The sequence below is a fragment of the Phocoena phocoena genome, chromosome 8 (assembly GCF_963924675.1).
Source record: "Phocoena phocoena chromosome 8, mPhoPho1.1, whole genome shotgun sequence".
Lineage (NCBI taxonomy): Eukaryota > Metazoa > Chordata > Mammalia > Artiodactyla > Phocoenidae > Phocoena > Phocoena phocoena.
Window position 1 is genome coordinate 107573928 of NC_089226.1, and position 69824 is coordinate 107643751.

The 69824-nt window shown below is 52.5% G+C and overlaps 3 protein-coding genes across 3 annotated transcripts in view; 2 read left to right on the forward strand and 1 right to left on the reverse strand.

Annotated features, from left to right (window-relative positions):
* The first annotated feature begins 7163 nt into the window (after window positions 1-7163).
* NADSYN1 (NAD synthetase 1) lies at window positions 7164-49837 on the forward strand. Its single transcript, XM_065881715.1, has 21 exons — window positions 7164-7341; window positions 8433-8493; window positions 10463-10579; window positions 15474-15527; window positions 15982-16071; window positions 25172-25223; window positions 28059-28147; window positions 28322-28439; window positions 29198-29329; window positions 32291-32365; window positions 33216-33340; window positions 33780-33828; window positions 42421-42523; window positions 42964-43132; window positions 43980-44115; window positions 44782-44888; window positions 46787-46918; window positions 47303-47372; window positions 47682-47810; window positions 48392-48568; window positions 49757-49837. The coding sequence occupies exons 1-21, from the start codon at window positions 7257-7259 to the stop codon at window positions 49805-49807; spliced, it is 2121 nt and encodes a 706-aa protein (XP_065737787.1). The 5' UTR covers window positions 7164-7256; the 3' UTR covers window positions 49808-49837.
* A 4162-nt stretch (window positions 49838-53999) lies between these two features.
* Window positions 54000-54640, reverse strand: LOC136127069 (mas-related G-protein coupled receptor member X2-like). The gene is given in 2 exon segments (XM_065882483.1): window positions 54000-54201; window positions 54330-54640. Coding segments are annotated over 2 exon segments (513 nt in total).
* A 14812-nt stretch (window positions 54641-69452) lies between these two features.
* The window catches only part of MRGPRG (MAS related GPR family member G), a 967-nt gene continuing 595 nt past the window's right edge, over window positions 69453-69824 (forward strand). The window contains 2 exon segments of the mRNA XM_065882484.1: window positions 69453-69702; window positions 69705-69824. The exon segment at window positions 69705-69824 is cut by the window's right edge and continues 327 nt beyond it. Of these exon segments, the coding sequence (XP_065738556.1) occupies window positions 69453-69702; window positions 69705-69824 (370 nt within the window).

Here is a 69824-nt window from a genome sequence, read left to right on the forward strand (position 1 = left end):
GGTGTCCCGGAGCGGCGGCTCATCACGTGCTCGCTCGGTGTGGGCTAGCTTGGGCTTCCTCCCAGCATGGCGGACTCAAGGCAGTGGGAGGAGGTGCCCGAGCTGCCTTTTCTGCCCCGCGTCAGCCCAGCACATTCATCTGGCTACGCTGAGTCATAAACCCACCAGCTTTCAAGGGGAGGGGAAGCAGGCTCTGACTCCGGATGGGGAAGCCGCAGGGTATTAAAAGAACGTGAGATACCGGATGATACAACCTATCATAGGTGGCGACTGTTTATTGAGCACCTACCAAGCTCGGAGCACCCATTCGCTCATAGAATTCCCACCCCAATCCTGGAGAGTTGCCGTCATTAGGCCCATTTTACAGATGAGGGGGCTGAGGCGAGGAAAGCGGAACAAGTTGCTAGCACAGACCTACAGGGACGGAGCTGGGTCTGCGGGCACGCCACCCTCTGTGACACACTTGGGAGGCTGTGGAGTAAAATTCAGAGTAGTGATGACGAGAGCCAATCTTTCTGAGTGCTGCGCCAGGTACTACCCTAACATACATACAGAAACATTTAGTTGGAATGTTACGGAACAGCAGGGCTTCTGTTTTGGAAATTTGTTAGTCCAAGGAGTGGCAGACACTGAAAAATACAGACATGCCCCAACTTGGACTTAAAGGAATGATACAGTTCAGAACCCGTGAGAGCTGGGCAGCTGCTCTCCTGGTGGGAGAACAGTTTCAGAGGCCAGGTAGACCTTCAGGTTGACCCAGCATTTACTTGTACGAATTTATCCTGGGACACATACAGATGGCTGTGTAAACCCACAGGTGAGAGAAACACTGACACACCGGTGCAGAGGAATACTCACCAACTGTTAAAAAGAATGAGCTTAACGTGGAAAAAAGTTCCCTGGTATGTTACAGCACAAGGGCAAGCCGCAAGACGGTCTATCACCAAAAAGCTATTCAAAAAGCCGTATACCCAAACCCTCAGTAGTGTGGGACATCCACGTGGGCTTTCCCCCCCGCCCCGCCTTTTCCTAGTCTTTCTAGTGGACACTTGCGTAATAAAAGAATTTATCAACGATGAAATGAGTTGTTGTAACAGCTCTTGGAGTCCTTAGAGCCACAATTCTGGAAACATCTGCGGCTCCCTCCGGGGTCGGGGAGGTCATCTGCTCTCAAGGCATAGCGGAGTGATTTCGGGGGTCATTCTTGGGTTTTCCTGCAGCTTTTTTGCATCCCCCCCTCCCCCGGGCCCTCTGCCGATGGTGTGGTCACTCCCTCAACTGGCACATAAAATTCACAAGCCTCGATTGACAAATGCAGAGGCTGCTCTTGGCACCGGACAGCTCCGGCCTGGCTTCTCTGGGGAGGGTTGAGGTCCTGGCTGGGGCACGGCAGCCCGCTCCTGGGGCGCTTCTGAGGCCTCCAGAAATACATGTGAGCCCTGGAAGGAAATTCCAGAAACGCTGACCTCTAATTCGAAAGGGTAAACTGCAGGTTTACAGGGTTTCTGTGTTTTGAAAGTTGCAAAATATACGCTCACTGTAACACCATCACTGCAACAGAAGTTTGAAAGTCAGACAACAAATCCCCTCAACCCAGCCCCTGGAGTCACTGAATATTGCTGTGTATCCTCCGGATTGTCTCACGAGCTACTTGTCACACGATACACACCCACTCTCCCTCCTTTTTTTCCCCCAAAATTCGTTTACCTCTAAATTCTTTTGTAAGTTTGCTTCTTCACTTTCTCTGATCTTAGAAAGCAGCTTTCTACTAGGTAGATCTTCTACGTAAATAGGTAGGTCTGCTGCATAAATCTGCCACTTTTTTTTTTAGCAGCAGTAGTTACGTAAAAGGATTTTGTGGGAAGTTTTCCAAGAATTAATTGTGCATGGTTGTTTCTGGGTTTCTGCCTGGCAAACCGTCCTGGTTTTTGAGGGGCGAGTGTCCTGCAGGTGGGGTAACTCCATCCTCCTCAGGCCTGTTCCTGCCGCCTTCCTGGGGACCTTCAAGGTGCCTGGGGCTGCTCAACCACCACCTGGCCTCTGCAAATCCCAAGCTTCTCAGCTTCTCATCCCCACCCCCACCCCCCTACTAAATGCAGGCATTGCCGACGGGGCTATTCCCCCCAAACCAAAGTCATGTCGCCGATATCTCTGGGTTTGAACCCCTGCTCTGCCGCTAAGTACATGACTCTACATGTCACTTCACCTCTCGGGAGCCTCAGTCCCCTCATCTGTAAGATGGGGGCGATGCCAAGTACACACAGGTTGTTCTGAGAATTAAGGTCAAAGCACCCAGCCCAGTGCCGGACACTCAGGAGACACCTAGTAAATGACAGGTCTCACACACCACTTTCGATAAACACGATTCCTCATTTCCAACTTTCCTGTCTCCTTTCTTTACCTTTTGTCGGGAATCTCACCAGAGCAATTCCTACCCTTAAAAACCTTTTTCATAAAATTATAAAATGTCCCGGAAAGGGGCAATACATCATTATTTAAGTTAGTCGGGAAGGCTGGAAAAGAAAAGAGGGAGCGTTTGGTCTTTTGTGAGCACTCCCTGCCCTGCCCGCCGTGCATCGACCCCCCTTACCCCCCCCATTAATCTATTCCTAGTAAAGCAATTCAGAGTCTCCTGCTACCTGCTCCCACCTTCTCGGTGAGCAAAGACAAATTATCCGCGTTTCCTCAACAGAAAACTGCATCCGCTCACGCGGGGCACCGAGGAAGGAACCGGCCCACCCGGCCCAGGAAGCACCCACCTGGCTCCGCCCCGCCCCGGCTCCTCCGGGATCTCCCGACCACCGGGGAACGGAGCATCTCCGAAAGGCCGTCTTCGGGTGGCCAACCTGCGCCCCTAGATCCCCGGCCTCTGCTCACCTGCACGCACGCACCCCTGCCCACCTGAGCACGCATCTCCTCCTCGCCAGAGCACTAGCCCCCCTCCACGCTCCTGCGCGCACCCATCCCACCCCTGACCTGCGCACGCCCCCGGATCTGCTCGCCCCCCGCTCCCCTGCGCGCGTCTCACACTTGCGCAGCTGGCCCGCTTACCTGCGCGTCAGTCTCCGCACCCGGCTCCGCACCCGCTCCTACTCGCGCGCTCCAAGCTGGTGGTCCCAAGATGTGGCGTAACGGCAGATGACCAATCGGAGACGGGCCCTGTAAGGCCCGGCGCCCTCGCGCCCCGCGATTGGCTGCGGCGCCTCGCCCCACCCCCTGAGCTGACTCCGGGCCACCGCGCGCTCCATTCGGCAGCCGCTGGGCGCGAGATTGACGGCTGAGGGCCAGTCCCGCGCACAGCCTCCCTAAGGGCCGGGGAGCCCCGCCCAGGCTGGGGGGTGGGGAGGAGGGTGGGGAGGGGGGTTCGTCCCCAGCGGTGGTCGTGGGCAAGCGGCTTAGCTCCCCAGCCTCAGTTTCCTCTTCTGCCAAAGGGGCTTCAAAGGCGCGCAGCCCACGCTGAGCCTGTGGTGTACAGATTGCCGGGTCCACAACAACCCACAAAACAGACCAAAATCCCTGCTCTTGGGGCGCACGCGCGGTAGTGGTGGAGCGTAATCAAGAAACAATCGGGCAGGCATATAGGGTGTCAGATGGTGGAAAGTGGTGTGGAGAAGATCAAAGCAGGGTGTGTGGGTAGCAGTTGTATTCAGGGGTGTCAGGGAGAGCCCGCCGCTAGGAGGCCACCACAGGCCTTCCCCAGGAAGGGACCGGGAGGTGGAGTTTAGGGCGCGCTCACAGCGTGCAGGGCTGGGTGGAGAGAGAAGCTGAGTGGGGATGCGAGCAGCAGCTTAGGTCAACCACGTGGGGAAGCCCCCTAATAAGACAGCCCCTCAGAGTTGTCCCCTGGGCAGTGATAAATGTTCACAGGTCAAGGTGTGAGGGAGTCATTCCGGCTTGTACGTGGTTCACCCTGAACTTCAGGCTCACCAAAACAGCCTGTTTGTGGCCTATTAAATGTGCGGTGTACGTCTGCTTTAACCATTAAAGAAAAGAATGCGTTTAAAAAATCAAAAGGGAGTGACTATGGTTCAGGCATTTGAAATGGATCTGGGTGGCCTTTGTGGACATGGTTTCAGGCATGTTCCTACATGACTGAGAACTTGAATTTTCTGGACTGTGTCAGCCTCAAGGACACCACCAGCTGTTCTCAGAACAATAGCTGCTGGCTGCCCGCTGTAACCTTGAAAGGCTCAAGGTCTCCTCTTGTAACTATGCAACCATGTTGGACCCCAACCAATCCTTGCTTAACAAGCGCTCTTACTTCTTGCCAACTGCAATTTCAATTCTTAACAAGCAACTTTTCTCATTTTGGGGGGTTTTGCCTTTAGAAGCCTCTCCCATTTTGTAGTTTTAATCGCTTCTTTTTTTTTTTTTTGCGGTACGCGGGCCTCTCACTGTTGTGGCCTCCACCGTTGCGGAGCACAGGCTCTGGACGCGCAGGCCCAGCGGCCATGGCTCGTGGGCCCAGCCGCTCTGCAGCATGTGGGATCTTCCCGGACCGGGGCACGAACCCGCGTCCCCTGCATCGGCAGGCGGACTCTCAACCACTGCGTCACCAGGGAAGCCCTTAATCGCTTCTTGAATCAGCGTCTCCTGGGCTCTAATCCTCAGTTTGCCTCAAATAACACTCTTCTATTCCTCTTATAGGTTGGTTTATTGATTATTTCTGTGGACAGCAGGAATGGCCAAGCCTCCTTCATATACCCCTGCCCTAGCAAGGGCATGACCTTGGGTTGGGCAGCTGTGCAACCCAGGCAGCCCCTGGAGGGGAGGGGGGCTGAAGGTGTCTGCTGCTGACACCAACTTCCAACATCTGGGGCATCGGCTTACTGGCAGAGGGATCTGGATGGCCATCTCTGTGTCCCTCACAGAGACATGCTTTTCCCCCGTAGTCTTTTATTTTGAAAATGTCCAACATGCAAACCAGTTGAATAAATAGTAAAGTGAACACCCGCATACTTAGATTCAGCAGCCGTCAACAGTTTGCCGTATTTAATTTCTCTCTCTCTCTCTCTCTCTCTCTCTCTCTCTCTCTCTCTCGCTGTGTAGGTGTGTGTATCCCCTCCTTCCCCCCTCCCCGAACCACTAATTAGCTACAGATGATACCTCCCTCCTGAATATTTCAGTATCCATCTCCTAAAAACAAGGACATTCTTCCACTTTACCAAAATAGGATGAACACATGCTGGAAATTTAATATCCATTCAATGTTATTGTCTAATATATTACCCATATTCAGCTCCCTGCAGTTGTCCCAATCATGTTGTTTGTTGCTCATTTAAAAAAACCCAGGATCCAATCGGGGAACCACACTGTGCCTTTAGCTCCTTAGCCTGCTTTCATCTACACCACTGTCCCAGCAGTGCTTTCCAGTTTGTTTTATTGTTTCTTTTCCGTCCTTGACGATTTTGAAGAGTCAAGGCTGGCTTTTCACAGCAAGTCTCTTGATTGGGTTTGGCTGTTGTCCTCGCTTCTAGGTTATGCATTGTGGGGCAGGATGACTACCCAGATGTCATATCTTCATGCATCCCAGCAGGAGGCAACATGATGTCACTTTGTCCCTTTGTTGATGGCAAGTTTGATCGTGTGGTTCAGGTGGTATCCGCCAAAAGTCTCCATTTTTCCTCTCATGATTAACGCGTAAGCTGTGGAGTGATACTTTGAAACTGTAAATACACTGCTCACAAATAACCCTCGGTCCAATTATCTAGCATTTAATGATGACTCTTGCCTGAACCAAACTTCTTGATGCAAAAAGGGTGATCTAACTTCCTCAACCTTTCAATATTTATTTGTTGGCATTTTTCTGTAAAGAATTTCCCTCTCTTAACTTTTTGTCAGAATGGACTAATAGATTTTTTGCTCATTGAGTTACGATCCTGTACTGTCATTTACTTTTTTCTAAAGTTCCCATATTGTCCCATACTTGGCCAGCGGGAACCCCTCCAAACTGATTCTTTCTTTTCAAATAACATGTTCCCATCATTTTTGGAGAACGTGCTTATTTTCTGCTCCAAACAGACATTGGAGGATTTGCTCCTTCCCTGCCCAAGGCCTAGAATCAGCCATGGTTGGCAGGAGATATTTGAGCATACTGGAAAGAACTGAGGTATTTCTAGCAATGAAAACTGCCCCAAAGGGTCGAAGTGAGGATTAAATGAATGAACATATAAACATTTTTGTGGTTTTCTGAAATTTCCAAATTGAAGCTCACGAACAAGCATTACTTTGTAAACAGGATACACGTTTGTCTGAAATGTGAAAACGTGTACAGTATGGATGGCAGAGGCAGCATTGCAAACCAGTAGAAAAGGATGGCCTATTCCATCAACGATGGTCAGCCAGCTACTTATTCACAAGGGGAAAAAAATGAATTCCTACCCTAAGGGGACTAAAGGGTGAAATGTGAAAACAAAACCTGAAAAACTGCTGGTAGTGAATAGGTTCAAATGCCTCAGAGAGGAAATTGGGTAACATTTAGTAAAGTTGCACGTATGCATATCCTACGCCCGGCGAGCGAGGCGCAGGTAAGTGCAGCTCCAGGGGAAACTGGCAACGGTAGGCGTAGAGAAACTAGTTGCCCTCACACGCGATGCATTACGGGAATGAAAATAGCAGTGCGCGTGTGTGCTGGCACAGCGCTGCTAACTTAAATGCCCGCCCGTTCTGAACGGATAAAGTGGGCTTTATTCCTACAGTGCAGTGACAAATGCAGAAATAACCAAAAGAACGTAATTAATATCACGGGGGAAAATAAAGTTGCACAAGCGTATTAAGATGCAGTTTGCGGGGAGGTATGGGGGCGCGCGGGCGGGCCGGCCCCTCTCCACCTGCGCTCCAGGACTTGGCGACCGTCCCACCTGCCCGGTCGGAGTCGGGGCGCCGCGGGCGGGGGTAGCGCGCTGGCACCCTTGTCGAGCACTCGCGGCTCCGCGGGCCTCCCTCCTGCGCAGGCGCGGCGGAGAGCTCGGCGGGCTGGGCGGGGCTGGGCGGGCTGGGCGGGGCTGGGCGGGCTGGGCGGGGCTGGGCGGGCGGGGCGGGGCGGGGCGGGCGGGGCGGGGCGGGGCGGGCGGGGCGGGGCGAGGGCGGGGAGATCGCGGCGGGGCCTGACGCTGAGGCTCTGCTGTCCTGTCGCTGCAGGGCCTGGCGGGACGGGACGGGGCAACCCGGAAGGACACGAGCCGCGGCCGCCTGTCTCCCTAGGACAGAAAGACCCACCGTCCGGCCGGCCTTTTGCCCAGGCGACTGCAGCCAGGATGGGCCGGAAGGTGACCGTGGCCACCTGCGCGCTCAACCAGTGGGCCCTGGACTTCGAGGGCAATTTGCAAAGGATTTTAAAGAGTGAGTCTAGGGGCGGCGTGGGGCAGAGGGGCGAAGGTCCATTCTGGCCGCCAGGCTTGCTGTGACGCACACGCAGCCTTGCTCTGGAGAAACTCGCGGCCGTTGGCATGGGGACAGATAAGATAAGCTATCTTATGACCACGCCTGTGCCCGTAAGTGCCCGGGTCCTCCTCATGAATGGGGGTGCGGAGTGGGTTACAGTGCCCGGGGATACGTGGCATGTACACGTGGTAAGAAAAGTCTGGCCGTGGAGGTGGAGATGGGAGGGCTGGGGTGAACCTGTCCTCAAATATCTTGGGGGTCGCATGTGACATTTCTAGAGCTGAAACCGACCCAAAGAGGGAAGTGGAATAGGGGTGAGCCCCCCAGCTTAGAGACTAGGTGTGTTCGTTGTGTGTGTGTGACGGGGGTCCTCATACAGTTGTCACCTGCACCAGCTCACCTTTGAAAGCGCAAGTTTGCACTGTTGACATCTGCACCTGAAATGGGGCTGCCCTGGGCGACCCTGCAGGCTCGGCCACCTCAGACTGGCTGTCCTCAGCTGGTTACTGCAGCAGAGTTGCCAACCGCGGGAAAAACAGAATGATTCAGGCGAGGGCATCTTAGCGGCCATGTGCCTCGGACTTTCATCCTTTTTGTTTTTGTCGATCTCAACCTGCTTTCATCTCATCAGAGCTCAGAGCAAATCTAGTTGGAGTGAGGAGAGGCAGTCTCGGTGGCCAGAGCTGAGTCTCCACTTGGCCAGCCTTTCCTCCCCGGCCTGCTGCTCAAACCCAGAGGCGGCTGGTACCTGCTGCTGGTGCCTTTGGGTCCTCCCTTCTCCCTACACAGGGTCTTCTGCATCTGCTGGTTAATAAACTACCAGTGTGTGACTCCCCCTTCACCCCGCCCTGCTCCTCCTTGGTGCTGAGGGTCAGCCCTGCAGGCCCTGCCCGTGTCTCTCATTTCCTGCAGGTGTCAGCAGGGTCTGGGAGACGCCCTTTTGTTTTTTACGACACCTATGGCAGCGAGACAGCGAGACGGTTGGATCTGCCTTTGGACCAGTTGTAGGTGCTGAAATTGCCCCTCTTTCTCTCTCTCTGTACATGTAGGTATTGAAATTGCCAAACACAAAGGAGCAAGATACAGGCTTGGACCAGAACTGGAAATATGGTGAGAGCAGAACACACAGACACCCCAGGGTGGGCAGGTAGAGGCGTCTATATCAGCTCCCCTCAGCCGAAAGTGCAAGGAAGGAGGTGTGGGGCATTGAGAACTGCGGACATGCAGGCCCATTTAGGAGACCATCAGAAGCCCGTGAGTGTGTGTGCTTGGCACCCTTGAACAAGAGCAGGCCCAGCAAGGCTGGGTGATCCCAGATTCCTATGTCGGGTAACACAGGAGCTCGTAGAGAGGCAGACTTTTCCCAGTCCGGGGCTGATGTCAAAGCTGGCTGGACGTCTGGCATTGCATTGGTGTTTGGTATCACATGTGGCCTGGGAGGTACGGAAGTGACAGCCTCTGAGTCAGGAGTCTGTCCTTGGAGAGGAAAGGACATCCCAGGTCTGGACCCCGTTTTCATCTAAGAATCAGGCTCTCCCCCTTATCAGAACCAGAGGCCGAGAGGAATGCTTTTCAAGGCATTAAGGGTGGCAAAGGCCAGTTTGGGGCTTTGTGTTCACGTGTGCAAAGTTTGCTCGGCGTTTGCAGCATCACTTCCGGGCCATGCGTAGTGGGAAGGACCTTGTGAAGTTTTAAAGTGGTTTACAGAGAATTCCCTGGCAGTCCAGCGGTTAGTACTTCACGCTGTCATTGCCGGGGGTCGGGGTTCCATCCCTGGTTGGGGACCTAAAATCCCACAAGCCATGCGGTGTGGAAATAAGACAAAATGAAGTGAAATAGGATAAAATAAAATAGTGAAATAAATAAAACAAAATAAAATAGTACTTTACAAATTCTGTACATTTCGTTACTGGGACTCCCAGACTGAGAAATTACTCTCAACCCACTTCCCCTGTTAGGACCTCATTGAGCATTGTATTAGTTTTTTCTGGAGCTGCTGTAACAAAGTTTCACAAACTGGATGGTTTAAAACGGCAGGAATTTATTCTCTCACAGTTCAGGAGGCCCCAAGTACCAAATCAAGGTGTCAGCAAGGCCCTGCTTCCTCCAGGGCTCCAGGGGATGGTCCTTCCTGCCCCTTCAAGCTTCTGGTTCCCAGTTCTTTGTCTTGTGGCGGCATCCCTCCAGCCCCAGCCCCGTCTCTTCTCCGTGGCTTTTCCTCCTTCTGTTTCATATAAGGACACTTTTCACTGGCTTTAGGGCCAGGGTCATCTCATCTCCAGATCCTTCACTTACATCTCTAAAGACACTTTTTCCAAATGACGTCACATCCACAGCTTCTGGAGGTTAAGGCATGGACACGTGACACCATTCAGCCCCCTACAAGCTTCCGTATCTATAGCAAGAAACTCAGGAGTAGCTGTGTGAGTGGCATTCGAAAGATTATTCATGGTCCCTTTGCCTGAGGAATGTTTTTCTCTGGGTCCAGCTTTGTTTCTTTCGCATCCCTTTCTTGTAGATTAGTGGGATTTGGGCTACATTGGAGGTTAAAAAAAAAATCCAAGAGCAGACACTTTTTGACATGAGAGAGAATTTCTCATTGTAACTGACAACTCTGAGAAGTGGATGGGGCCCAGTCCATGAATTTCCAATTAAGAGCATCGTTTTTTGGGGTTTTTTTGTAGCAGTGATTCTAAGTCTGGCTGCACAATAGAATCTCCTGGGAGGCTTTGTAAAGATACTAAGGGGCTTCCCTGGTGGCACAGTGGTTGGGACTCCGCCTGCCGATGCAGGGGACACGGGTTCATGCCCCGGTCCGGGAGGATCCCACATGCCGCGGAGCGGCTGTGCCCGTGAGCCATGGCCGCTGAGCCTGCGCGTCCGGAGCCTGTGCTCCACAACGGGAGAGGCCACAGCAGTGAGAGGCCCGCGTACCGCAAAAAAAAAAGAAAAAAAAAAAGATACCAAGGCCTGGGTTGCACCCCTGCACGTTCTGACTCCTAGGCCCCTGCCCCACCCCTGCCCCCGGGCCCACCTGGTGTGTCTCAGGGGCTCACTGTCCTGCTCCCTCCCTCTGCAGTGGCTACGGATGTTGGGATCATTACTACGAGTCGGACACCCTCCTGCATTCGCTTCAGGTCCTGGCTGCCCTTCTGGAATCTCCAGTCACTCAGGATATCATCTGTGATGTGGGAATGTAAGTGCCGGCGTGAGCATGGGGAAAGGCTGTCTTGGAAAGAGCCAAGTTCAAGGGCGTCGTCTGTCTGGAGCCATCGTAACATCAGGGAGATGGAATCTACACATTTCAAAGATACAGAAGGCCTCATGTAGAGAAGTGGGGTTTGTTCCCTCTCTAGCCGGGCAGAGGTACCTAACTCCTCGAGCGGAGGCCACTCTTGGGAGATTTGTTTTGTATGTTCTTCCAGATGCTACCATGCATGTGGGAACACGCTGTGCACAGCTGGGAGCACAGGGTCTCCCTTTCACATGTATAGCTCTTTCTTTACTTAATGGTAAGTCTTGGGATGGTTCCACATCACTCCACATCGACATGCTGACCATATGGTTCCAGGGGGTGTAGGTATATAAATGTAGCTTTCATAGCTGTAGATTCCATAGGTGTAGTTTCCGCCATATGGTATAGGTCCATGTGGTATATAGGTCCATAGGTGTAGGTTCCCTACGTGCAGGTTCATAGACGCAGGTTCCATAAGTATAGATGTATATGATGTAGGTTCCATAGCTGTAGGCCCACGTGGTGTACAGGCAGACCTTGGAGACCTTGCAAGTTTGGTTCCAGACCACTGCAGTAAAGCCAAATATAGCAATAAAGTGAGTCACAAAGTTTTTGGTTTCCCAGTGTATATAAAAGTTACATTTACATTATACTGTAGTCTGTTAAGTGTGCAATATTATGTCTAAAAATATACGTACTTACGTTACTTAAAACATACTTTATTGATAAAAAATGCTAACCATCATCTGAACCTTCAGGGAGCTGTAATCTTTTTCCTGGTGGAGAGTTTGAAATATTGCGAGAATTACCAAAGTGTGACACAGACTGGAAGTGAGGAAAAGCTGTTGGAAAAATGGCGCCAATACACTTGCTCAATGCAGGCTTGCCACAGACCTTCAATTTAAAAAAAAAAAAAAAAAAAAAGCAATACCTGCAAAGCAAAGCACAATAAAACGAGGTCTGCCTGTAGGTCCATAGCGTGTAGTTTCCACGGGTGCAGGTCACGTGGGTAGGGCTCTGGCCTAGGACTGTTGTTGAGTGTGTCTGTGATGTGCTTTGTGTAACCAGAGCCCACTGGTGGGCCTTCATGTTGTTTCTGTTTGCATCCTTCACTCTGTGTTACGTGGTGTGGATGTGGCCGAGTTTGCTTTCTTTTCCTCGGCCCTGCACGTGGGCTGCACTGCCTTTTCAACCTGCTGCGACATCTGTGTAGTAGGTCTCTTTTAAGCAGTGAACAGATGAGATTTTTAACCCCGTTTGTTCGCATTTACTATCATTCTTGACACACGGACCATGTTTGTTTCCTCTTTTGCTACTGTGTGACAGAGTACCACAGATGCGACACACAGAACCACACAAATCTGTTGTCTTGTGGGTGTGGAGCTCAGAAGTCTGAAGCGGGTCAGCAGGGCTGGGCTTCTGGAGGCTGTTGGGGGAGAATCGGTTTCCTTGGAAGAGTCCAGCTTGGGAGGCCCGCCCGCATCCCTTGGCTCGTGGCCCCTCCCCCTCCCTCCATCTTCAAAGCCAGTGATCATATCACTACAACCCCTGCTTGCACTGCCACGTGCCCTCCGACTGTCCCTCCTCCCTCACAGAAGGACCCTTGTGGTTATGATGAGGGCCCCAGAGAGTCCGGGAGAATCTCCCAAAGGGTCTGTAACTTTGTTATATCGGCGAGGTACCCTTTGCCGCATGAGGTGACATGCTTGCACGTCCTAGGAATCGGGTTGGGGACGTCATTGGGGGCCTTTACGCAGCCCACCACATGGACTGATTCTGGCCACTTTATTTTTTTTACATCTTTATTGGAGTATAATTGCTTTACAATGGTGTGTTAGTTTCTGCTTTATAACAAAGTGAATCAGTTACAAATACACATATGTTCCCATATCTCTTTCCTCTTGCGTCTCCCTCCCTCCCACCCTCCCTATCCCACCCCTCCAGGCGAGCTGATCTCCCTGTGCTTTGCGGCTGCTTCCCACTAGCTATCTACCTTACGTTTGGTAGTGTATATATGTCCATGCCACTCTCTCGCTTTGTCACAGCTTACCCTTCCCACTCCCCATATCCTCAAGTCCATTCTCTAGTAGGTCTGTGTCTTTATTCCTGTCTTACCCCTAGGTTCTTCATGACTTTTTTCTTTTCTTAAATTCCATATATATGTGTTAGCATACGGTATTTGTCTTTCTCTTTCTGACTTACTTCACTCTGTGTGACAGACTCTAGGTCTATCCATCTCATTACAAATAGCTCAATTTCGTTTCTTTTTATGGCTGAGTAATATTCCATTGTATATAAGTGCCACATCTTCTTTATCCATTCATCTGATGATGGACACTTAGGTTGCTTCCATGTCCTGGCTATTGTAAATAGAGCTGCAATGAACATTGTGGTACATGACTCTCTTTGAATTATGGTTTTCTCAGGGTATATGCCCAGTAGTGGGATTGCTGGGTCATATGGTAGTTCTATTTATAGTTTTTTTTTTTTTTTTTTTAACTATTTGTAGTTTTTTAAGGAACCTCTGTACTGTTCTCCATAGTGGCTGTACCAATTCACATTCCCACCTCTGGCCACTTTATTAAATGTCCTAGTCATCATGGTTTTTTCTTCTTTTGTTTTTCCTGTTGTCTTTTGTGTGTTTTCTTTGTTCCACTTTCCTCTGCTGGCCTTGAACTTATAATCCGATTATAATTTTTCTGCTTTTTGTCCTCAAAGCGCTAACAATCATATTGAAAGATATTTTTCTTCGGAAATCCGGCATTTATCTGGATCTGTAAGCACCGCTGAAGAAAACAACCGTCATACCGTGATGTCATCGGTATTCTCCGTCTGAAATTGTCTTTACAAATTATCCTCCGGGAAAAAGATGCTGAGCCCCCTTCCTGCCCTGTTTCTGAAGGCGTGTTATCCTTAGCGCGGATCACAAAGGGCTAGCTCAAAATGAAGAAAACTTAAAAAACAAAATAGAATCTTAAAACGCGCAATAATTTTTTTTTAAAAAAAGATCTTATTTGTTTGTTTTCATGACTTAGGAAGGTGAACTCTCTTGTTTGTTTTTGGCCGTTTGCAACGCTTGCTCTTTAGCCTACAGTTGAAGTGTCTAATTTATTTTAAGAGTTCTTTATATGTGAATAATATCAACCCATCCCCACATATGATAAAAATACTTTTACTTGTATGTTGTTTGCTGTTTAACTTTATGTGTTGAGCTTTCAATTTTCTGCTTGTTTTTGTTTTTGTTTTTGTTCAAGAGGCTTACTCCAATTGGAAATCGGATATTCACTGAGGGTCTCTGTTTTGTTTAAAATATAAGTTTACCTCCTGCCTTGAACACATTTTTTTTTTTTTTAGTTTATTTACTTATTTATTTATTTTTGGCTGCACTGGGTCTTCGTCGCTGTGCGTGGGCTTTCCCCAGTTTCAGCAAGCGGGGGCTACCCTTCGTTGCGGAGCACGGGCTCCAGGTGCGCGGGCTTCAGTAGTTGTGGCTCACAGGCTCCAGAGCGCAGCCTCAGTAGTTGTGGCGCACATGCTTAGTTGCTCCGCGGCATGTGGGAACCTCCCGGACCAGGCCCTGAACCCGCGTCCCCTGCACTGGCAGGCGGACTCCCAACCACTGCACCACCAGGGAAGCCCTTGAACACATTTTTGTATAAATGTGAACACAGACAGGTTTTGGTTTGACCTGGGGAGGATTAGAAACCACAGCAGTGGGAGTCCTTGCTGGTGGCATCCGTGTGTCGTGGCCACAACTGGGGGCACCCCCGCCTGCATCCTGTCCTTCGGTCCCTCTGGGAGGAGGAACCCAGGGTAGCGAGACTTAGCCAGTGCAAAGTGGGATTGGAACCTGGCCACCTGAGTTGATAGGCCACACTATTCATGGCTGGTTTTATTTCCTCCTCCATCACTGCTTTGTTTACTCATGTCCCAGGGCATCTATTTATTTGCCTTATTAATTTTATCTGACAATCCATCGTCTTAGGTACCCCCTAAGGCCATCCTCTCGTGGTGCCTGATGCCTTCTGCCCTGAGCGCCTGCGCTGTCACCCTGAGCTCGGCTCCAGCACCTGGGCTTTGCCCAGCTCTGCCTTCTCTGCCATCTCTGCCCAACTCTTCCCAGCTCTGCCCCAGCTCTGCCCCATCTCTTCCCAGCTCTGCCCCATCTCTGCCCCATTTCTGCCCAGCTCCACCTAGCTCTGCCCCAGCTCTGCCCCATCTCGGCCCAGCTGTGCCCCAGTTCTGCCCCAGCCACTGGCCGGCAGAGCACCCCAGCCTCTGGAGCTTTGATCCCCTCCCCTGCAGAGGAGGAAGGCACCAAGTGGTCCGGGAGGAGATGTAAAACACAATGTCTATCCTGATAAGGGTCCAGACAGAGAGGTGAGCAGATCTGCTCAGGGCCTACCACCCCCGACCCCAGCCCCGGCCCGTCAGACCCGTTGCCCCTGCCCTGCAGCCTGCATTCTGGGGTGGGGGGTGTTCGGGTCAGGAGAGGTGCTGGGAGGAAGAATTGGGGAGGCGCAGGGGCTAGTGCCTGAGGCCAGCAGGGGATGAAGAGGGGATGTGACAGCAGGGGTGTGAGAAGGGGTGGGAGGGAGCCACTGGAAGGTCCGAGAACCTTCCAGGAGGAGAGGAAGAGCCCTGAGCAGGGAGGGACTTGGTGCTCTATTTAGAAGACTCTCTCCCATTTAGGGCCTACGCTGTGGCAGAAACACTTGGGTTTGTTGTTAACTTTGGTTTGAGAAAGCCACAGGGGGGCCTTCTGATCCTCATAAAGGACGGAGAAACTTCATATCGAAGCAGACACATAACTCTGCTCTTTGCCAACAAGTGCGTGCGTCCCCTCTCTCCGCAGGCCCATCATGCACCGAAACGTCCGCTACAACTGCAGGGTGATATTTCTGAACAGGTAGGTGACCGCTGGGAGCAGAGTGACCTGCCTGTCTCCCCTGAGCTCTAGGGGCCTGCGGGCACTCGTGCCAGTGCCCTGGGGCACGGTCCCTGGGGACCATGTGCAGGGAGGCTTCTTCTGGAACTACCTTAGTGGGGGTTGGTGTACCAGGCAGGTGACTCAAGTGCCACTGCTCCTGGTCTCCACCACCACTGACACCTTCGGGTGTTAGAAAGAGAGAGGCCACGGGGTGGGGTTTGGGGACACATGGCCCCATTGCTGGGAGGTCAGCCCAGGGAGAGAGGCCTTGTCATGTCCCCTCGCAGACCCTGGACATCAGCTGCCCGCAAGCGCCCCCCGGCCGGGTCTTAGCTGCCCTGTGCCCGTCGACTGTCGGGGTGGACGGACCGGCAGCTGCTTCTCGTCAGGGGTTGTATTCATCTCAGGAGTGGCCTTGTCCCCCTGCCTGTAGGAAGATCCTCCTCATCAGACCCAAAATGGCCTTGGCCAACGAAGGCAACTACCGAGAGCTGCGCTGGTTTACCCCGTGGTCCCGGAGTCGGTGAGTCGCTGCCCGATGCCAGGAGCCGGGTTTGTGACTGCTCCTTGAATACTTGCGAAACATCTTCCTGTGTGTAGCTTGTGCAGGTCGTGGGGGAGATAAGTCCCTGCCCCACAGCACCTGTCACTTAGCTATAGCTGCGCTGACACTGCCGATTCATTTATAGCCCACTTACCACAGACCACATGAAACTCGATCATCAGTCACCCATCCTCCATCATTATACCTCTGATCCTGTATATCACGGTTTCCCAGCTCCAGCCCCATTGCTTTGGGCTGGATCATTCTTGCCGTGGGGGTCCGTCCTATGCATGGAAAGGCGTATAGCAGCATCCCTGGCCTCCACCTGATAGACACGGCCATTTGTGACAATTTAAAATGTCTTCAGACATTGCCAAGTGTCCCCTGAGGAGAGGATCGTCCCCACTTGAGAACCCCTGCCCTGTATGCTTCTTATAGCTATTCCTGTCTATTTATGGTTGCTGCTATTACAAATGGAATTTTATGTAGGAAAACTTGAGATTTCGTGTGTTGCTTTTGTAACTGGCCACCTTACTACATTCTCTTATTGGGTCTAGTAGTTATTCTATTGATTTTCTTAGTTTGTTTTTTTTTCAAGTAGAAATTATGTAATAGAAAACTACTTTTACTTCTTTCTAATATTTACATCCCTCAGTTCATTTTCGAAACTACTTTTCTTGGCCAGCGTTTCTAGAACAATATTCTAGATCATTTCTAGAACAAATGTCTTTGATAACAGGCATTTTTGTCTTTTTCCCAACTTGACTTGGAAAGCTCTTCCTGTTTCTGATTTGGTTTCAGATTTATATCCATCCTTAGTTATTTTTACTTTGGGGATTTAACATTAATTGAGAATGATTGTTGAATTTATCAAATTTCTTCTTAGCATATGTTGAGATGAACATGGTAAGTCTTTGCATGTCTTTATAAGCTCCAAATGGATGTGGTATGTTAAACTTTGTTTCCATTTGCTAGTATCTATTCAGGATTTCCCTCTCTTCCCTAAAATTTTTTTTTTTTTTTTTTTTGTGGTACGTGGGCCTCTCACTGTTGTGGCCTCTCCTGCTGCGGAGCACAGGCTCCGGACGCGCAGGCTCAGCGGCCATGGCTCACGGGCCCAGCCGCTCCGCGGCATGTGGGATCTTCCCAGACAGGGGCACGAACCCGCGTCCCCTGCATCTGCAGGCGGACTCTCAACCACTGCGCCACCGGGGAAGCCCCTCTCTTCTCTAAATTTATATGCCAGTGTTATGTTAGTTAAAAAAATTTTTTTTCTGTGCTCTGAATGCTTTAAATATAAAAATCATGTAATATCAGGTAATAATATGACAGAACTTCTCTTTACAATTGGGAATGTTGTATCAAATAGTGTTTACTTTTACCCTTTTTTAGTGAGGCATAAATAACATGCAATAAGATATGCAGGTTTTAGGAGCTTTCTTTCTTGACAGTTGTGTGCCTTCGTGCAGCCACACCCTAAAGAAGATAGAGCCATGTCCACGGCACCCCTGCCCCTTTCCAGATGACGCCCCCAGGGTTAGTCTTCTCCTCTCTTACATTTCATACAAGTGGAGTCACACCGTGTATGTTCCTTTGTAAACGGCTTCTTTAGCTTAACTTGATGCTTTTGAGATTCGTCCAATGGTTTGTTCCTTTATACATAGTACAGATAGTTTGCTCTTTTATATAATAATATGGTTTTGTAATTCGTAAATAATTCTATAAGCTTGATAACAAAAAAGAAATACACAACCCGCCCCCCCACCCCCGCAATCTGCCCCGTCTCCGAGCCCTGCTCTCCATAGCTGTCCATTTCCATTTTCCGTTTTTCTCCTTTCTCCTGCAGCCTCTGGGTTCCGCCTTGGTATTTCTTTTTTTTTCCTTTTTTTAAAAAATTAATTAATTAAGTTTTTTGGCTGTGTTGGGTCTTCGTTTCTGTGCGAGGGCTTTCTCTAGTTGTGGCAAGCGGGGGCCGCTCTTCATCGCGGTGCGCGGGCCTCTCGCTGTCATGGACTGTCTCGTGGCGGAGCACAGGCTGCAGACGCGCAGGCTCAGTAGCTGTGGCTCACGGGCGTAGTTGCTTTGCGGCATGTGGGATCCTCCCAGACCAGGGCTCGAACCCGTGTCCCCTGCATTAGCAGGCAGACTCTCAACCACTGCGCCACCAGGGAAGCCCCCGCCTTGGTATTTCTAACTCGTGCAAACATTGCCATTTCGTGGCCTCCCGCTCTGGAAGGACAGGATTTGGCCCACAATTCAGCCCTCACCGTTAGTTTCTCTGACCTCCTCTTCCTAACACGGGCACTTCACAGTTTTCTGGTTAAGTTTGTTTAAAAAAACAAATATTCATCTGAGTGAATTTGATGATCTAATTGGCTTTATTCAATGATTCAGGAACTGGGCAGCCTCCCACTAGTAAATAGAAGGGGCTGTACACAATGGAAGGTTTTTATAGGCAGAAGAAGGACAGGACAAGAAGGTATTAGCGAGAGAAATGTTTCAGGCCAGGCCCTCCTCTTTGATACAGAGGGCACAGCAAGCAGGGTCTTTTTTTTTTTTAGTTGATGTATAGTTGATTTACAACGTTGTGTTAATATCAGCTGTACAGCACAGTGATTCCGTTATATATATACGTCTACATTTTTTAAATACTCTTTTCCATTATGGTTTATCACAGGATATTGAATATAGTTCCCTGTGCTATATGGTAGGACCTTGTTGTTTATCCATTCTGTATGTAACAGTCCAATTTGCTAATCCCAAATCCCAGTCCTTCCCTCCCCCTTGGCAATCACAAGTCTGTTCTGTATGTCTGTGAGTCTGTTTCTCTTTCATAGGTAAGTTCATCTGTGTCGTATTTTAGCTTCCACATATAAGTGATATCATATGGTATTTGTCTCTCTCTGTCTGACTTACTTCACTTAGTACGATCATCTCTAGGTCCATCCATTTTGTTGCCGACGGCATCATTTCGTTCTTTTTTAGGGCTGAGTAATAGTCCATCGCATACATATACCACGTCTTCTCTATCCATTCGTCTGTCGGCGGACATTTAGGTTGTTTCCATGTCTTGGCTCTTGTGTCTTCTCTATCCATTCGTCTGTCGGCGGACATTTAGGTTGTTTCCATGTCTTGGCTCTTGTGTCTTCTCTATCCATTCGTCTGTCGGTGGACATTTAGGTTGTTTCCATGTCTTGGCTCTTGTGGACAGTACCAGAGGGTCTTCGTCGTGCAAAGCCTGCCTCCCCAGTGTGAGCAGGACGTCAGACTGACTGTTCTTAGAGGTTGAAACTGCCGTTAAGTCTTGGCTTCCTGTCTTGGGGCAGATGACTCCATGTGGGGCTTGCTGTCTCTCTGTAACCAGTCACAGCTCAGCGTTTCACGATCGGCCGATATCTGCGTTCACAACTGAGCCGCAGATTGTGTTCTGAATCCGTGTTTCTTCGCTCATTTCTCCTGCCTGGAGTCGACCAGAGTCAAGTTCCTTTGCTTTCAATCTCTGTTCCCGCCCAACACCCCTCCCACAGACAGACAGGCACTTCCTGCCCCAGTCTGTTTATTGTCCCCCAGGCTGGCTGCACAGCCGGCACCCCCTCCCTGTCACAGTTCTCTGGGACTTCTCTTCCCTCCTGGGTTTGCTCAGCCTCCTAGATGACTGTCTTCCCCTGTCAGTCACTCATTCAGGGCTCAGCCCCACTGAACTGCCCCCCACCCTACTTCAGATGCCAATCACAAGTCTGTTACTGTGGACACATCCATTTGTCCAACATGCAGCAAACCAAATGCCGAGATGCTGAGGTTTGCAACTGTGCAGTCAGGCCACCCAAGATGGCTGCCCTCTTGGCTCTCTGTACATCCCCGCTGGACCAGTCCCTGCCTCACCTACACCCCACTCACCTGACTCACCTTCCCCCTTAGTCATAGAGCCTAATCTATGCCTACATACTTGCCCCCCGGGCCGCAGCTAGTGACGACTGTTCTAATCTTTAGATCAGAACTGTCCATGACAGTTTATCAAAGGGGCAGTAAGGGACATGCCCCTTGGCTGGTTTCCCTGGTAACCGATGAGCCAGCCTCCACGTTCTTGTAAAACAACTGGGCTACGTGAAGCTGGGAACGTATTCAATTAAAGAGAGGAAAAAAAGAAAGAAAGAAAAAAATAACTAAAGTGAGCTACATCAGTAAAGGCGGTTTACAAGCAGAGGGGTTTTAACAAGCTGTTCCCCAGTCTGCTGCTCTGCAAGGCAAGCTCAAGAGTTCCTTTTAGCCATCAGCTTCTGTTAACTCTGTTAACTCTAGGGCCATGGTTTCAGTCCCCCCAGCCTTCTAAACATTCCTCAGTCTTGAGGAAAGGGGGCCATGACCACTCTGGCTGCTTCCTACTGAAGAGGGATGTAGGCCTAACAAAAGTTTTGACGAATGAAACTGTTTCGAATTTGATAGCAAATACTCACAAATCCCAAGATGAGGCCAAGACTTTGGGCTTAAGGATACAAGACAAACAGCAAGTAGAGAGTTACGACAAAAAGGGATATAAATCCTAGCAAACACAGAACGATAATACCTAGTTTAACCAGTCCCTCAAACATAGACCTTATTCTTGCTGGGATCCATTAGAAGATATTTCTTAAGAGATCAAATCCAGGTTTTTGGGATGACATTTGTTGGAGCCAAGCTGCCTTTTGTCTGATTTTATCTAAATAGGTTTTAACTTCTGATGTGATATTAATACAAACATAGCAGGAACTATTGGCCACTACAACCATGCCCCCTTTTTCTGTTAAAATATAACCTAAAGCAATTTTATTGTCCAGTAGCCTTCTGGCTAAAGAATCTAGAGCCCTCTGCTGGGAAGCTATGGCTTGAGCTGTCTCGTTTGCTGCTATCCCTAAAGTAAAAGATTTCATAGTTACAAGAGGAGACATTGACGACATAAGTTTGCAATTGGCAGCTAGCAGATACTGTTTTGAGAACAGCTGGTGGTGTCCTTGAGTCCCATACAGTTCAAAAAATTCAAGTTCTCAGGAATACTGGAGCGTGTCTGAAACCACACCCACCATGGCCATCCAGCTCTGTTTTGGATGCCTGAACCACAGTTACTGTATTTTGATTTTTGAATACACTCTTTTCCTCAGTGGTTAAAGCAGATGTACAATGCATGTTTGATAGGCCACAAAACAGGTCGTTCTGGTTAGTATAAAGTTTAAGTTAAATCATGTACAAGCCAGAATGACTTCCCCATACCTCAACATGTGAAAATTTCCTCCATCATTTTCCCCTTTTGATTGCAGGTCTTTTGATAAAAAGCATTTATGATCAAAATATTTGTCCCTCGATGCCAGGGCGGTTGCTGCCTGCTATGGGTCCATCATATCACTCGGTGCTAGGCCAGCTTGTTACAGATATAAACAAATATATATGCCTAGTTATCCACGTTGGGGAAACTAGTCAGACTCAGTGAACAAGCACAGAAGTATGCTAGCAAGGAAACCTTTTATAGGCTATACATTTTATCAATTATACTGAATTGTCACGGAAACATTTTACATGTGCTTTTAGCAGTAGACTTAAAGCAAGCACTGGTACATGTCACGAGTACTTATACTCTGTGACAACTTCACTAGAGAATTTTCTTTCCATCTTTGGGGGCAAAGGTATGGTTAGAAGTAAAACAGTAACTTTAATGTTGATAGGGGAGACAAATATTTGGTAAACAGTAAGTTGAATTAGTAGAATGGGTCTGGACCAGATTCTTGGGTCAGCTGTCTACAAATGCTGTCTTCTTCTCATCCTGGGGTGGGTGTTGTTTGGGTCAGCAGTCCTTTCTGTAGACCAGTCTGATGCAGAGACCCCTCGTAAGTGGGAAATATGAACTCAAGAGTCAGTTCCCTTGTTTCACTGTGCTTGAGCTACTTATGAATACCTGATAAGGGTCCTTTCATCTAAGTTGGAGACAGAGTCCTTTAAATGATGACGTTTTGTTTTGTTTTTGCAATACACGGGCCTCTCACTGTTGTGGCCTCTCCCGTGGCGGAGCACAGGCTCCGGACACGCAGGCTCAGTGGCCACGGCTCATGGGCCCAGCCACTCCACGGCACGTGGGATCTTCCCGGACCGGGGCACGAACCCGTGTCTCCTGCATCGGCAGGCAGACTCTCAACCACTGCGCCACCAGGGAAGCCCGAAAAGATGACTTTTTTAGTGTGTATAATCCCTGGTTGCAGGTCATGGGGCCTCTGATTTTCATCCAAAGAGAGATTCCTGTGATCAGCTTCTGAAACAAGCTTCCTTCTTCCCATTGGTAACTACTAGTTTGTTCTCTATATCTGTGAGTCTGTTTCTTTTTTGTTATATTCACTAGTTTCATTTTTTAGATTTCACATATAAGTGATATCATACAGTGTTTATCTTTCTCTATGTGACTTATTTCACTAAGCATAGTGCCCTCCAAGTCCATACACAATGTCGCAAATGGCAAAATTTCATTCTTTTTCATGGCTGAGTAGTATTCCATTGTGTATATGTATCGCATGTTCTTTATCCATTCATCTGTTGATGGACACAGGTTGCTTCCATGTCTTGGCTATTGTAAATGTGTTGCTATGAACATTGGGGTGCATTTAACTTTTCAAATTATGTCTTTGTTTTCTTCTGATTTATGCCCAGGATTGGGATTGCTGGATCATATGGTAGTTCTATTTTTAGTTTTTTGAGGAACATCCATACTGTTTTCCACAGTGGCTGTACCCATTTACGTTCCCACCAACAGTACCCAAGGGTTCCCTATCTGTTCTGTTCTTTGATGCACCTAATATGTTTTCATATCTTCAAATGTTTTAATTTTTCAAATTATTTTCTTAGTTTTGAGCTCACTTTTATCTTCTATTGTCTGATTATCTTTGCTATCTTGCATTGGCTTCCGTTGTCTCTAACTCTATGCCAATGTAGATCTCTAGTTCACTTTTTTTTCCCTCCGTTTCTAATGTTGAAATGTTGAATCCTTTCAGACCATCACTCAATTAATGGTGCCTGTAGAAAGGGTGGCAGTGGATACTGAGCTGGAACCAGAAGCTTTCACTCTGGTACAGTTAAAAAACAAAACAGAGTTTTTACCCTTCAGGAGTTGTTCCAAAATGGTGACGATAAAATGGTTCTGTCACTGTGTCCCTGCTTTAGTAATGAGTCCATCACAGCTTCAAGATGCTATTTGAGGCTTTTGTAGGAAAACAGAAAAAAGGCCCAGTTCTTGACTGCAGAGAACTTAAGAATCTAGGTTCACTTTCATTAGATTCTTAGGTGGATGCCCCAAATCTGAGCCCAGCAAGACGGGGGTGTCGAGGGGGCTCTTGTAGCTCCCAGGGGGCCAGAAAAGATTTGAAATTAGCATGGCCAGGAGTGGTTTCTCGGCAGAAATACGCTGCTAGGGTTTCTCCAGGGGATGTTCGCTGAGGAAGAAGAACAGCCCATCAGAGGCGCTGTGCAGAGCAGGAGGGGCCCAGGTGTGGAGGCAGCTGGAAAGATGGGGCGGGCCAGCGTGAAGCCAGCTTGGAATGACTCACTGCCGATCCGGAGGCTTTATTGTCGGTCCTCTGGTTCTTTAATGAGCTGTGCGGACCTCATGAGCCATCCGCTAGGTGTTGGTTGGCTTTGGAGCAGGGCGTGGGGAGGAGCAGAGGTGAACCTGCATCGTTCCCTGGTGGGCTTGCCTGCGTCTGGTTCTGAACGGACCTTCGTGCAAGTTGAGGGGAGAGGCGAGGGTGAAGGGAGAAACCTTGGGGCAGCTCTTCCCTCTAAAACAATCGTGAGGTAGCAGCATCGCCATCACCGAGCCCACCGATGGTGAACTCATTATGGGATGCCAAGGCGGCTCGCGGGTCAGAGGACGTCTCCAGTTTCTTTTCCCTTCATTGGTGAGGGAGAAACAGCATTGTCCTCTCGATTTCTCTGCTTTTAAAATTTACTTAAGTAAAAGCCACGAAAATCTCCCAGAAGGTTCTTGTGAATCCCAAGAAAGCGAAAAGAAATCTAGTTAATTAAATGTCTTAATGGTGCATCTGGTAACAGCCTATTTGAGGGCAGATTTGGAAGCCATCTATTGTTCGAATTCTACCTTTTCGTGCAGACCGTGGGACGGCCTGTACTAAAGTTGTGTATTGAACTGTCTGTCCAGCTCATACAATTTGGAACGTTATTCGATTACTTCAGTGATGATATCGGTTTGTCAGCGTATGTTGGGTTCATGCAGTGTGATCGTTTTGATTCAGGACCCTTGATCGGGAATTCCACCTGGATTTCTCCGTGGGGAAATACGACTTCTTTTCAGATAATCCCCGTGACATGCCTCTCAGATGCCGTGCGTGAAGGTGTTAACGCAGGTCTGTGCGCGCAACGCACAGTGAGGCCAAGCAAACTGAAATGTCAGAGTTTGGAGCAGAGAAAGGTTTTTTTGCAGGGCCACGCGAGGAGCCGAGGTGGCTCAGGCCCTGAGAAGCCTCCAGCTCCCCGAAGGGTTTTGACAAAGCATTTTTAAAGGCCAGGAGAGGAGGGTGTTGCAGGATACGTGATCAGCTTGTACACAATCTGATTGGCTGGCCGTGAGGCAGCAGGGTGGTGTCCCAGGGGTTAATATGATCAGTCCTTAGGCTCCAGGAGACCTGGGGCTACGTGTTCATGGTCACTGAGTAGTTCTTCCATTTGGTGGTGGTGATAGGGGGCTGTTCACATCTGTAAAACAACTCAGGAAATGTGCATCAACTACTGTTACCTAGGTACTTCAGAGAGGAGCTAACGCAGAGGCTATGGGGGAAGGCCTGTCCCAGGAAGGCCCCCATGGTGTCCTGGTCAGTTACAAAAGGGTGGGGAAGCCAGGCAATGGTAGGAGAGCACCCAGCGTCTCGCTGTCATGTGGCCTGGGAGCCTCATCGAGTAGGCTTATACTTGCCTTTTTGCCTTAAATCGACGGTTCCTTTGCCAGCTCGTCCGTTCCAAGCTCTCGTTTTGAGTTTTGCTCTACGTCTGGGTGCCGTTCTGCGTATTTCCCGGATGGTCCTTCTCACATCTGTGGTGGTTTCCTTTCCAGGCAAACAGAGGAATATTTTCTCCCCCGGACGATACAGGACCTGACAAAGCAGGTGAGTCTCGGAGAAGAAAACCCGTTCTCGGTCAGACGTCACTCTGGGGTGGGCCGTGGGGGCAGGACCCGTCGGGTCAAAGTAACGGGCATCACCGTGGCCCGTGTAAGGAGCACAAACAAAGGGGTGATGTCTGTAACAAGTGGGGAGGGTCCCGGGAGCAGAGGGGTGGGGGGACGGTGGGCGTCTCCTTTCCCCTGTGTGATGCCTGTCCTGTCCCTGCCCTCTCCTCTCCTCTGGCTCACTCGGCGGGGTAGAGGGCTCAGGGGAGCCTGGGGGAAGGGGTTCCTGCCCCACCTCGCCGGCCGGCTGTTCCCTGCTGGGCTGGGGCTCGGGCTTAGGGACTGCCCAAGAAGCCGGGTTTGGAGGGTTTCTAGTATAAAACTCATGAAGGACTTTCCTTGGCTGCCTGTTCATTCTGTGAAAACTCAGCATCAGAAATCTGTCTTGTCCTGTCTTATCTTTTGCACCTGGCTGGCCAGGTCTGAAGAGCTTTGACTTTGCAGCCTTATCTGGGGGTCTCGACCATCCCCTTCGTCCTGGAAGCTGCTGCGGTGGGACAGCTGGGACCCAGTGCCGTCCACTTCCTGCGGGGCGTTGAGAGCCAGGGGCACAGAGCGGGTGTTTCAGGGGGGCCCTGATTTCTCCGGCTCCTGCTTGAGTTTCCATTCTGGTTGCCAAGAGTATCAGTTTGTTTAGGCCACCATAACCAAGCACCACAGCCTGGGTGGCTTAAACAACAGACATTCACTGTCTCCAGTCCTGGAGGCTGGAATCTGAGATCCAGGTGTGGGCAGGGCTGGGTCCTCCTGAGGCCTCTCTCCTCGGAGTGTAGACGGCCGTCTCCTCCCTGTGTCCTCACGGGGTCGTCCTTCTGTGTGTGTCTGTGCACTTTTCTCCTCTTCTCATAAGGACACCAGTCACATTGGATTAGGGCCCCACCCTAGTGACCTCATTTTACCTTAATCACCTCTTTAAATATCCTCATCTCCAAACACAGCCACATCTGAGGTCCTGGGGCTTAGGGCTTCCGCACGTGAATTTCGGGGACACAGTTTAGCCCATGACACCCAATTCTCTGCACCCCTCACTGTTGCACTCAAGGTGGCTCATGGGGACACACTGAACCTCCGCGGTGGAGCAGGTCGGCAGGGACGCATCTGGACCTTGGGGATGGATCTGGGGGGTGGGACAGGAGTGCCCTTCTCCCCGATCCCACCAGCCCCCAGACCCTTTTCCTCTTTATGCCAGGGGTCTCCGCCGGCCTCTCACTTCCCTGGCCCTTGGGCCAAGATCACCGCTGCTCGGGAGCCAGATTAAGTCACTGGCACCGGTTCTGATCCCTAAGAGAGGATGTCCGAGGGGCCAGCTTGGGTTGGTGCCTCCCGCGAGGCAGTCAGGGCTGGGCACAGCTGAGGTTGGGGACAGGGGCTCTCAGCCAGGTCTGGTCGCCTCCCATGTGACCTGGAAACTTTTCTGACCGTGAATTGCAGCAATGGGAACAATTAAAGTTCATCGTGATCCAGAACACAGTGAGTGTGTGTGTGTGTGTGTGTGTGTGTGTGTGAAACAAACATTTCAGCAGCAATCCCCCTGCTGCGAGAAATCCTCCGTTTCATTCTTCTAGGACCCTTTGATATCCTAGAAAACATACCAGGTGACCCCCCTAAACCAATGTGGGGGCCGCCTGCAGGTGGAGGGATGCTGCTTGGTGTCGCTGGTTGAGAGCAAGTTGCAGAAATTGGCCCTGGGTGCAAGTGGATTAAAGTTCAGGGGAGTTTTCAAGAAACAGGGCAAACCAGCCCCGTAACTGCTGTAACCTGGATAATTCAGGTCAGGGGCCCATCACTGAGAGCCCCCCTGCATGCTTTGTTTATCACCCCGTTGCCCCGAGCCCTGGTCTTGTCACAGGAAGATGGGGTCAGGATTGCAGCCCTAACCCTGTGATAAGGAATGCGAGGCACCCGTTGTAGGGTGTGCAGTGGTCCCGGGACGGCCAGCTCGGGGTCCTGGCCGAGGGCTGTGTCCGTGGCAAGAAGCATCAGAACAGAAAATGCCAGGCCTGCCCCTCGGTTCTTGCCCTTGGTGATAAAGGGAGTTGAACTCACTAACACACACGTCAGGGGACCCAACCAAGAGTGCTGGGATGCGGTCCAGGCCCGCCAGGATGATTTTTTGGCTGAGCGAAATGGCAGCGCAGTTGAAACTTGGTCCCCGAGAGAGGAGGCCAAGGTGGGCCCCACGCCCGGGTGATCCTGTCAGCACTTGCTCATCTCGGTGACTGCTCAGACCGGAGGGGCGGCCTCAGGGGCAGCTCCGTCCCTGCCCTGGAAGCTCCCCCACCTCGGGGGACACGAACGTAGCTCCTAGAGACACAGGGACCCTGCGTCCTGCCCCAGCCCTGCCGTTCAGGGGCTGGATGACCCGTCGGCTGGCGTGAACTTTGTAAGAGCTCAGTCCGTTCGTTTCTGACGTGGGGATGGGACCCCCAGGAGCACAGATGATGTCAGAAGAGCATCCAGCCCATGCTGCTGCTGCTGGCCGTCTGGGCCCGTGGAAGCTTCAGGAACCGAGTCACAGTTGACTGCAGCCACAGTCAAGCTCGTGGCAGCTCAGCTCGGCTTCCAGGTGTGACTGAGGCCCTTGGGTCAGCGGAGGAGATGCCTGCTGGCCCCTGGGCTGGGAATGCTCCGGGTCGAGGAAGGATTCATTAGTACTTGAAACAAAATCGTGGCCTTCGTGCAAGTCTCATGCGTGACATCTGGCGTCCTGGTTCAGTACCTGGCCCAGACGGGATGGCCAAGGGGTCTCAAGCGCTCTGGTCTCCCGACCCAGGAAACCGTGCCCTTTGGGGATGCTGTCCTCTCCACCCGGGACACGTGCATCGGGAGTGAGGTCTGCGAGGAACTCTGGACACCCCACAGGTCAGCCTTACCCTCTGCGCCGTAGATCCCATCCTCGCTGGGCCCCGGAGGGCTGGAGGTTTGCAGCCTTCCTGGCGTCATGGCCTGGGGCTGGGGAGATGCCCTGGGAGCTGCGGGGCTGGGAGGGTGGGTTGGGGACACCGGTCTCTTTTCTTTGCCCTCATCTGCCCACAGCCCACACGTGGACATGGGCCTGGACGGCGTGGAGATCTTCACCAATGCCTCAGGCAGCCACCACGTGCTACGCAAAGCCCACGCCAGGGTGGACCTGGTGACCACGGCCACCACCAAGGTAGGAGGTGGCGGGGATGCTGGAGCGTGTCTGTCTCACGCTTGTGACCCCAGCGCCCAGCGCCGGGCGGGGCCCGAGCGTGAGGATGCTCGGCGCTTCTGGTTACAGCCGCAGCTGACCGGTGTGCGTGACGCCCCTTCCCGGGCCCCACTTGCCTGACCTCATTTAACCCTCAAAACTGCCCTACGGGCCAGGTGCTGTTGACACTTCTGCTCTTTGGAGCAGGACACTCGGTACATGGCGGTCAAGTGGCCCCTGGGCTCACACCCCAGCCATCCGGTTCCTGGGCTCTTGACCATCATACTGGTCTCAGGACAAGTGACATGGTGACCGGGAACCAGGATGCCCGTTGGCACCACAGCAAGGCACGGGGAGCGCCCACGAGTTTGCCCCTCTTGCTGGCAGCGTGACACCAGGGGCCGTGTTTGCTCTTTCCTGGGACAGAGTCTCGGCTTCGTGACCTGGGGGGGTTTGTCTTCTCTGAAGCTGCATCTCCCCTCCTGTCTGGTGGAGGTGACAGCGCCTGCCTTGACGGGTAGTTGGGAGGCGAGAATGGGTGATTCGTGTGATGCCTGGTACCTTGGAAGGCCGAGAGCACCATAGCTGCGGACATTCCCTGGAGGCGCACGTTTTCTTGCTGGGGTGGGGGGCTAATTATGACACAGTCGCAGGGGCGTCTGAAGCTTCGTGTGTTTGGGCCGGAGGAGGGTGAAGGGGACGGACCACCGTTGACCGTTGCCGTCCCCTGCATTTTCCAGAACGGCGGGATTTACTTGCTGGCCAATCAGAAGGGCTGTGACGGGGACCGGCTGTACTACGATGGCTGTGCCCTGATAGCCATGAACGGCAGCATCTTTGCCCAGGGGTCCCAGTTCTCTCTGGACGACGTGGTACGAACCAGCCCGCGTGGGATGGCGGGAGGGTCTCTGGTTCAGGGGCTGTGTTCTCTGTTCTCCCCCATGACGGGGGGTCTGACGTGGCCCCCGTGGTGGGCCCCGCTGGTTCTGATTGCTTCCTCTTCACCTCCTTGGTTCGGGAGGGATCCTTACCCTGAGGTTACGGGGACCGCCCGCACAGCACGCCGGACGGATGGGATGCCCAGCAGTTTATCAGCCCCACGTGCCCTGCAGGGTCCCCCCGAGGCTGCACTTGGAGCTGAGGGAGAGGCCAGGAGCTGCAGGAGTGGGCTTTGTAGTGACGAGAGGCGTCACCCCGGGTTCCCGGGAGGATGTGATGGGCTTGTTTGAAGAATCCCACAGCCGGGGCTGGCGGGGAACCGGAGCCAGTCCTCAGGAATGAGCAGACACCGCGCCTGGTCCCCGTGATGAGAGCGGAGCCCGTCCGTGGGGGCGGATCCACGAGGGGGCTTGCAGGTGGGCCATTAGGGGGGTTTCCCCAGAGATCAAGGCAGCACACGTTCCCTGTGGACCCTGCCCCGCGGGTTCTGGAAGCAGCATTGGAGACCCCCGCCCTCCTCATTCTGGGGGGCGCCCTGGTCTCACTGGACTGATGACCAGCTGGGGGCACGTCCCCCCAACGTTGTCGTAACCTCACTGGAGCCACAAATACGAAAACTGCACGCCCTCTGCTTCTGAAAACACATTAACGTGGGTGCAGAGCTTTCCCATGCGATTGGACGTAAGTTTCCTTTACGGAGAGAATAAGACAAGATGAAAAGGTGCTTGTAGAGAAGTCGCGTGGCTCTCCCTGTTGGTTTTCTTTCTTTTTTTCTTAAGCACCCAAGAAGGAAAATGGCTTTTACTGCCCAAAAAGTGGGAATAGATTCCACTTCTGCAAACGCAACGCAGCGTAGCTTTCAGTGCTGCCGGAAAGGGTCACTTTGACTGGGCTCAGACGGTCAGTACGGGTTTCATATGGCATCGCACATCTTGTCTCTGGATCCAACTTGGGTTTTTTTTGGAAGCAAGTGTTGGAAATGCTCACTCACAGAGGCAGGTGGTAGCACAAAAAAAAAAAAAAAAAGTCTCCGGGGATTGCACTGCCGGAGCAAAAGGCAAGCAGTGTCACAGAATAAGAAAGTCTGCAGGACCCTCTGTGGTAGCTTCTGTCGCTTCACCTCCTTGGCATCCACGCAGATGAGGTGATGTTTCATGCCTTCCGCAGTCTCCTTAGGGTTGTTGGCAAGGAAGTGGTTATGAAACCAAACTTCGGTTTCAAAATGGGCCGAGGAAAGGAACTTTGAAAAGAATCCCACGGTGTTTTCTTGCCCAGAGGGAAGCCCGAGGTTTGGCAGTCTGGGCCCCGGCAGCGGGAACACTCCGTCTCCCCGCAAGAGTCGTCCTGATCGTGGTCCCTCAGACCTTGCTTTCCAAGTGGCTGCGTCCCCACAGGCGTCCTATTGTTTAGTATTAACCATGTCAAAGACGGAAGGGCGTTGCAGGGGAAGATGAAGTCCATGCAGACGGCTAGGCGTTCATCTGCTCCAAACATGCTTCAGTGCACATCGGTTTGGCCAAAGCACTCAGCCAAACGTCAGAGCCACAGGCACCTGGTGGCAGGATTCACTGGCAGGTGGGTTGGGGGGGTCACGTGCTCCAGGATGAGCAGGCGTGCAGGTCACTCCAGGTTCTGGACCCCATCCAGGCCCTCCAAGGAGCCCCCATTTCAGCAAGCACACAGGTGATTCTTCGCCATACGAAAACCTGGGGACCATTGTCTCCCACCCCCTGGAGGGGGCTTTTGAGCCAGAGTTCTCTGATTTTGCCTGAGTGTTCGGGAGAGAGGTGGCATCACTGCCCTGCGGCCAGGGCAGTGCCCTTCTGTTCTGCCACCTCCTCCGTGGTCAGCTGACCTTCTCGAGGGTACATGCTTCTCACAGCCTCGATCGAGCCTTTGTGCAAGGCTAGCCTAGTTCTGGGGAAAGTGGACTGGAGCCTTCTTCTCAGGAAGGGTTCACTCCTCTGGCGTCTTCTCACTTTCTGTGGCTTTGTCAAGGCAGCCCGGCGGCTTCAGTGACCCATCACTTGGGAAATGACAGGAGAACCAAAGGACGTGGCAACTCTTTATTCTCTGTCTCTTCACGGGTGTTTCCAGCTTGGGTTAGGCCCACTGGTGACACAGGTAGCTGTGTCCACAGCCCAGCGGCAGGAGCGGGGGCCCAGCCACCCTGTGTCCCTCAGTGGTGCCCAGAAGCAGTTCTTGCTGTCCTGCACCTGTGTGTATGAGACAGTGTCCTCATATAATTTGATTAGTGTTTTTTTTCTTCATAAGGGAAGGAGTAACGTCTATGAGTTAAAACTTTTCCCTTTTCTGTAATTTGTTGCAAGTGGCAGAACCCCCATCTCATCTGGGTTCGAAGGAATGAAGCATCACCTCCTAGAACACAGGCAGCACGTCCAGGCCAGGACCCCAGCGTGATGACTGCCGGCGCTCTGGCTCCACCCCTCTGTCACTCTCCATCTGGGCCTTCCTCTGTGTGGGCTTCATTTTCAATTGCCTCTTGGTCACAGGATGGCTGCAGGAGCTCCAGCCACGCATCTTCATGCAGCCCCGTTAAAAGGCAGAAGAGGGGCCCTTGCTCCTCATGTGTCTTTTTAAGAAGCTTTCCCAGAAGCCCCAGCAGACATTTATGGACAGGATTGTGTCCTGTGCCGTGATTAACAAATCACCGGGAATTCAGTGGAAGTTCCCGTGGCAACGACAAGAGGAAAGGGCTTTGGGTCGGCAGCACCACTGGCTGTCCCCTCTCCCTGGACCCCCAGTCCCTGCCTTAGAAGGCATAATTCATTCGGGTGCCATTTGGCACACCTACGAAAACAAATTAGACGTGTGAGTGAAAAAACAAAACAAAACAGGAAATCACGATTTCTCTTTGAAACTCCCTTCTCCAGGAAGTCCTCACCGCCACGTTGGATTTGGAGGACGTCAGAAGCTACAGGGCAGAGATTTCGTCTCGAAACCTGGCGGTAAGTGCTTATAGACACACACGTGGGATGCGCGTCAAAGACCCAGACTTTTTTTTAAATGACAGCTTTATTGAGATGTCATTCCCTTACCACACAATTCACCGATTTCGGCACACGGTTCAGTGGATTTTAGTGTATTCGTGGAGTCAAGCAGCATTGCCACGATCAGCGTCAAAACATTCTCATCACCCAAAAGAAACCCGGACCCACGAGCTGTTACTCTCCGTCCACCTCCCCCAGGGCCCGCGGCAACCATCAGTCTGCATTGTCGCTGTGGATTTGCCAATTCTGGACGTTTCACAGAAATGGAATCATATCATATGTGGCCTTTTGCGTCTGACTTTTTTCGCTGAGAATAATGTTTTGTGGTCCGTCCACGCTGTAGCGCGTGTTAGTGCTTTATTCCTTTCTACGGTAGAATCATATTCCACTGAACGGATAGGCCACGTGCTGTCTGTCCATTCACCTGTTGGTGCACGTCTGGACCATTTCCACTCTGTGATGAATTGTGCTGCTGTGGACGTATGCCCGGGTGTCTGTGTGGACGTGTTTGCGTGTCCTTTGTTATATACCTGGGACTGGACTGCAGCGTCCTGTGGTGGTTCCCTGTGTGACTGTAGGAGGCCCTGCCAGGCTGTCCTCAGCCACTGCCCATCTCACGTCCCCCCAGTGCTGTGCAAGGGCTCTGGGTTCCCCACATCCCTGCCAGCGTTTGCTACATCCGTCTCTGTTCTGGCCGTCCTGGTGGCCGTGAAGGGTCCCCGGTGGGGTTCTGAGCCGTGTTCCCCACTGGCTGCAGTCATCCCAGGGGCCTGTACGGGTACCAGCGCTGAGGGGTTGTCCTTCCCAGGCCAGCAGGGTGAGCCCCTACCCCCGCGTGAAGGTGGACTTCGCCCTGTCCTGCCACGAGGACCTGCTGGAGCCGCTCTCTGAGCCCGTTGAGTGGAAATACCACAGTCCCGCCGAGGAGATCAGGTGGGGCCCTTGGGAAGCTGGAGTGGGGCGGGGGGAGGCGGTGTCCTGTTGTCCCCCGGGGAACCCCCATCCCCTGCTTCACCGCCAGGTGGCGCTGCGGGGCCAGCATGTCCTGGTCTCCAGAGCCTGCCCTTGACGCCGCAGCCGGAACCCCTGGCCCACACCCAGCCCTGCCACTCCTCGCCCTGGGCCCTTGGGCACAGAGACGCTGTTCTTGCCTTCCTGTGCCATTTCACAACCGGGCCAGTGATAGCACCTGCCCCCGGGGCTGTTTTGAGATTTCAAATGAAATCATTCACGCGAAGTGCTTAGAACAGAGACCTGGGCGTCGTGCTGGCGGCTCTCACGGGCACAGCGCGCCCACCTTGGCACCTGCCCCCAGGTGAGCGGTGGACCAGGTCCGCAGTTCCCCATCCTAATGCTTCCCATCGTTCCCCAGCCTCGGACCTGCATGCTGGCTCTGGGATTTTTTAAGACGCAGCCAACAGGTAAGGCATCAGTGTCTCTCCACCTCCCTCTGCTTCTCCTCCCGGTTGGTTTGCGTTTGCTCCTGCGGCAAGCTGGACTTTCTTTTTTTTTTTTTTTTTTTAATATCTAATCTTTATTATATTCTTTTTTTTTTTTTTTTTAACATCTTTATTGGGGTATAATTGCTTTACAATAGTGTGTTAGTTTCTGATTTATAACAAAGTGAATCAGCTATACATATACATGTGCTCCCATGTGTCTTCCCTCTTGCGTCTCCCTCCCTCCCACTCTCCCCCTCCCATCCCTCCAGGCTGTCCCAAAGCCCCGAGCTAATATCCTTGTGCCTTGCGGCTGCTTCCCCCCAGCTATCTACCTTACTACGTTTGTTAGTGTGTATATGTCCATGACTCTCTCTCGCCCTGTCAAAACTCACCCTTCCCCCTCCCCATATCCTCAAGTCCGTTCTCCAGTAGGTCTGCGCCTCTATTCCTGTCTTATCCCTAGGTTCTTCATTTTTTCCCCTTAAATTCCATATATATGTGTTAGCATACGGTATTTGTCTTTGTCTTTCTGACTTACTTCACTCTGTATGACAGACTCTAGGTCTATCCATCTCATTACAAATAACTCAATTTCATTTCTTTTTAAGGCTGAGTAATATTCCATTGTGTATATGTGCCACATCTTCTTTATCCATTCGTCCGATGATGGGCGCTTAGGTTCTTTCCATCTCCGGGCTATTGTAAATAGAGCTGCAATGAACATTTTGGTACATGACTCTTTTTGAATTTTGGTTTTCTCAGGGTATATGCCCAGTAGTGGGATTGCTGGGTCGTATGGTAATTCTATTTGTAGTTTTTTAAGGAACCTCCATACTGTTCTCCATAGTGGCTGAACCAATTCACATTCCCACCAGCAGTGCAAGAGTGTCCCCTTTTCTCCACACCCTCTCCAGCATTTATTGTTTCTAGATTTTTTGATGATGGCCATTCTGACTGGTGTGAGATGATATCTCATTGTAGTTTTGATTTGCATTTCTCTAATGATTAATGATGTTGAGCATTCTTTCATGTGTTTGTTGGCATTCTGTATATCTTCTTTGGAGAAATGTCTATTTAGGTCTTCTGTCCATTTTTGGATGGGGTTGTTTGTTTTTTTGTTATTGAGCTGCATGAGCTGCTTGTAAATTTTGGAGGTTAATCCTTTGTCAGTTGCTTCATTTGCAAATGTTTTCTCCCATTCTGAGGGTTGTCTTTTGGTCTTGATTATGGTTTCCTTTGCTGTGCAAAAGCTTTGAAGTTTCATTAGGTCCCATTTGTTTATTTTTGTTTTTATTTCCATTACTCTAGGAGGTGGGTCAGAAAGGATCTTGCTGTGATTTATGTCATAGAGTGTTCTTCCTATGTTTTCCTCTAAGAGTTTGATAGTTTCTGGCCTTACATTTAGGTCTTTAATCCATTTTGAGCTTATTTTTGTGTATGGTGTTAGGGAGTGATCTAATTTCATACTTTTACATGTACCTGTCCAGTTTTCCCAGCACCATTTATTGAAGAGGCTGTCCTTTCTCCACTGTACATTCCTGCCTCCTTTATCAAAGATAAGGTGTCCATATGTGCGTGGGTTTATCTCTGGGCTTTCTATCCTGTTCCACTGATCTATCTTTCTGTTTTTGTGCCAGTACCATACTGTCTTGATTACTGTTGCTTTGTAGTATAGTCTGAAGTCAGGGAGCCTGATTCCTCCAGCTCCTTTTTTCGTTCTCAAGATTGCTTTGGCTATTCGGGGTCTTTTGTGTTTCCATACAAATTGCGAAATTTTTTGTTCTAGTTCTGTGAAAAATGCCAGTGGTAGTTTGATAGGGATTGCATTGAATCTGTAGATTGCTTTGGGTAGTAGAGTCATTTTCACAATGTTGATTCTTCCCATCCAAGAACATGGTATATCTCTCCATCTATTTGTATCATCTTTAATTTCTTTCATCAGTGTCTTATAATTTTCTGCATACAGGTCTTTCGTATCCTTAGGTAGGTTTATTCCTAGATATTTTATTCTTTTTGTTGCAATGGTAAATGGGAGTGTTTTCTTGATTTCACTTTCAGATTTTTCATCATTAGTATATAGGAATGCCAGAGATTTCTGTGCATTAATTTTGTATCCTGCTACTTTACCAAATTCATTGATTAGCTCTAGTAGTTTTCTGGTAGCATCTTTAGGATTCTCTATGTATAGTATCATGTCATCTGCAAACAGTGACAGCTTTACTTCTTCTTTTCCGATGTGGATTCCTTTTATTTCCTTTTCTTCTCTGATTGCTGTGGCTAAAACTTCCAATACTATGTTGAATAAGAGTGGTGAGAGTGGGCAACCTTGTCTTGTTCCTGATCTTAGTGGAAATGCTTTCAGTTTTTCACCATTGAGGATGATGTTTGCTGTGGGCTTGTCATATATGGCCTTTATTATGTTGAGGAAAGTTCCCTCTATGCCTACTTTCTGGAGGGTTTTTATCATAAATGGGTGTTGAATTTTGTCGAAAGCTTTCTCTGCATCTATTGAGATGATCATATGGTTTTTCTCCTTCAATTTGTTAATATGGTTTATCACATTGATAGATTTGCGTATATTGAAGAATCCTTGCATTCCTGGAATAAACCCCACTTGATCATGGTGTATGATCCTTTTAATGTGTTGTTGGATTCTGTTTGCTAGTATTTTGTTGAGGATTTTTGCATCTATGTTCATCAGTGATATTGACCTGTAGTTTTCTTTCTTTGTGACATCCTTGTCTGGTTTTGGTATCAAGGTGATGGTGGCTTCGTAGAAGGAATTTGGGAGTGTTCCTCCCTCTGCTATATTTTGGAAGAGTTTGAGAAGGATAGGTGTTAGCTCTTCTCTAAACGTTTGATAGAATTCACCTGTGAGGCCATCTGGTCCTGGGCTTTTGTTTGTTGGAAGGTTTTTAATCACAGTTTCAATTTCAGTGCTTGTGATTGGTCTGTTCATATTTTCTATTTCTTCCTGATTCAGTCTTGGCAGGTTGTGCATTTCTAAGAATTTGTCCATTTCTTCCAGATTGTCCATTTTATTGGCATAGAGTTGCTTGTAGTAATCTCTCATGATTTTTTTTATTTCTGCAGTGTCAGTTGTTATTTCTCCTTTCTCATTTCTAATTCTATTGATTTGAGTCTTCTCCCTTTTTTTCTTGATGAGTCTGGCTAGTGGTTTATCTATTTTGTTTATCTTCTCAAAGAACCAGCTTTTAGTTTTATTGATCTTTGCTATCGTTTCCTTCATTTCTTTTTCATTTATTTCTGATCTGATTTTTATGATTTCTTTCCTTCTGCTAGCTTTGGGGCTTTTTTGTTCTTCTTTCTCTAATTGCTTGAGGTGCAAGGTTAGGTTGTTTATTCGAGATGTTTCCTGCTTCTTAAGGTGGGCTTGTATTGCTATAAACTTCCCCCTTAGAACTGCTTTTGCTGCATCCCATAGGTTTTGGGTCGTTGTGTCTCCATTGTCATTTGTTTCTAGGTATTTTTTTATTTCCTCTTTGATTTCTTCAGTGAGCACTTCATTATTAAGTAGTGTATTGTTTAGCCTCCATGTGTTTGTATATTTTACAGATCTTTTCCTGTAATTGATATCTAGTCTCATGGTGTTGTGGTCAGAAAAGATACTTGATACAATTTCAATTTTCTTAAATTTACCAAGGCTTGATTTGTGACCCAAGATATGATCTATCCTGGAGAATGTTCCATGAGCACTTGAGAAAAATGTGTATTCTGTTGTTTTTGGATGGAGTGTCCTATAAATATCAATTAAGTCCATCTTGTTTAATGTATCGTTTAAAGCTTGTGTTTCCTTATTTATTTTCATTTTGGATGATCTGTCCATGGGTGAAAGTGGGGTGTTAAAGTCCCCTACTATGAATGTGTTACTGTCAATTTCCCCTTTTATGGCTGTTAGTATTTGCCTTACGTATTGAGGTGCTCCTATGTTGGGTGCATAAATATTTACAATTGTTATATCTTCTTCTTGGATCGATCCCTTGATCATTATGTAGTGTCCTTCTTTATCCCTTTTAATAGTCCTTATTTTAAAGTCTATTTTGTCTGATATGAGAATTGCTACTCCAGCTTTCTTTTGGTTTCCATTTGCATGGAATATCTTTTTCCATCCCCTTACTTTCAGTCTGTATGTGTCTCTAGGTCTGAGGTGGGTCTCTTGTAGACAGCATATATAAGGGTCTTGTTTTTGTATCCATTCAGCCAATCTGTGTCTTTTGGTGGGAGCATTTAGTCCATTTACATTTAAGGTAATTATCGATATGTATGTTCCGATTCCCATTTTCTATACTGTTTTGGGTTCGTTATTATAGGTCTTTTCCTTCTCTTGTGTTTCCTGCCTAGAGAAGTTCCTTTAGCATTTGTTGTAAAGCTGGTTTGGTGGTGCTGAACTCTCTCAGCTTTTGCTTGTCTGTAAAGGTTTTAATTTCTCCATCAAATCTGAATGAGATCCTTGCTGGGTAGAGTAGTCTTGGTTGCAGGTTTTTCTCCTTCATCACTTTCAGTATGTCCTGCCACTCCCTTCTGGCTTGTAGGGTTTCTGCTGAGAGATCAGCTGTTAACCTTATGGGGATTCCCTTGTGTGTTATTTGTTGTTTTTCCCTTGCTGCTTTTAATATGCTTTCTTTGTATTTAATTTTTGATAGTTTGATTAATATGTGTCTTGGCGTATTTCTCCTTGTATTTATCCTGTATGGGACTCTCTGTGCTTCCTGGACTTGATTAACTATTTCCTTTCCCATATTAGGGAAGTTTTCAACTATAATCTCTTCAAATATTTTCTCAGTCCCTTTCTTTTTTTCTTCTTCTTCTGGAACCCCTATAATTCGAATGTTGGTGCGTTTAATGTTGTCCCAGAGCTCTCTGAGACTGTCCTCAGTTCTTTTCATTCCTTTTTCTTTATTCTGCTCTGCAGTAGTTATTTCCACTACTTTATCTTCCAGGTCACTTATCCGTTCTTCTGCCTCAGTTATTCTGCTATTGATCCTATCTAGAGTACTTTTAATTTCATTTATTGCGTTGTTCATCGTTGCTTGTTTCATCTTTAGTTCTTGTAGGTCCTTGTGAACTGTTTCTTGCATTTTGTCCATTCTACTTCCAAGATTTCGGATCATCCTTACTATCATTATTCTGAATTCTTTTTCAGGTAGATTGCCTATTTCCTCTTCATTTGTTAGGTCCGGTGGGTTTTTATCTTGCTCCTTCATCTGCTGTGTGTTTTTCTGTCTTCTCATTTTGCTTATCTTACTGTGTTTGGGGTCTCCTTTTTGCAGGCTGCACGTTCGTAGTTCCCGTTGTTTTTGATGTCTGTCTCCAGTGGCTAAGGTTGTTTCAGCGGGTTGTGTAGGCTTCCTGGTGGAGGGGACTAGTGCCTGTGTTGTGCTGGATGAGGCTGGATCTTGTCTCTCTAGTGGGCAGGTTCACGTCTGGTGGTGTGTTTTGGGGTGTCTGTGGCCTTGTTATGATTTTCGGCAGCCTCTCTGCTAATGGGTGGGGTTGTGTTCCTGTTTTGCTAGTTGTTTGGCATAGGTTGTCCAGCACTGTGGCTTGCTGGTCGTTGAGTGAAGCTGGGTGCTGGTGTTAAGATGGAGGTCTCTGGGAGATTTCCACCGTTTAATATTATGTGGAGCTGGGAGGTCTCTTGTTGATCAGTGTCCTGAAGTTGGCTCTCCTACCTCAGAGGCAGAGCCCTGCCTCCTGGGCTGGAGCACCAAGAGCCTTTCATCCACACGGCTCAGAATAAAAGGGAGGAAAAGTAGAGAGAATTATTAGAAGTATGAGGAAAGAAAGAAGGAAAGGAGGAAAGGAAGGAAGGAAGAAAGAAGCAAAGAAGGAAAGAAAGGAGGGAGGGAGGGAGGAAGGAAGGAAGGTAGGAGGGAAAGAAGGAGAAAATGTAGAGAGAATTAGTAGAAGTATGAGGAAAGAAAGAAGGAAAGTAGGAAAGGAAGGAAGAAAGAAGCAAAGAAGGAAAGAAAGGGAGGGAGGGGGGAAGGAAGGAAGGAAGGAGGGAAAGAAGGAGAAAATGTAGAGAGAATTAGTAGAAGTTTGAGGAAAGAAAGAAGGAAAGGAGGAAAGGAGGAAAGGAAGGAAGGAAGAAAGAAGCAAAGAAGGAAAGAAAGGAGGGAGGGAGGGAGGGAGGAAGGGAGGAAGGAAGGAGGGAAAGAAGGAAAAAAGACAGAAAGAAAGAAGATACAGTAAAAATAAAATAAAGTATAATATAGTTATTGTACTAAAAAATATTTAGAAAAAAAAAAAAAAAAAAAGAACAGATAGAACCCTAGGACAAATGTTGGAAACAAAGCTATACAGAGAAAATCTTAGCATACACATACGTGTTCACAAAGAGAGGCAAAGGGGGAAAAATCATAAATCCTGCTCCCAGAGACCACCTCCTCAACCTGGGGTGATTTGCTGTCTAAAGGAGGGAAGGAAGGAAGGAAAGAAAGAAAGAACGAAGGTAAAGTACAATAAAGTTATTACAATTAAAATTAATTATTAAGAAAAAAAAATTTTTTTTTTAAAAAAAACCATGGACGGATAGAGCCCTAGGACAACTGTTGGAAGCAAAGCTATACAGAGAAAATCTTACACAGAAGCATACACATACACGTTCACAAAGAGAGGCAAAGGGGGAAAAATCATAAATCCTGCTCCCAGAGACCACCCCCTCAACCTGGGGTGATTTGCTGTCTAAAGGAGGGAAGGAGGGAAGGAAAGAAAGAAAGAAAGAACGAAGGTAAAGTTCAATAAAGTTATTACAATTAAAATTAATTATTAAAAAAAAATTTTTTTTTTTTTTAAAAAAAAAAAAACCATGGACGGATAGAGCCCTAGGACAAATGGTGGAAGCAAGAGTATACAGACAAGATCTCACACAGAAGCATACACGCACACATTCACAAAAAGAGGAAAAGGGAAAAAAATCACAGATCTCGCTCCTAAATTCCCCCTCTTCAATTTGGGATCACTCCCTGTCTATTCAGGTATTCCACAATGCAGGGCACATCAAGTTGACTGTGGAGCTTCAATCCGCCGCCTCCGCGGCTGCCGGGAGAGACCTCCCCCTCTCCTCCCTGCTCTCACAGCTCACAGGAGCTCAGCTTTGTACCCGGCCCTGCCCCTGCGCGCAGGTCGCTGGAGGGCGTCTGTTTTTTCGCTCAGACAGGACGGGGTTAAAGGAGCCGCTGATTCGGGAGCTCCGGCTCACTCAGGCCGGGGGCTGGGGGATGGGGGAAGGAGGGGCACTGCGTGCGGGGCGGGCCTGCGGCAGAGGCGGCGTGACGCTGCACCAGCCTGAGACCCGCCGTGCGTACTCCCGGGGAAGCTGTCCCCGGATCCCGGGAACCCGGCAGTGGCGGCCTGCACAGGCTCCGCGGAAGAGGGGCGCGGAGAGTGACCTGTGCTCGCACACAGCCCCCCTGGTGGCGGCAGCAGCAGCCCCAGCGTCTCCCGCCCGTCTCTGGGGTCCGCGGTTTCAGCCGCGGCTCGCGCCCGTCTCTGGAGTTCCTTTAAGCAGCGCTCTTAAACCCCTCTCCTCGCGCACCAGGAAACAAAGAGGGAAGAAAAAGTCTCTTGCCTCTTCGGCCGGTGCAGGCTTTTCCCCGAACTCCCTCCCGGCTAGTCGTGGCGCACCAACCCCTTCAGGCTATGCTCAAGCCGCCAACTCCAGTCCTCTCCCTGCGCTCCGTCCAAAACCAAAACCCGAGCCTCAGCTCGCAGCCCCGCCCGCCCCGGCGGGTGAGCAGACAAGCCTCTCGGGTTGGTGAGTGCTGGTCGGCCTGATCGTCTGTGCAGGAATCTCCCCGCTTTGCCCTCCACACCCGTCGCTGTGCACCACTCCGCGGTCCCGAAACTCCCCCCTCTGCCTCCCGCAGTCTCCGCCCGCGGAGGGGCTTCCTAGTGTGTGGAAACTTTTCCTCCTTCACAGCTCCCTCCCACTGGTGCAGGTGCCGTCCTTATTCTTTTGTCTCTGTTTTTTCTTTTTTCTTTTGCCCTACCCAGGTACGTGGGGAGTTTCTTGACTTTTGGGAGCTCTGAGGTCTTCTGCCAGCCTTCAGTAGGTGTTCTGTAGGAGTTGTTCCACGTGTAGATGTATTTCTGGTGTATCCGAGAGGAGGAAGGCGATCTCCACGTCTTACTCTTCCGCCATCTTCCCGCCGACCTCTGGACTTTCTTTTTAATGCAAGCATTTCATGGCTCTGCTTCCGTCGGGAGCCTCGGCTACACCGGGCAGAGCCCAGAGGTCCAGCTGAGCTCTGGCTCCGTCTTTGGGGTCCTGTCTGATGACACTGAGTTACGAGACTCCCTGCCTCCTGCCGGTTTCGTGATCGTGCGTGTCTGTGATTCACCGTGGAGACCCAGCCTTAGACCCTCCACAGTGGAGGTCCCTTTGCCTCCTAGAAAGTCCATCCTGGAACGTGCAGGGCATCTTTTCCCCTCCCCCAGGGAGAGTATTTTGTGGGCGCTCATTTTTGCAGAGGGAGCTGGCTCATCTGGGGGCGCATTGCTTCCCAGAGGCCCTGCTCACACCCCCGTCTGGTCGGCCCGTTCCAGGCGGGGTTCTTCCTGCCCCTGAGCGGCGGGGTGGACAGCGGGGCCACCGCCTGTCTCGTCTACTCCATGTGCCACCAGGTCTGCGAGGCTGTGAAGCACGGAAGTAGGTGACGTCTGGGGCCCGAGCAGGTTCCAGGGGGTCAGCCTGTGGGAGGAGCAGAGGGGAAACCCAGGTCCTGGGCATCGTGGTGGAGGTCGTATTCAGAGGGCACAGCGTCGTGCCCGAGTCCCAGGGCCTGGGGACAGCAAGGCCGTTAAAGTCCCTTCCAGGGCCCACGTGGCTGTGTCCATCAAGCCACAGGTGCCTGTCGCTGCCGTGTGTCGGCAGTGTGGCCCCAAGGAAAGAACGGGCCGTGGGGTCGGGCAAACCCACGTTCACATCCTGTCACTCTGTGCGGTGACATCGGCCATTCCCTCAGAGTCCGCGGCCGAGAAGCGGGCATCGCAGGGCTGATCTGGCGAGGTTGGCGGGCGGCGGAGAAGGGATTAAATGGTGCAGGCACCTGGCACACGGCACGTGCGCTTCTGTCTGGTGGTTTTCAGGTCAGGAAGTGCTGGCCGACGTCCGGACCATTGTGAACCAGACCAGCTACACCCCCCAGGACCCCCGGGAGCTCTGCGGCCGCATCCTGACCACCTGCTACATGGCCAGTGAGAACTCCTCCCGGGAGACATGCAACAGAGCCAGAGATCTCGCCCAGCAGATCGGAAGGTAGCTGGCAGTGGCGTCGGACACGGCCAGGAGGCGGTGACGGCGGGCAGCCCCCCCCAAGGCCACGTTTGTGGGTCAGTGAGCACCCACCCCAGAGGCGAGCGGGTTCCCTCCTCACCCCCCTCCAGCTGGGAGCACAGGCAGGCCCTCGCCCCTCCCGGGAGCGTGAGCCACCCTCTGCCCGCTTCCACCTGGCGGCCTCGCACCTTTCCACACGGGGAGACTCGGCTCCGTTCAGAATGTCCCATTTATTCTGCCTCCAAGGGAAAAACAAGAGGCTGCCCATTCTGTACGCGGAGCTCAGCTAAAAGCTGTCCCCGCGCAGCACTTCCGCTCCCAGGGAGATGCCCAAAGGAAGTGAAAGCAGGGAAGTGAACGAACATTTACACGTTTGGGTCCGTGACAGCGTACTCACAACAGGCAGAACAGCTCAAATGTCCATCGACAGCTGAGTAGGTAACGAAAAGGGGGTGGTATTCAGCCTTAGAAAGGAGTGAAGCGCTGACACGGGCTACGATGTGGATCAACCTGGAGAGCACCATCCTGAGTGAGAGAAGGCAGTCACGAAAGCACAGATCTTGCGTGATTCCATTTCTTTGAAATGTCCAGAATGCGCAGGTCCACAGAGACAGACAGTGGGTCAGTCGTCCTCGGGGACTGGAAGAGGAGGAGGTGGGAAGAGACCGCTCGTGGGCACAGGGTTTCCTTCTGGGCTGATGGAAAGTTCTGGAACTGGAGGTGGCGTCGTCAGTGTCCTCGATGCTGCTGAATGGTGAAATGAAAATGGTAAATTCTGTGTTCTGTGTTTTTGTTTTGCCGTCTGCACACCTTCCCTTTCTCTCCCCAGCCACCACATCGGTCTCAACATCGACCCAGCCGTGAAGGCTGTCCTGGGCATCTTCAGCCTGGTGACGGGTAAAAGCCCTGCGTTTGCAGCTTACGGAGGAAGCAGCCGGGAGAGCCTGGCCCTGCAGAACGTACAGGTGTGCCTCCCAGATGGGGCCGTTGTCCCCACTCGGGGGCCGCAGGGAACCCGGGGGACAGCCGGCACTGGGGTCAGCAGCCTGCCTTAGAGACCCTGGGTGTGCGTGGGTGTGCGTGGGTGTGCGTGGGTGTGCGTGAGAGCGTGCGCATCGGCGTGAGGGTTTGTGAACGTGGCGTGTGTGCAAGTACGTGCATTTTCTGCGTCTTTGGGGGGCGGCTCAGACGCAGCCCCGCCTTCCGGGCGGCTGCAGGGGAGCTGGACCCTGCGTGGTCTGTGGAGGGAAAGAGGGGGCCTGGGCTACGGCTGCCTGGGTCTGTCATGTCTCTCTGTCCCCTTTCTGCGGGTGCGGGTGATCTTGCCGAGCAGTGCAGGGAGTGACAGGAGGGACCACGGTCTCCCCCGCTGGCTTTGCAGCCCTGTCCCCCCGCGGCCTCGGGCTTTGGTCCTTCCATCTCTGTGGCTGAGCGCAGGAGCCCACGGTGTGGGTGAGGGGACCACGGGCTCCCGGCCCCTCTGGATGCTGGAAGCTCCTGCATCACTTAAACTTTCCTGTTCTCCTGAGGTTGCTGGGAGAGCCCCCGCCCCGAGCGGCAGGGAGGCGGCGTTAGCATGCACGTCCCCCACCCCCGCCCCACGCGGATGACGTTCCCCTCCTGTGGTCCAGGCGCGGGTGAGGATGGTCATCGCCTACCTCTTCGCTCAGCTGAGCCTCTGGTCCCGCGGCGCCCCAGGCAGACTTCTCGTGCTCGGATCTACCAACGTGGATGAGAGGTGTGTGTGCCCGGCCGGGTCTGTGTCTCCCTTAGCTCCTGACGCACCTTTGAGAGCAGCCAAGGCGGGCCCTGCGTGAGTCCCCTTGTTGACCCACGGCCGCTCCGGCCGGGTCTGTGTCTCCCTTAGCTCCTGACGCACCTTTGAGAGCAGCCAAGGCGGGCCCTGCGTGAGTCCCCTTGTTGAGCCACGGCCGCTCCGGCCGGCTCTGTGTCTCCCTTAGCTCCTGACGCACCTTTGAGAGCAGCCAAGGCGGGGAAGAGGCACAGGGGTCAGGTGAAAGCGATGATCTCTTCTGGCCTGTAAACCCTGGCCCTTGCCCACGGACCGGACCCTGTTCCTTCCGTCAGCCATCCGTTTAACGGGACAGGGAGTGATGTTACACCCACCTCGGGGTTGCTTGAAGGAGCCCCGCTTAGGGTGGTGCAGGTTTTAATCCCCCCTGTCTGGGACCCAGGGGGTCTTACACCCCGGCTCTGCACGCTTGTGGGAGCCTGGAGGGCTGAGTGTTTGGTCTTTCTCTTGAAAGTGGGGAGAGGTCAGCCGTGTGAGTGCAGGTGGGACAAAGGCCAAACAGTACCCACAGCACAGGTCAGCAATGGCCTTGTGTGGGGGGAGCTTGGGATGCGGGTGGAGAGCTGCGGTCATCCAGTGGTCCAGCGAGAATATAGTAGCAGTGGTGGCGGGGTGGAGAGGGACGGACTCATCGAAGGGGTGAGTGTCGTGGGGTTGAGGTGACAAGTGGGCACAAAGTCAGTGGCTCCAAGGCGCCAATGAATTATCTTACATTTCGGTAGGATAGGGGTTCAACACGGATCTCACTGACCCAGAATCAAGGTGGCACAGGGCCGGTTCCTTCTGGGTTCGGTAGGATAGGGATTCAACATGGATCTCACTGGGCCAGAGTCAAGGTGGCACAGGGCCAGTTCCTTCTGGAGGCTCCGGGAGAGGCACAGGGCCGGTTCCTTCTGGGTTCGGTAGGATAGGGGTTCAACACGGATCTCACTGGGCCAGAGTCAAGGTGGCACAGGGCCGGCTCCTTCTGGGTTCGGTAGGATAGGGGTTCAACACGGATCTCACTGGCCCAGAGTCAAGGTGGCACAGGGCCAGTTCCTTCTGGAGGCTCCGGGAGAGAAGCTGTTACTCGCCCTTTCCAGCTGCTGGGGGCGCCTGCATCCTTTCGCGTGTGGCCCCTTCGTCTGTCTGCAGAGCCCGTGGTGCAGAATCTGTGCGCCTTTCCTGTGGCCACAGCTCCCACTAACTGACGCCCCCTGCCCGCCAGTTCTCTCTTCCACATTTAAGGACCCTTGTGCTTGCATTTAGGGCCCACCCCATAATCCAGGGTAATCACCCATCTCAGGGTCCTCAACCTCACATCATCTGTGGAGTTGCTTTCACCTTGTATGTGTATGTATACGGGTTCTGGGTATTAGGATGTGGGCATTTGGGGGCCACTCTGCCCACCGCAGGAGGTGTCTGGCAGTGGGGAGGTGGCCCTGCTTCTGTGGGCTCAGCGTCCATGCCTGAGGTCCTGCCCCTCCCTCCCGAGGACCTCCATCCCTCAGATCCGCACTCTGCTGGCCCCAGCTCTCCCCTCCCAGACGGGCCGCTTCCAGGTGGCTGCTGGTCAGTCCCCAAGCTGCTTCCTGGCCCAGACGTCTCGTCCGGCTTGCTGGATGCTCCTCCTTGGCTGTCTGTAGCCTCTGCCCCTTCCCCAATCTGCCCCAGCACATCAGGCTTCTCCAAGACCCTTGAATCTGCCAAGCTCTGGCCCCAGGGCCCTGGAAGAAGCGAGTCTTCGGATGCCCAGGGACTGGATGGCCAGGGCCCCAGGTTCGTGGAATCTGCAGGCCCTCGGGTCTGCTGCATGGAAACCGCGCGTTTTTCTCCCGCTGCAGCCTCCTCGGCTACCTGACCAAGTACGACTGCTCCAGCGCAGACATCAACCCCATAGGCGGGATCAGCAAGACGGACCTGAGAGCCTTCGTCCAGCTCTGCATGGAGCGCTTCCAGCTTCCCGCCCTGCAGAGGTGCGTGTGCGCCCACGAGGCCTCAGCTGGGGCCCCTGAGTCACCGGGTATGCGTCTCAGCACAGCCCCGGGCCACCCTCACCCCACTCAGCCACCTTCCGTAGCTCCCATCTCTTGATGGAAACAGTCCTGCCCTTCAGGCGCGCTTGGGGTCCCAAGACCAGGCACCCCCCTCCTTCCTGTCGGTGCTGCCCTGCCCTGGCTCTGGCCAGATCAGGCAGCCGCTGCTTCCCTCTTCCCCTCACCACCCTTCCCCCGCCGTCGTAAGGCTGGGAAGTCTGTGTATCCCTCCGTCTTCGGGCTGAGCACTGCCTGGTGCTTTCATGGTATCTGTTGAGTTAATATGCAGGTGTTGTGACTGACCTCTGTGTGTCTTGGCCGCAGCATCCTGGTAGCGCCGGCCACTGCCGAGCTGGAGCCCTTGGCCCACAGACGGGTGTCCCAGACTGACGAGGTAACAGCGGTGGCTTTTTCACTGTGCTTCTTCCCCCACCTCCCTGCTGCTGGGTTCCTTCATGGCCTCCTTTCTACCCCAACAAGCCATGCTCCATCGCTGGGTCGCGGCCTGGGAGCCCAGGGCTCAGCGTCATCCATGGCTGGCCTTCAGTGTTCAATTCAGGTCTCTCGAGGTTGGAGCCGGGAGGGAGGTGATGAGGCGAGTCGGGGGGGGGGGGGGGCTCGGTTCCATCTCCAGCAGAAGTTTTCACCTGTCCCCCAGCGCTGACTTGCTGTCACTCATGAGACGCATCTCTTTTGTCCCCAGGAAGACATGGGAGTGACCTACGCGGAGCTGTCGGTCTACGGGAGGCTCCGGAAGATCGCCAAGATGGGGCCCTACAGCATGTTCTGCAGACTCCTCTATGTGTGGAAGGACGTCTGCACCCCCAGACAGGTAAGCCCAGCGCAGTGTCCTCAGGAAGTTGGCAGGTGGTCACGGTGTGACCTTAAAATGAGAACGCTCTCTCTCTCTAAGGAGCTGCGGTCCAGTGTTAGGCTCCCAGCAGCCCAGGCTTTCCTTCTGCGCTGGCTAAGTTTGTCTGCGTGGGGCTGGACCCCATCGTAACAAGCAAGCTCCTCCTTGTTGGGGGGCAGAGGGCAAACTCTGAGGTTGGAATATCGCTGCTCTTCTACGAGTTGTCAGGCTGACTAGGGCCGAAGCCCACAGACAGAGTGGTCCCCGCAGAACCTCCTGGAAGCCTCGTGAGATACATCTTCCCGGGACCCCTGACCGGGTCTCCTGATGCAGCTTCCGGGGTGCTGGAGTCAGGAGCCCGTGTCTTCAAAGCTCATCCGCTGCCCCAGCCCGAGCAGTGGCACCGGTCCGCTCCTGCCTTCGGGGGGTCCAGACGCAGCCGTGTTGCAGGGGGTGGGTGCTGTTAGCTCGCACAGCCCAGGGCAGTGCTGCCGGGAACACCAGCCTGGGGTCTTTCCGGCTTTGCCAGCATCAGGCCCTGTGCATCCCTCGCCTCCCAGGTGGCCGACAAAGTGAAGCGGTTCTTCTCGAAGTATTCCACGAACAGACACAAAATGACCACACTGACCCCCGCCTATCACGCCGAGAGCTACAGCCCAGACGACAACAGGTTTGACCTGCGGCCGTTTCTCTACAACACCCGCTGGCCTTGGCAGTTCCGCTGCATAGAAACTCAGGTAAATCAGGCAGAGATGGTTTTTCTCCCTGGTAAAGGTCTGTTGAGGGAATATCAGCTCATTTCCATTGAGGACCGAGAAGCTCTTTAATATACACGGTGGCATTTTTAGCGTCCGTCTTTCCGCAGAGGATCCAGTACGTTGCAAGTCAATCAGAGCAGGAACTGTTTCTGGCTGTGCTGAGGAGGCTAGAATTAGGGGCTACAACACTGTGTCGGTGTGGCGCCAGTCGCTGTCATTTCTAGACCCCTAGGGTATCCAACTGGCTTCACATCTTCTAAACCGTCTGTTTCTCCTTTTCTCCCCTGATTACCCAATAATAGAGCCATCTTGCCTGAGAATTCAGGCTTCTTTTATACTAACAGGGGAGGGACTAGAGTCAAACATTTCCTGGCCCCAGAGGGGTTGTGTTTTTTTTCTTCCTCCCTGCAGCCATTCATAGGTGGGCCTGGTCAGGATGTTTCCCCGTGAGCTAAACAAAGGTATTTTAGCTTCATGTTCATGACCTGGGAGGCAGGGTTGGGCCAGAGGTGGGCCATTTTGTATAATTTAAGCTTATAGGCAGTATCCCTTTAGTGACGAACTAGCGCAGCGGCCCGAGCTAGCCGGTGGGGAGTGGGGAGCAACCATGAGGAGATGATGTGCAAACTGAGATGGGACGCAAGCAACGCTGCACGTCCGTGGCCGTGGCCCTCATCCAGGGGTCGTCAGGCAACGTCTGGAGACATTTTTGGTTATCATACCTGGGGAGGGGTCTGTGCTGCTGCATCTAGTGGGCGGAGTCCAGGGATGCCGCTAAAACACCCCGTAGTGCACAGCCCAGCCTTCTCCCCCCGCCAAGTATTAGTCAGCCGTGGGGCCTCGCTTCCACCAGTACGCACTCAGGAGTGGGTTCCCTCACATCAGGCCTGGGGTTCAGAGGGTGTGCAAAGACCCTCAAATGGAGAAGAACACATGTGGGTAAAGATGGAACCCACCTGGAATCTTCTAGCCCAGCAGTGACCCCCGTGCCCGGGGCCAAGGCACATCCTTCCGGACTCTGGATCCACCCACGTCTCATCACTGAAGATGCTGTCGGAGGACCTGCTTTTTCAGTCCCGTGACCGCGACCCTCTTTCGGCTGAATCGGTGCACTGTGACGGCCTAGCCGTTCAGGTCCTCGTGGTGACACTGCATCTTCTCTTCTAGGTTCTCCAGCTGGAGAGAAGACAGCACCAGGACCTGGACGGCGTGGACTGAGCCCGGGTCCTGCGCAGAGGGCTCCCCTCCCGCGAGGGTGCTTGTGCTATGTCTGCCTTGCTGGTGACTGTGCAGGAGTGGCTGGCGTGTCGACAAGCCCCGTCTGACATATTTCAAGGAGAGGGATCTTTTCGGTCTAGTTTCTTTAAAAAAAAAGGCTGAAATACAAGAGGATGCGATTTTAAACCCTCTTCTTCTTCTTTTTTTTTTTAAATTAATTTTTATTGGCGTATAGTCGATTTACAATGTTCTGTTAGTTTCTGCTGTACGGCAAAGTGAATCAGCCATACGCATACATATATCCGCTCTCTTTTAGATTCTTTTCCCATAGAGGGCATTACGGGGTCTCAGTAGCGTTCCCCGTGCTGTACAGCAGGTACTGGGATGGACATACACAGACTACTATATATAAACCCTCTTCTTGAAGCGAGCGCTTTCCCCAGCCCCTCTGGCCCTTGTGCAGCGTCTCCTCTGAGTGTCACCTGAGCTGAAGGAGGATTTTCCAGGTGGGGATGGAGGAGGTCCTGGGGGGTGGAGGGTGGTTCTAGAACGACCGTCCCCACCCGTCCCCCACCCTTGCGATCTCCGTAGTTTTGCAAAGCAGCCCTTTCTCCTCTTCTGCCTCTGTCCTTGTGTACGATTCTTCTCACTATAAACTGGCCCATTTCCCGGATTTCTCTTTCCTGGTCACCGTCATTGTCATTCCGAGGACTAAACCTGCAGGGATGTAGATTTGCCTCCATCCTTTGCCACCAGGGAAGGCTTCACATGCTCTCGGGGCAGTCTGCGTGGTCACCATCCCTGCCCCCCCCCCACGTGCTGCCCTAAGGAAAGACCCCCCTGGGGGGCCGGCTGCCTGCCATCCTTGCCAGCCTTCTCCTCCCATTTCGGTCTCACCATCCTGGGTCAGCACCCGGGTTAAGTGGGACGATGCCAGTGTGGGCGGGAGGAGAGAGCTGGGCTCTGGTTGCGGGCCTTGCGGAAGGTCCAGCCTTGGGCCCGAGCAAGACAGCTCAGCCCCCATTCTGCTGGAACACCAGGAATTCCTAAGAATCCCCAGGAATATTTACAAACTGCATCAGCTTGGACTTTCTACGTGTGTGTTACCAAAAGCCTTACCCAAGAAAAGAACCTGGTGAACAAGGAAAGGGATTTATTGATGGACGTGCTGAGCGGTCCGGGGGAGTGATGGCTTCAGGCCTGGCTGGACCCAGGGTTTGTGCCATGTGGTTGGAACTTGTTTCTCTCTTCCCTGGACCCTGTCTCTGTGCGCTGGCTTCCTCTCGTGACTGCTGTCTTGCCAGCTCCCAAGTTCAGATCCAGCAGGAGATTAGCACATGTGCCTTCCCCGTTTCTTCAGTACAGGCCCTGGATTAACTCAGTTGGGTCATATGCCCATTTCTGAACCAGTTAGCTACTGCCCCGAGGTCCTCCAAAGAGGACCACGGGGTGTTACCAGAATTAGGAAAAACAGACGATGAGTTCTCCAAACAAGAACGGCCACTGCACACACCCTCGGGCCCTGGCCGGGCCCGGGCTCTGGACGATGGCTCCTTGGATCTAAGTCCACGTTTCCTGGCAATGCTAAAGCACGTGCACAGACCTTTCCTCAACTTCCCACGGTGACAGCAGCACCCAGGGACGTATTAATAAGACGCCAGGCTTGGGCCGAGGGAAGGGAACAAGGGCACACGCCCTCTCTCCCCGAAGGCTGCCGCCATCTTTGTATCTCCCACCCCCGGAATCCAGAAACTCTCCCGCAGGCTCGGGGACTGAATAACCCCCTCTCCCTCACCCCACCGAGGGCCACTTTTCTGTGACGTAAAGTCACTCGACATAAAGACAACCTTTTAACCACGATTCAAAGCCACATCCTGCTTGCCGTCCGGGGTCCTTCCAGAAGAGAGTCTTGACCTTGTGGACCCAAATCCCGGTGCTACGGTCTGAATGTTTGCATCCCCCCAAAATTCATATGGGAAATTCTAAACCCCCCATGTGATGGTGTCAGGGGGTGTGGCCTCTGGGAGGTCATGGGGGCCTGAGGGTGGAGCCCCATGAATGGGATCACTGTCCTTATAATAGAGGCCCCAGGCAGCCCCTGGCCCCTGTGCCACGTGAGGACCCAGCAAGAAGTCTCTGACCCAACGTGGAAGAGGCCCCTCTCCCGGCCCTGCCCGCACCTGGTCTTGACTTCCAGCCTCCAGAGCTGTGAGCAGTGCCCTTTTGCTTGTGTGTCACCAGGTCTGTGGCATCAATATTTTGTTACAGCAGCCCGCATGTACGTACGTACTAAGAGCCCCGTGAAGGTGTTTCTCCTAAAACAAAGGAAAAGTTTACGCTTCAAGGAGAATTCAGTCGTTCACCTTCGGGAGAATCTGGAAAGAAAACAGAGCAGCAGTAAGAGCTATTCTTCGAGCCGACGTGGCCCAGGTATGCCGATGAGTATTTCCCTAACTTGAGGACAGTTTTGAGGACGGCCGGCGAGTAGATGGGTGCATCCCGTGCGGGCAGCCCTCCCTGACCCTGTGGGTCTCATCCCAGCGTTTGGCCCTCGTGGGTGGTGACACGGATGAGCTCAAGAGGACGTGGCCGTGGGTTCTGCAGCCTAGGGGTGACAGTGCTGTCACCTTCTGGGATGGCTGTCATCGAGGGTGATGGCCAGGCCCCTCGGTGCAGGTGTCGGCACCCCATGGGTGTCCCCCGGGGGGACGTGCACCTTGCTGACACCCTGGGGAGGAGACATCCTCCTGTCTGCCGCCCCCCTCCCCAGCCACACGCACCCTCCTGAGGCCGCGGCTCCTGCACCACGTGTGCTGGGAGTGGGGTGGAGGGCTTCTGCTCCAGGGAAGGGAGATGGAGGGAGCGTGGACACTCAGGACGGCCAGTCGTGGGGTCAGTGGCAGGGTCCTGAGCATTGTCCTGCAAGAGCCTCGTGCACTCAGGGACCCCAGGACCCTGGCCGCTGGTCATCCAGCTATAGGGTAGCGTCCCCCATTTATAAGGTAGTGTCCCCCAGCTATAGGAAGTGTCCCCCCAGCTATAGGGTAGTGTCCCCCCAGTTAAAAGATAGTCACCAGAGCTTGGCTGATGAGGAGCTATGGGTTCCTGTCTGCAGCTCCAGCTCGTCGTGTGGGGTCCTGGCTCTTTTCTGAGACCCAAACATAGACAAGCCCGCCCACCCCAGCTCCTGGAGAGGGCAGTGAAGCCTCATGTCAAACCCAGAGCTAACTCGGAATCTCCTGGGGTCGCTCCTGAGAGCAAAGACTCACCAGCACCTTCCTCTCGGTTGGACGGTCGTACAGGCTTTGGCTGAAACATTTCACTCAACAATCAAAGCAGTCTGGGGGACCACGCGGAGACCTGTCACTGCAGCGTAAGCCTGCCCGCCCCCAGACAGCACTGGTCAACAAATCTTTATTTCGCCGGAATTCTAAAGACAGAAGGAGAGAGTTTTGAGAGAGAGAGTACATCCCACGAGGTCAATCCATTAAAAGTCAAGGAAGAAAAAAATAAAACACAGTATTCAGACCCTAGAACATGCCGGAAAAATGGGCGAAGGACAAGGTGCGTCGTTTCCAAGGACCAGTCTACATCCGAAAGGAGTTTAGCAGCGTTTGTTATCCAAAACTGAAAATAAGCAGAATTTTAACAGTAAGTCAGAGGTTAAAATCGACTTTCTGAGGTTGGTGAGTATGAGTTCACAAACTTTCTCAAGGCTAATTTAACAGGTTTCAAAAGGCTCAGATGTGTGCATTTGGTTTCATATACACACACACACACAAATTCTGCTTCTGGGGCTTCCCTGGTGGTGCAGTGGTTGGGAGTCCGCCTGCCGATGCAGGGGACACAGGTTCGTGCCCCGGTCCGGGAGGATCCCACGTGCCGCGGAGCGGCTGGACCCGTGAGCCATGGCCACTGAGCCTGCGCGTCCGGAGCCTGTGCTCCGCAACGGGCGAGGCCACGACAGGGAGAGGCCCGCGTACCGCCAAAAAACAAAACAAACAAACAAAAACAAAAAATTCTGTTTGTGGCTATTTGTCCTCGTTTTTCACAAAGAGGAGGCTGGGAAGGGGACTATTTGGGGGTGCTGACTTGGGGAGGTCTGTGCTGCTGGCAGCGAGGCATAGTTACCACCAGGAGATGGTAGGGACTGTGCCCCAGGGACACGGATCCACTGGGAGCCCCCCGTCCTTCAGAGGTCCACCCTCTCCACCTTGCCAGTCAGGGGCACCTTCCCACCCTCACCATCCTCTGTTTCCTCGCCCAGGGCTCTTTGGAGGACCAGCTTGAGGGGCTCCCTCAGCCACTGTCTCTGAAGGCCCCCAATGAAAAAGTAAAGAGCAGGGTTAGCCGTGCTGTTGGCGCAGGACAGGAGGACGCAGGCGTCGCTGAGGCTGTGGTTTTACATGTCAGCTACAAGGAACCGGATGATGCAGAGGCGCAGGCCAAGGAGGAAGAAGCCCAGGGCCGAGAACAGAAGGATCAGGTAGAGCTTTCTGGGCCAGTGTTGCTGGGAGCTCGCCTGGACTTGGGGGGCAACAGCTGACTGGACACGCCCAGGATGGAGAACAGCAGGAAGCCCCACACGGTGGTGGTGGTCATACGCACAGGACAGAGCTTTGTCCTGGGGATGAGTAACTGACCACAGGCACGACCTCTCAGTATATTAACCGAAAAGCTCAGAGTCCCGAGCAGGGCGCTCACGTTGCCTGACAGGTGCTTGGGGCAACGTCACCGATACCAAATAGGGAAGAAGGAGGACAGACAGCGCTGGACGCTGATGGCAGTCAGGATGCCCGGGCCAGTGAAGTAGAAGGAGGACCGCAGGACCATAAAGGTGTCACGCAGGTGAAGGGAATAGTGAAGGAAAAGCTTCCGGATTTGGAAGTCTCTAGTTGCAGATTTGTACCATCACACAACGTACACCCAATTCCTCCAGCCCCGGTAGACACCATTGTACCGTTTTCTGAGTTTAATCTGAGCCCTTATTGAGCCACGGCTGCTGCAGCTGCCCATCCACCGTCTCCCAACCTTGCTCCCTCCAAGGCCCTGGCAACCAGCCACACTGTTTGCTCAAGAGCTCACATACCTCCTTATTTCAGATCACTGCTCCCCCCGTGCTTGCAGTTCTGTCCTCCCCACTGTCCCTTAGATGTACTCCTCAGTGGGACCACGGTGTGCCAGCAGCTCATTTGGGGCCTGGACCGGTATATCAACCCATCTGTGAACAAAACCCAAATCTCTTTCTCCTCCACCAGCTGGTCTAGGTGACCCCTTCAAGAGCGAGCTAAAGCAGAGGCTTTGGTGACACGAAGTTCTGAGTCACATGCCCACAATGCTTCCCGGACCCACTGGACCTGCTGAGGTCCAATCCCAAATGCACCATATCCACCGAGGAAGGATCGCTGCAGTGTCTGACCCACATCACGACTTGGAGGCTCTGACAGTCCCCAGCTCAGGAGGGGCAGTCCAGGCGTGTGGCCACTCGCTGTCCTGTGGTCAGGCTCTCAGTCTCTACAAGGGCCCGGGAGCATCCTGGGAGCTGTTCAATGATTGCTAGGTCTCTGACACGGAAAGCACAGCTTTGCTCCAGAACCTCAGGGCTCTGCCTAGCAGTTTCCTGCCTGGACCCCGCCTGATACAACAAGGAAAAGAGAAGTTTCTGAGTCCCAGAGCGTTGCATCTTCAACGTGACTGTCAAACTCACCCCAAAGCACATCCATTCCCACCACCCGTGGATACGGTTTCCGTCGTCTTGTGTCCTCACTAGTGTTGGATTTGACTTTTTCTTCCCTAAACACCTAAGTGTGAAATGGTGTCCCCTTAGGGCTGTCATTTGCCACATTACTGGCAAAGCTGGGTACCTTTTCGCGTTTATGAACTATTTGGTTTCCTTTGCTGTGAATACACAGCACACCTTGGTCCATTTTCCACTGAATTGTCTGTTTCCTTATTGATGTGCAGGACCCCTCATTATCCCTTGTTAATTATCTTCGCTGTAAATCTCTTCTCCCACTCTGCAGTGTGACTTCTTGTTTTGTATTGGTGGCTTTGGATAAACAGAAATCTGGTTTTCTAACTATCAACCTTTTCCTGTGTTTTGCTATTTTTTGTGATTTTCCAGGTAGATCGCTCCTCCTTATTCTGAGCTTATGACGATGGTAAAGTTTTGCTTTTCATATTGAGGCCCCCAGTGCAGCTGGAGCATCTACGGGATAAGATACAGATCAAAGTTGTTCTCCCCAAACAGATAAACAAGAGTCCCGCCATCACTCATTGAACAGTCTTTCCTTTGCCCACCGATCGGCCATGCCACCTCTATGACATATTTCTTTAGCGGGCTGGGATTCCTGAAAGGCCCGGCTCAGCTGGGACAGTCAACCACGTACGTGCCTGTATGTGGCCTGTCTGTGTGGCTCAGGCCTCCTCACAGCACGAAGCCTCGGGGATGCTGGAATTCTTACAGTGGCTCAGGGCTCCAAGCCACGTGTCTTAGCAAAGAAGGAAGTTACCTGGCCTTTTACGACCAGCCTTGAGAGTCCCATAGCATCACTTCTGCCAGACTCCTTTGATCAAAGCCACCTACATTCAAAGGAAGGAAGTATACACCCCACCTCTTGATAGGAGAGGTGTCAAAATGTTGCAACCTGTTGTAAAACCACCACACCTCCACCTGGGGTCTTTCTCTTGGTTAGAAGTGGACACAAAATAACTGAGAAGGTGCTTTTCTCATCCAGAAGGAAGAAGCAGAACTACAAGAGGCACCCAGAGAGGCCTCCTAGCAGAAGCATGCCTCGCTTTAGGGAATCAAATTAAGATACTGCCTACAATTCCCTATGACGGATAAGGAAGAGAAGAAAAAGAGAAAAAAATGTACCATGCCTATTGTCTATACCCTTTAATTGTCTAAGAAAATGGAGAAGATGAATCAGGCTTTCAAAGGAAAACTCTTCTTTTGCTATAAATCAGATCTAATCAGGCCAAGATTCTACGTATCATGACTGAGTGAACACAAAAAGGGGACGTCACGAGCCTCCTGTTTCAGTCACGTGTGAGTGGGAGTGACAGGAACTGGCAGGAAGGTGTCTCCTCGATGACTGTTTCAGAAGGCTAACATCCAAGTTTCCCTAGGCAGTGAACCGAGCTCATCCAGGATCCAGAGACTGGAGTATGCTGCGTTGCCCACACCTGGGGAGGGACCATTTATTGTGATGTGTAAATCAGGGCTGGGGATTGTGGATGGGCAACTGAGAAGCCATGGTTGGTCCATGCCAGTCAGGGAGAAGCCTCTGAGGATAAGGTCTGTTATGCAGGACCACATTGTGAGACTCAGGGGAGAATGTTCATTTCTATCCTTGAACAAGGAGGCAAGCGCACAGCTCAAACACCTCCCTTCTACCACCTCACACCGGTCAGAATGGCCATCACTAAAAAGTCTACAAATAATAAGTGCTGGAGAGGGTGTGGAGAAAGAGGAGCCCTCTTGCACTGTTGGTGTGAATGTAAGTTGGTGCAGCCACTATGGAAAACTGTATGGAGATTCCTTAAAAAACTAAAAATAGAATTACCGTATGATCCAGCAATCCCACTCCTGGGCATATACCCAGACAAAACTATAATTCGAAAAGATACATGCACTCCGATGTTCATAGAAGTTCTATTTACAATAACCAAGACATGGAAACAACCTAAGTGCCCATCAACAAATGAATGAATACAGAAAATGTGGTATTTATTTACAATGGAATATTACTCAGCCATAAAAAAGGAACGAAATAATGCCATTTGCAGCAACATGGATGGACCTAGAGATGATCATACTAAGTGAAGTAAGTCAGACAAATACCATATGATATCACTTATATGCGGAATCTAAAATAAGACACGAACTTATCTACGAAACAGAAACAGACATAGAGAACAGATTTGTGGTTGCCAAGGGGGAGGGGGAGTGTTGGATTGGGAGTTTGGGATTAGCAGGTGCAAATTATTATATATAGAATGGATAAACAACAAGGTCCTACTGTATAACACAGAGAACTATATTCAATATCCTGTGATAAACCATAATGGAAAAGAATATGAAAAAGAATATATATATGTATAACTGAATCGCTTTGCTGTATGGGAGAAATCAACACAACATTGTCAATCAACTATACTTCAATAAAATTAAACACACACACACACATCCCTTCTTTTTTTTTTTTTTTTTTTCTTTTTTGGTGTTTTTTGGGTTTTAGTTTTTTTTTAATTTTACTTATTTATTTTTGGCTGCATTGGGTCTTCGTTGCTGTGAGCGGGCTTTCTCTAGCTGCAGCGAGCGGGGGCTACTCTTTGTTGCGGTGCGTGGGCTTCTCATTGCTGTGGCTCCTCTTGTGGCGGAGCACGGGCTCTAGGGCTCCAGTAGTTGTGGCTCGCGGGCTCTAGAGCACAGGCTCAGTAGTTGTGGCGCACGGGCTTAGTTGCTCCGTGGCACGTGGGATCTTCCCGGACCAGGGCTCGAACTCGTGTCCCCTGCCTTGGCAGGCGGATTCTTAACCACTGTGCCACCAGGGGAGTCCCCGTCCCCTCTTTCTTGAATTCCTGTGTGACTGCCAACCTTCTCACCATCTGGGGAAGCCCTGCCTGGCCAAACCTCTCTCCAGCCATAAGATGCTTGCGTTTCTATTCTAGCACGATTGTGATCCATTAGAATTTGTTATACAGGTGGAGTCACTATTATAATTGGTACGTTGATGCCAAATGTATTTAGCACACACAATAGAAACAGGTGGTCATACTGATTTGACTTTTGCGATGCTTAATCTCGTCACTTATGTTCAAAATACACAGACTTTCCACTGGGAAGCACACATTTCCACTGCTGGGAGGCAAATCAGACCTTGTAAGGGCACCATTTGAGTTTCCCTGAAGATGGTACCAGAAAAGCAGGACCCACTGCTGTAAAGACAGTGCCCAGAGGCAGGATGCACAGCGACTGCAGGCGGGGGGGGGCGGGCGCCCACAGCGCTTGGGCAGAAGCCCAGCTCCACTTGCTGGGCAGCCTGGCCCCGGGCTCTCCACTGAAACGGGGAGATGTTTGTGTTTCGGGCCCTTCGCGGGATTACATGAGTCGGGGCAGAGCCCAGCCCTCCACAAGTCCACCAGCCGTGGGGTCTGGTGGTCCCCAGATGTCACCTTCGGGGAGGAAGGGCAGGAAAACCAACGTGGGACTCAGTGGGGTGAGAGCCACGTGTGTCCCTGGAGTAACAGTGACAATAGTGACCAGCAACTTACTATAATCCGTAAGTCTGATCAGTGAGGAGAGATGGGAGGTATAAATGGGACTGGAGGCCCGTGGGAAAGAAGGCGGACACCGTGGGATACATGCGCTGTTAATTTTTCAAATTAGTGGAGGATGCCGCTGACCCGTTTCCAAGGTAACTTTCCTTTCAGTAACCTGTAGACCATTTGCAAAGTCATGAGCGTCCTGAGTCACGATGCTTTCAGAAAGTCTGGACGGTTCTTCACGCTCAGCGTTGTTTACAATGCAGTGAAAAGAGCATGGCGTTCGGTGCCAGTGGAGTCCGGCTCCGTCTCCAGTGAGTGTAAATCACTGGGCCACCTGCCTCTCAGGGTCCGTCCTATTGACCATCAAACAGGAGAAATGGGTCCACACAGCCTCCTTTCCCAGGGCCTGCTGTGAGGATCACGGCGATGACGTGCTTTGGAGAAGGGCTCTGTAAATGCTCATTTTTACTTTAGAGGAGTAACGGGGCAACGTGTGCTTGTGAAATTCAGAGGACTTCTTCCTGGTTTAACTGCCAGCCAAGGCCAAATCAGTGGCTGCCAAGAAAGGGGCATTATGACAGCTATTTATTTGGAAATTTTCCTCCCAACTCTTTATTTATTTTCTCCCAACTAATTAGTTTGAGAATTTTCAACTATTTATTTTGAAAATTTTCAAATCCACCAAAAAGTAAAATGATACAAAAGAACACCTACTAAATCTTCTTCTAGCTTTACTTACGGTTCCATTTTTCGCTTTCTCCCTCTCTCTCCATCTCTCCGTCTCTCTATCTCTGTCTGCGTGTCTCCTAACAGCACGGATGTCCTCCTACCAACCACAGTCTGAGCATCACCCGTGGGCTCTGACCCGCATTCTGTGTCATCATCCGTGTGACCCAAACCCTTGAGCTAACAACCCAGACAATCCAAACTTCCTAGAAGGCTTTCAGATGGACAATATCGTTCATTACAACTCCAGCCGGAAATGGAAGACCAAAGACCCAAACATACTGTTTTTACATTATTTCGAACGAGCACATCTGCAGAGTCCATTCATCACGGGGCAGCTGGCAGTCAGGGTATGCTGCGTTGTGCAGGTCACGGTGGCCACCTTCAGCTGTTTATAGTCTGGGCGCAGGAATATCACAGATACGTGGTCCATTCGCTTGGCTAAACCCCATTAAAAAGTGCGATTGAGAGACATACGGTCGATTGCTTTCCTGTGGTTATTTCCTCTTCCTTGCAGACTTTCACCCCATGTTTGTGCAGACCGATACTCAGCCCGTACTTGAAGGGGCCTGGAATTCCACGTGCACGTGTGGGTGCATCTACATGTGTGTGCAACTCCCCCGTCCCACACCTGGACAGCCCACATGCTCTCTCAAGCGTAGAGATGGAAGAAGGGAAGAGTAGATACTTGAATTACAAGTAAGCAAGGTAGGAGCTGTCCCAAGAGAAAGCAACGATCCCAAGGATGGCAAGGAGAGTCTACACCGGTGATCACACCCCACTCCCAGACAGCGCCAAGGACCCAGCAGTGAGCAGAAGATGACAATGGACCCAGGTCCCAGGTCTGCTGAGTGCCTCACGGACTGGGAGAGACCGTGAGGCTCGGTGGGCAAGAAGCTTCCTGAATTCAAGCCCTGCCCCCACCCCTGGCAGGTTCAGCAAGGTGCTGGCACTTTGATTTTCAACCCCTACCGTCCAAAACTGTGAGAGAACAAGTTTCCATTGTTTTAAGCCACAGAATTTGTGGGAATTTGTTATGGCAGCAACAGGACACTGATACACACCGTGGAAACCAAAAGGAAGGGGAGTGACGGAATCTCTGGCCCTGAGGGAACACGAACCTCCCATATTAGAAGATGACGCTAATCCCATCTTTCTAAGCTATTTTTTAAACTTTCAAATGTTTATTATAAAATTCTTATGCATACTAAAGAATGCACAGATGGATAAACAACGAGGTCCTACCGTACAGCACAGGGAACTACATTCAATCTCCGGGGATAAAGCATAATGGAAAAGAATATAAAAAAGAATGTACATATATGCATAGCTGAGGCACTTTGCAGAAATTAACACAGCATTGTAAATCAACCATACTTCAATAAAAAAATAAATTAAAAAAATACAGAGAGTCATACATAAGGTATAAAGAACAATGTAACCCCCCTCCCACGAACACCCCCCACCCAGCTTAAGAAAAGGACCATCACCAATGGCAAGAAAACTTTCTGTGCCCGGAGAAAGCAGCAGCCTGGGCGCCATGCTCACCCTTATTCCATAACTTTGCTGGGTGCATAAAATGTCCTCTAAAAATACACTGCAAATAACAAGGAATAAATACATTATGTGAATACATTGTTTAGATTTTATGTAAGTAGCAGCATAACTGAATGCTCCTATTCTTCCAAAGTGTGTTTTATTTTCACTCAATGGCATGTCTATGAAATTCACCAATGTCGATACTTGTTGCCCTAATTCATGTATTTCACTGCTGTAGAATATTCAGGTGAGAAAATCTACCACGACTTACACATCCACTCTCCTGCTAACACTGGGACTTTTAAAATATTTTTCTTTCTTTTATTTAGAAATCCTTCAATGTTTCTTTTTATTATGAAATGGTCCGCATGTACAGAAAAGCTTTTTTTTTTTTTTTTTTTTTAACGGACATCCACATACCCACCACCAGGCTGAGCCACATTGTAGCATTTTAAAAATACCTATTTCACATTTTAGCATTTTAAAAATACCTATTTCACATCTTTTTTTTTTTTTTTTTTTTTTTAATTTTTGGCCACAGCCTGTGGGATCTTAGTTCCCCGACCAGGGATCAAACCCATGCCCTTGGCAGTGAGAGTGCAGAGTCCTAACCCCTGGACCACCAGGGAAGTCCCCCACATCTTTTTTTTTTTTTTTTACCAGCGACCTTACAGATACCCACGAAGCTTCCTGTGTCATCTCCCCAGGTCCGGGCACCTCCTTTGTTCTTCATATTTCATTGAAGGATTGTTTCTGACAGTAAAGCAGAATATACATATATAACAAAGATGGATGAATTACAATGCGTCCATACTACGGAATTCTACACCACTGTTAAAATGAGTAGACGTTTGGAATGGCAAATACCAAAGACGAAAAACTGAAAACATCAAGTTCTGCAGAATGATTGATGTATAGACCATGATAATATTCACACCTTTTTTTTTTTTGACCGAGCCACGAGGCGTGTGGGATTTCAGATCCCTGACCAGGGCTCAAACCCATGTCCCCTGCATTGGCAGGCGGACTCTCAACCACTGCGCCACCAGGGAAGCCCCGGGTCTGTTGTTATAATCAATCCATTGTTCAAGGCCATGAGACTCGATTCACTGGCAGATCCCCACCGCCCGCCCTGCCCCGCTCAAGGGTCCCTCGGGACCCCCACCCACCCATACTCTTCCCCAGGCCTGAGATGCAAGCTTCGCCCAGAGCTTCAGAAAAGCTAGTCGCCACTGGTATCCCTCAGTGTCAAGGGGGTAAGCAGAGAAACCACACTTCTTCTTGGGCCCTTCAAAAACAACCCAAAGCAAAGAAGACGAGAAGGAGAAAAATCACGAGCTCATATGGTGGTAGATTAGCTTCGCGTGCATACGCACGTAATCTTTGTCGCAACCCTATGAAGTGGAATACTCCATCTTTTTTTTTTTTTTTTTTTTGCGGTACGCGGGCCTCTCACCGCTATGGCCCCTCCCACTGCGGAGCACAGGCTCCGGACGCGCAGGCTCAGCGGCCATGGCTCACGGGCCCAGCCGCTCCGCGGCACGTGGGATCTTCCCGGACCGGGGCACGAACCCGCGTCCCCTGCATCGGCAGGCGGGCTCTCAACCGCTGCGCCACCGGGGAAGCCCTGGAACACTCCCTCTTAAACGTGAGTACACTGAGGCTCAGAGGGGTTAAGCGAGACGGAGCAGAAAGACGGCAAGTAGTGACCCCACCCCCACCCCAGACCACAGTCCCTCCGCCAGAGGGACCACAGCTGGCTCAGGTGCCCCCAGCCCCACTCGGGCTGCCCCGACCCTCCCTCAGCCCCCAGACCCCTTTGCCGTGTCTGGGACAGACACAGCTCAGCAGCCCTCAGGAACTCCCTCCCTCCCGGAGACCACACCCCATGTCCAGAGGTTCAGGGGGCTCTAGATTCCTCCTTCTTGGGCTCCATGGACCAGGTGCACCTTCCCCGAGGAGCCCCAGAAATACAGCATCCTCTGGGGTCTCTACGGACCCCTGACCTTGGGTGTGGAAGCAGGACACACAGCGGGTGTGCGGTCAGCTGGCCGGCGCTGCTCTCCAGGCTGGATCTGCCTGCCTGGCCCCCGTCCGGTGGTCCGAGAGACCTTGAGGAGGTCTGTGGGCTCAGGGCCTCATGGCCTCACTTGGACACCCACCTGCCAAGTCCCTGGAGAGCCCGGCGCTGTGATGGAGGCCCCGGTGCGTCCTCATCTGTCCTCACTAACGCTCCCGAGTCACTGGGAGGGAGAAAGCTGCCTTGTCGAGTCTGACAGGCTCCCAGGGGTCCAGCTGGAACCCATGGCTGCCCAGGGCTGCTCTGGGGAGTCTGGAACCCCAAGTCCCACCTTCCAGGCACACGGCCCCGCCACCTGAAGAAGTTTGAGGGGGCAGTGGGGTTTCCTTATAGCCCCCCAAGTGCTGGCGGCAGGCTGGGCGAGCAGGGGCTTGGGCACGGGGATCTCAGCCCTGAGCCCTGGGGACTCCAGGGGCCTGTCCCCGTGTGGGGACTCGGGCACAATGCAGGGCCACTACCGGTGCCACTGGAGAAGCAGACACTGCTGGTCTGACCCAGGACTGGAGGCAGAGCAGGGGGTGATGGAGAAGACATCCCCCTCCTCAAAGGCCTTGACTCTCCCACCTCGGCCTCCAGGGCCTCAGCCTTGGCCCTTCCCCACCTGCTGCTTGAGCCGGGCCACCCTTTGCACTGAAGCATCTGCAGGGCGTGGCTCCCCTCCGGGACAGCCCAGGGTCAGGCTGGCCACAGTGCAGACGGGACAAGCCCCCACGCATCTTCAGCCAGGGGTGGACGCCACTCGTTCTCCCCCGCCCAGCCTGGGTCCACCCTCACTCACCTGCATACCTCCTCAGTATGCAGTTCGAGTCCCATCATTCTGGCTGAGTTCACGCTGTCCCCTGCCTTGGGGCACTGACCTTTGGGTCCTGGGGAGAGGTTGACACTGGACTTTAACTCCAGAGGACACTGGAGCCCCAGGCCGAGCGGGCAGGTGAGCCTCCAGGCTCCCCCCAGGCAAGGACACCTTCATTTCACACCTCCCTGCCCCGCCTGCACCCCTCTGCCCTCAAGCAAAGCCAGACCTCAGCCTGTCCTGAGTCAGGCTGGGAGGGGAGGCAGCTCCGGGTCCAAGGAGGCCGGACCCCCAGAGCCAGAGCCAGTGCCCACCCTAGCCCCACCTCCAGGACCCCAGGACCCCCCGGGGCTCATCTGGCCAGGACAGCGCTCCCAGCGACAGGCACGTCACTGCTTGTCTTGAGCAGCCAGACGATCCCGGGAAGGGTGTGGCATGCTGCTCCCTCCTCGGGGACCTGAGGGGAGGCTGCGCGGGCACGAGGCAACCTGTCAGCCCGGGGCCAAGGGAGATGCCCCCTCATCAGACCCCACCCCCGACTTGGATGAAAGTTTTAAAATATCGTTTGTTTTCGCTGTGTTGAGGCCACGCTCCCTCCTCAGCTACTTAATTACATCCGAAGTTGGAAAAACACCACAAAAATATTCAACCTAAGATAGGAAATCCACTCGAGTTTTCTCTTTTTTTCATGACTTGCACCATTCTTCCGGAGCCCCTGCGCCCCAGTCTGGCCGGGGGGAGGGAGGGACCAGCTGGAGGGGCTGTTCAGCTCTGGGGGCTTCCACTCGTGTGATCGGTGATTTTATGAAGGAGTGTTTTGAGAGGAAAGGCCCAATTCTTTAAAACCCTTCTTACAGTCATTGGAGTGGTACAAAAGGCAAGAAAGCCAACACATGCTAAGTCTGCACTACGCTTTGTACATGTAACAACGGGGTCAAACACGTAACATGCGTGATGTCGTGCAAACTTCCCGACCAGATCCACACGGGAGGCAACAGAGCTGAGCGCCGACCGAGGGGGTCCGGTTTCCCGGGCACGGCGAGCTCCCAGTCCGGGATCTTCTGCCCCCTCTCCGCGGGGCAGCCCCTTGGGAGCCCCTCGCCATGCAAGGCCCCAGAGTAGGAACGAGAAGGGAGAAATGAAGCCAAAAGTGCAGCCTCAGACCCGAGCCCACTCGCCCCCAGCAGTTCACAGCACCTACCTATACAAACCCCTCTTTTATTTGCTCTGCTCCTGTGCTCTAACTTCTGGGGCCTCCTGACCCCCCAGGGGCTGCCCCTCCCACAGTTAGCCAATTCCTAGATAGCGAACCACTGCCCGCAGCCTGCTTTGCAGATGCAAACCTCTCAAAGCACAGCCCACACCTCCGCACCTCCCCCATGGGGCTCTAGCACTCAGCGCCACTAGCTCCTCCTTCCTCCGATGAGCCAGGGGCAGGTCCCAGACAGCCAGGGACAGCGCCTGTGCCACAGAGCCCCCGAGATGATTCGAAACAGCCAACCCTAAGCCTGCTCACCCCGACTCACCGTTCCTTCCCGCGGAAACCACCATAAAGGCTCCTGACCACACAGCCCCCTGCCGCTGCCCCCCGACCCGACAGCGCTTCCCTGAGCGGTGGTCCCCGGTGGTGCACCCCCTCCGCTGGAGAAGTGTGAGTAACACTCTATCCACTGAATGACAGCTGTCTCCTGAGGTGCTGGCCTGGTCATTCCTGCCAATAATAATGTCTCCGTTAAGACACGCCTTCCGCAGACAGGCCCTCGGCCTGGGACACCCCGCTGCTGGGGAGTGGGGACACCCTCCTCTGGTCCCCACTCCCCATCTGCCCCCCGGGGGGGGGGGTGGGCTGGGCAACACTGGGTCCCCTCTCTGGGTCCCAGAGTCGGACGATTGTGTCCTGAGCCTCGGATGGCATGGTGGCCACGGGAACAACAAGAACAGGAACAGTCCATGACAGGACCTCCCGTATCCCCCCACCCCCGATCCCCGCCCCGCTCCCTTTTCGTCCCAATGTATACTCCTCACTGAGTCCCCGTGACGTGCCCGAGATGTGACAAAACCAGGTTCCAGCCTGCAGACATGGGCACTGAGAGACAGAGGCCCGCCGGCCCGCCCAGGGCCGCAGGGCTGGGCTGAGGCTGCCCTGTGTGAAGCTGCCCACTTCGTGGGGCAGAAACGGCTGAGTAGCGGCCCCGTGGTGTAGTCAAGGCTCCCGCTAGCGTGGTCGGGCTTGGACACAGGCCACCAGCTGTGAACAAGCTCAGGGAGGATTCGTCCGAACAAACGCACTCGGTGTTTTGGGTGATGGCACAGGCTTAAGACAACAGATATTTCCTTTCTCGCAGTCTGGAGGCCAGAATCTGGAATCAAGGTGTCCCAGGACTCCAGGGGAGGGTCCTTCCTTCCTCTTCCAGCTTCTAGGGGCTCCAGGCATCCCTGGGCTTGTGGCCACGTCCCTCCAGTCTCTGTCTTCGTGGTCACATGGCAGTCCCTCTGTGTGTCTCTCCTCTCCTGTCTCTTATAAGGACACTTGTAATAGTGCTTAGGGTCCACCTGGGTAATCCAGGATGGCCTCATCTCAAAACCATCACTTCTTCTCAGTAAGGTTCCAGGGATTGGACGAGGACGTGTCTGTGGGGGCCCCATTCAGTCCAGGACACGCACCACCCTGGTGTTTGCTGCTGTCGTTGCCAACACACCGAGAGCAGACACTCCTCTCGAAGCTGTGCTGAGAGCCTGGCGTGCGCGAGGCCCCACGGGCAGCAGTGGGCAGAGAACCCGGGGACTGGCCCGGGACATGCGGGGAGAAGACGAAAGGGGGCAGGAGGGCAGGGCAAGCTGGGGTGTGGTGTCAAGTACCCAGGCCAGGGACAGCTCACAGGGAAGGTGGCCTTTGAGGAAAGGGGAAGGGGCAGCGGGAGAGCGTCCCAAGACCCAGCAGGCAGAGCGGGCAGGGCGGCAACAGGGCCCTGCAGGTGCAAACCTCGTCCCTGGGCCTGGAGGCCAGGCAGCTCTTCACTCCTTAAAGCCACGTGCAGAAGCGCAGAGAAGCCGGGAGACCTCGGCCGGGAACCACAGGCTGCGCGGAACACTTATTCCACGGGCGGCACTTGCTACGCCAATGAACTTGAAGCGAAATCCACTTGAAAAATGTTAGAGCAAACAGCATCTCTACACATAACTTCTGACTTGCACTCTGAGTCCCCAGGGCCACAGAGCAGCCCACAGAAGAGGCGAGTCCTCAGCAGGACCAGCTCAGGGCACGTAGCTCTGCGGAATAGACTTTAGAAAAGTATTTTAACCCCTAAGAATCTGTCAGCAGCTGGGGCCCCAGGGTTTGAGGCCGGCAGGTGGACGGTTGGGGTGGGTCCTCGGGAAAGGGACCAACATCTGCGGCCCCAGACATCCCACAGCGGCACCGTCCAGCGACCCACCGTGTGGGATCCAGCGCCAGGCCGGGCACGAGCTGTCCAGCTATGGTGACGGCCCACTGGACACCAGCCCCCAGGCTGCTGCCCCCCACCACGTCCCTCGGGTGTTGAGGAAGAGAAGGGCTGGACCACATGGAGGATATTATCTCCACCTGAGCTCACCCCGTGACCAGGAGGGGCCCTCCCACTTCCAGCGACCTGCCAAGCGCCCAGGTCCAGCCAGCCGGGCCCCGGGGACACGAGAGGTTTCGGGGCCCGGGGGGAGCCCTGGGCGGCAGTGTGCAGGTAAGAAGGCTTGGGGCCCCTGCACCAGACACCCCTGAGGACTTTCAGGCTCCCGTCGGACTGGGAGGTGGGGGCAAGGATGGGGAAGCAGGCTGGTGGGGTCACTATTTAAAAGCCGGCGCTCTGGGTCCTCGTTTGAATGTACGGACAGGTGTGCCTGTCCTGAGAGCTGTGAGGACGGCCTTCCTCCAGCCCTCCCTCCACCTCCACCTAACTCGGCCCCTCCACATACCTCGGGGAGACTGAGGCTGGGGCACGGTGAGGGCGGTCAGTGCAGGCCCCCCCCCGGGACGCCAGAGTCCAACTCGGCTCTCTGGGGCCCGAGACACCGTCACTGCGTGCCTGGTGAGGGGAAAGCCTGGAGGGGGTAAAGGCGAGAGACCTCCCCCCGCACCTCCCACTGGGGCACAAGGACAACCACAGAGAAGGGTGCCAGCAAGGACGCTCAGGTACAAGGCAGGGAGGCCCCAGGGGTCTGTGGGAGGTTCCAGGGTCTTAAAGGAGGCAGGACCTGGGTGAGTGGGGAGGGGGCAAGGACGGTCCCAGCAGGGGCACAGCCCAGCGAAGGGGTGACTATGGGAAAAACTCAAGGTGTGCAGGTGGGCTCCCCGCCTCCACCGCGTCTCTGTGTCTCTATCTCCGTCTCTGTCTCCCCTGACTCCTCACCCCAGAGACAGGGCCCTGATGGCCCCCCCACTGCATCTCTGAGGCTAAGAACAAAAGCCACGTGGACCCCGGGGAGAGGGGCCCTCCACTGCCTCCGCTTCCCTGTGACGGCGTCTCTCCCCTCGGACCAGAGCAGGGCAGCAAACACCTGTGTCAGGTTCTCCCCCAGAGGACCGGGGCCCCGCCACCAAGTCTACACACCTGCTGAGGCTTCAGAGCTGCACTCGGCACGACCCGCTGGCAGCGGGAGCCGCGGTCGCACCCCTGCCCAGGCGGGAGAGCAGGGGAGGCTGGGCACATCCCCCAGCCCTCCCTCATCCGCCCAACCGCCTACTGCCCCCGCCAGAACATCTGCACCCACCCTTGTCCACGGCAAGTGCAGGACAGTGTGTGCTCGGCAGACCCTCTGGGGCAGGGACCCGGCAGGAGCGTGGTCCTGGCCCTCCAGGGTGGGAGGGCCCCCGTGGAGTCCCTGAGTCGTGTCCTCACGAGAGCCCCCTTTGCCCGCAGAGACCTGTCCAGCCATCACTGACCTCTGCGACACGGCTGCCGCGGTGTAGCCGTGTCAATCGATCTTTGCGCATTTAATCTAAACATCCAGCCGGGGGCAGGCCTGCCCACCTGGTTGGCCATCCTCATCTCCCTGTGTTGGGTGCATCCTACCTAATCCTCCTTTTACAAAGAGATGATGAGGCCTGAAGGGTTGGGCACGGGCCGGGAAGGCGCCCCGGGCTGGAGCTGCATCTGCCCAGCTGCGCCGGGACGCCACCCGCCTTCCCGGGCGGTGATAACAACGGCAACGTCTGTGGCCTCCCTCCAGGGTCCTTCCCACCGGCCGCGGAGCCAGCCAGCATGTTCGGGCTCTGGAGGACCTTCACCGGCGTGGTTTTCTACCTCATTCCGGCTGTGGGCCTCGGGGGGCTGGTGGGGAACGGGCTGGTCCTCTGGCACCTGGGCTTCCACATCAAGAAGGGCCCCTTCTCTGTCTACATCCTCCATGTGGCCACCGCGGACTTCCTCTTCCTGGGCTGCCAGCTGGGCTTCTCGGCCGTCCAGGCGGCCCTGGGTTCCAAGGACAGCCTCTACTTCGCCGTCACCTTGTTGCCTTCTCCGCGGGGCTCTGGCTGCTGGCCGCCTTCAGCGCCGAGCGCTGCGTCTCCGACATCTTCCCCGCCTGCTACCGGGGCTGCCGCCCCAGACACACGTCGGGCATCGTCTGCGGCC

What these genes read in the sequence shown, in the direction of transcription:
- NADSYN1 (XM_065881715.1), top strand. Translation starts at nt 7,257, where the DNA reads ATGGGCCGGAAGGTGACCGTGGCCACCTGCGCGCTCAACCAGTGGGCC. An exon ending in TTTGCAAAGGATTTTAAAGA is followed by an intron (nt 7,342 to 8,432) that starts GTGAGTCTAGGG and finishes CTGTACATGTAG; the next exon opens with GTATTGAAATTGCCAAACAC. An exon ending in GGGTGTCCCAGACTGACGAG is followed by an intron (nt 47,373 to 47,681) that starts GTAACAGCGGTG and finishes TTTTGTCCCCAG; the next exon opens with GAAGACATGGGAGTGACCTA.